The sequence below is a fragment of the Pollicipes pollicipes genome, unplaced genomic scaffold, assembly GCF_011947565.3.
Source record: "Pollicipes pollicipes isolate AB1234 unplaced genomic scaffold, Ppol_2.1 Scaffold_4002;HRSCAF=4701_pilon_pilon_pilon, whole genome shotgun sequence".
NCBI lineage: Eukaryota > Metazoa > Arthropoda > Thecostraca > Pollicipedomorpha > Pollicipedidae > Pollicipes > Pollicipes pollicipes.
In genome coordinates, this window is record NW_023596420.1 from 9,824,215 (window position 1) to 9,893,765 (window position 69,551).

Consider the following 69,551-nt stretch of genomic DNA (forward strand, 5'->3'; position numbering starts at 1 on the left):
TCGCCGGCGGCGGCCACAGTGGAGCGGGCGAGCCCCGACTCTCCTGACAGAGACGTGCGACCTTGCTCTCCCTTTGCGGCCCTGCGCCGGTCGGGTCGCGAACGTGTGGTACCTGCTCGTTATCAGTAATGTTTATATCGCATGTCGGATGGTCAGACGCGCTGTCAGTTGCGTGTTATTCTCGGACTTGTTAATCTTACGGAGGAGGAGTTGATATGTGAATGGGATGGGTAGCAGTGGCAACCAAGAGGTGTCGCCACTCACGCGGCGGAGTGCTTGATTGCAGCCGGGGTCGGGTACTCAGCACGGATCTGTGGGTTGTCCGGGAGTCTGGAATACAGAGCCGCATGCGGCTGGTGCGCCGAGCGAATTGTTTCATTGATCATTCACGGATAGATCACACGATGAAGTAAAACCCTAACAATAGAACGATTAGAATACACATCAATGCTGTGTGTATGGCAACTTGGCTGCGCATGTAACATATGGGCAGCCCATCTGGGCCCCAGATTAAGCCTAGATACCAGCCCACCGGGAGCCCAAGCTGGCAAGAGCCCAGCTTGCCCACATATGGCCCACGTGGGTCCCACCAATGCCAGCACTCCCTCCTGGTGAGTCATTTCTTCTTGACGTGATAAGTTCCGACGGAACCCGTGTCTTGACGTGATAAGTTCTGACGTAACAGTACAAGACACAAACAGCTCTGGTGCATGCAAAAATATGAAATGATGTGGCCGCCCCATATGGGACCCAGCTGGAGACCAGTTAAAAGCCCACCTGTAGCCCGTGCCCACATTAACCCAGTTGCCCCACATTTAACCCATGTGGGTCCCATTTGGGAATGCTGGCTGGGGCCTGCTTGGTTGTCTGACTCTGCCTGCCTGACTACCTGGCTCTGCCTGCCTGACTGCCTGCCCGACTCTGACTGCCAAATTCTGCCTGACTCTAAGTGACTGACTGCCTAGCTCTGGTTGTGTGACTGCCTGACTGCCTGCCTGACGCTCCCTGCCTGGCTGCCTGCCTGCTTGTGACTGCCGGTCCCTGCCTGTCGGGCTACTTGACTGCCTGGTCATGCCTGCCTTGAAGCCGCCTGCCTGCCTGATTATGCATGACTCACTGCTTGACTCCATCTGACTGACTGCATGATTATTCCTGCCTGCATGACTCTGCCACATCAGGACATAATCCTTATCATACTTCCTTAACAGAAAAGTTAGTATTGTTCATCCTGAGGTTTACCAAATTCCAGCCCGGAACCAGCGGATATATATTGTGACAACTGCCAAACTGTGGTCTATTCAGGACGTAGTACACCGTCGAAGTAGATACCATTCTACAACACATACAAAGGACTCATTAGCTGGCAACTAGCCACGCGCCACATGCAGCCCTGGGAGCTAGCATAAGGGCATACAGCATGCAGCAACGAGAGCGTCCACGACCACATGCACCAAGCAGCCACCATGCAAGTCACTACCGCATGCGACACCAACAGTACATGCACAATCACCAAGCCATGCACATGCAACACGTCACATTCCTTCCATCCCAAACTGCAGCACAATCTCTGTCAATTGCAAGAGCCGAGCATAGCGCTCGGCAGCTCACAGCATGATGCATATGGGCCCCTGCCACCGGAGAGTGCGACCAAAAACAGACTGACCGAGCCTGGCTGGACAGTGAAGCCAAGACTTCAAAACTCCTTCAGATTATCATAAATCAAGCCTAACTGGGGCCCGTCGACGCTGTTCGCTTCTTCTCCGATATGGGAACGCTTCTCCCCCAGTCGTCCCTTCCGTCCAGTTGGCGGGGGATTCCATCCGAGTTTCGCCTAACCCTGTACCAACATTTCTTCTACATCCTGAACCGATAATTCAAGCCTTTGCTGCTGCTTCTTGGTTCCCAGTCTCTGCTGCTGCTGCTTCCTCGTTTCCAGGCCCAGCATCCCTCACATCTTCGTCCGCGATTTTCATATCTGTGTCCTCGCCCTCATCCTCGTCCCTCAGGAATCCTGAACTTTCAGTCAATGAACCGCCATCCATCACTTCCTCATCTCCCTTCCTTGCGTCTTCTTCCTCTTCAACTGCTTCATCCATGTTGAACGCATCCCTACCGACATATTTCTTCGCTTCCTTTGGCCCTTCTTCTCCCCTCCGTTGATGACATGGCTTAAGTCGATCGTGGTGAACTACCATCCGATATTTCGGTACCTCTTTTAGCCTGACCCGGTACGTCACACCTTCTTGCAAGACCGTAACCACCTGGTATGGCCCATACCACGACACCTGCAACTTTGGCGAGCGGCCCACCCGTCTCGTCGGTTTGTACAGCCATACCATATCCCCGACTTGAAAGGCATACCGACGAGCGCCCTGCGCTTGCCTTTCTCGTCGTTTCCGGGCCTCACGTGCGATGTTGTTTTGCACTCGGCGCTGAGCTTGACGGAGGGATTCCACCATCTCTTGCACGTACTCCGTCTTGTCACGAGTCGATTGTCCATCACCATGCGCAATCTGAACGGGCAGTCTGGCTTGCCGTCCATAGACCAGGAAGAATGGCGACTCTCTTGCTGGTTTCGTTGACGCTTGTGCGATAAGCGAACATAATGAACGGTAGGTGCCTATCCCGGTCTCACTGATCTTCACGGACATACATCGACAGCATGGCGCACAGGGTGTGGTTGAATCTTTCCGTTTGTCCGATGCCTTGTGCATGGCACGGAGTTGTTCGAGTCTTCTTTATGTTCAGCTTCCTGCAAATCTCCTGGATTACCGTCGCTTCAAAATTTCTACTCTGATCCGAGTGGATCACCTCGGGACATCCGTGGTGACATACAAGCTCTTCCACAAAGATCTTGGCCACGGTGACAGCTGCCTGCTCAGGAAGTGCGAAAGCTTCTGTCCACTTCGAAAACCCGCACGTCACAACCAGCACGTAGCGGTTCCCTCCGTTTGTTCTGGGAAAAGGACCCGTTATATCCATTGCAACCCACTGCCACGGACGGTCCAGCACAGGTATCTCCCCAAAAGGGAAGGGAGACTCTTTTTCTTCGCGCAAAATTTGCATGTTTGGACCCATACCCTGACATCCTGAAACAATGAGCTCCAATAAAGTCTAGCTCTGATTTTTTCTAGCGTCTTCGTCGCCCCAAGATAACCTGCAGAAGAATCGTCGTGACACCTCGCGAGCACATCTTCCATATGTGCCTTCGGCACAACCACCTGCCGGTGCTCAGCGCCGTTCCGGACGAGTACACGGATCAGCAGTCCCTGGGCATCTATCCGCAATCTGTCTTGTTGAGACATGTAGTGCTTCACCACTGGTGATGCAGACGCAGGACATGGACGCCTCCTTCTAATCAGTTCAGTGACCTCTGCCAGGTCCTGGTCTTTTTGTTGAGCCAATCTTCAAGCCCCCTTCCAGCCCATGGATGTCACGTTAAATTCGAACAGTCCCCTGTGCGTTGCAAAAGCAGTCTTGTGTTTATCCTCCTCCTTGAGCTCCTGTTGCCAATACCCACTTATCAGATCAATGACATGGAACCACTCGGGCCCGGACAGGACGTCCAAACAGTCATCGATTCAGGGCAGTGGAAAAGCGTCACTCATGGTATCCGCGCTCAGTCTACGATAGTCGATGCAAAATAGAATCGTCCCATCTTTCTTCTGCACCGGAACTACTCTTGCTGCGTATGGTGACACACTTAGCCTGATGATGTCACGCTCAAGCATGTCGTCGACCATTTAGTCCATTTGCTTTCGCATGCGATGATCCACTCGCGCCGGCTGCATGGACCTCAGCGGCGCATCATCCGTCCGAACTTTATGCCGTACTACGCCTGACCTTCCAAGTGTTCCATCGGTGGGACAGCGATGCAGGTACGCAGTCAGCAGCTTCGCGGTCTTCTCTTTTTCCTCTTCCAATTCCAAAGCATACTTTTCAATCAGTTTCCTGACGATGCTGTCACTTGCCTTCCCTCGCTGTTGGATCGTTCGGGCTACGTTACGAACAACGTGGGGTGGCGAGGACTCATGCACCGCCGCCACCTGTTCAACATGTCCGACAGCTGCTCCTTTTTATGATTTGATGCTTCCCTCACCTGGATTCACAAACCTCAGGCTCACCTGACGATTGTCTCCAACGGTGTCCAGCACGTGAGCGCCTACAACCTGGTGCTCATCTTGAAACGTCCCATCAGGAGTGTACATTACGCATGTTCCAGCTGGCTGGTCCAGAGCCGCGTTCCCCTTCGTGGCGACCTCATGTCGACCTGGCACGACAATATCGCATGACAGTGTTACCATGCCACAACGAAGAGCTGTCACAGCTCCAGCCTGCATCTCATCACTAATGGGGGCAAGCCTTTCCGAACCTACAGACACCTTTCCAGAAATCCAGTCAATTGAAACGGTGGCCCCCAGCCTTCTCATGACATCAGTGCCCAGCGAACACTGCGTGGTCATTGCTGGCACAACAAACACAGGATGTTGTGAAAGAACAGAGGCGCCTACACGAATATCCGCCAACACCAACATCTGGAACAACAAGGGTTTAGCATCGATTGTAACAGGATGCTGGCGCACCGCGCAGGGTGCTAAATCGCAAACGCCCGGTACTGCCGAGCTTACTAATGTACACTCAGCTCCTGTATCCAACGACCATGTCACAGGCTACTCCTGCACTGTCCCTCCAACATACTCAGTCTTTAAATTGTTGTCGGAAACAGTGGTTGCACCCAAAACAGCTTTCCCGTCTCGCGCACCACTGCACAATCCCTGGACCACATCGTCACTGGGCCTCGCACCTGGAACCGCAGAGTGGCCCTCTTCTCCGGCTCTCACTGAAAGCCCATTTGAGCTCGGCAGTTACGCAAAATGGCCAGGCTGTCCACATCGGAAACACAGACCACCGCGCCCCCGCTGTAGGCCACCACAGTCTTTGGCCGAGTGAGCACGACTACCACAACGATAACAAGCACCACTAGGAACAGCTGTTCCTCCATGACCTCCATGTCCAGTGCGCCCGCCCGCGCGGTAAGCACCTATACCTCGCACTCCGCGATGAGCACCCCCAAAGGTCAATCTGCCAACGCTCGCCTGAAGTTCTGCCATGGAGGCTGCCACCGTCTTGACCTGGTCGCGGAGCTCCGCCACCTCCTCCGCTACGGCAGACTCCACCTCCAGCCTCCTCGCCGGCGAAGGAGTCGGAGCCGAAGGTGCACCACGAACCTGCTCAATCCTCCTTGTCCGCCGTTCCAAGTCGACCAGAGATTCGTCTTCTGGGGCTTGAAGCATCAGCTGCGTCCTGAGATCATAGTCCAGGCCATTGATGAATTAAGCCTTGAGTCCCTTCTCGAGGGTCAGATGCCCATTCTGGGCAAGCCCGTTCCGCCAGTTGCTGTAATTCATGCAGATATTCAGCTGTTGACTGTCCCAGCTGGCGTCGGTATGAGCTCAACTGCAGTGCATAGTCACTTAGCAAGCCAGGTGAGTCCAACTCGGACATCAGCGATTTTCGCAACTCTGTATATGTGCTTTTGCGGTCATCTGGCAAGTGCATGAAGAAATCATATGCCTTGTCAGACAGTGACACCGACAACTGAATCAGTTTGGTGATCTCATCAGTCCAGCCACTAACCAGTGCGCACTGCTCAAACTTGTGAAGAAAGCGCCTGATGTTGTCAATCCCATCAAAATATATTGGTCTAACCACTTTGCCACTAGATGCCATGCCAGGTGACTTTATCTCTTCCTGAATTGTTGGCTTAACGTCCTCTTCAGATGTCGTCTTCGGCATCAGGTCTGGCCACCGCTGCCACCATTGTGACAACTTCCGAGCTGTGGTTTATTCAGGAAGTAGTACACCGTCGATCTAGACACCCAGTCAGCAACACGTGCAAAGGACTCATTAGCTGGCAACCAGCCATACACCACATGCAGCCCTGGGAGCTAGCATAAGAGCATGCAGCATGCAGCAACGAGAGCGTCCACGACGACATGCACCAAGCAACTACCATGCAAGCCACTACCGCATGCGACACCAACAGTACATGCACAATCACCAAGGATATGGACGTGCAACAAGTCCCCATGTATAAAAATATGTATATATATATATATATATATATATATATATATATATATATATATATATATATATATATATATATATATATATATATGAGCCAGAGCTCAATCAGATACTTCATTTTGCAGCCTGCATGAGTCGTGAGTTAGGTAATTCAATGTAAGCATAGTCTGTACTGAGTCAAATGAAAATGGAACAGCTGAGTCACAAGGTGAATCAGATTCTACAATCTAATTACTCGGTTTACGTGGGCAGCCGAGGGTAACTCGGATCAAGATCGGAACGGATCATGCGACGTTAAACCTCTCGCCGAGGTGCGTTTACATGGGCGAAACCGGCTTTACGTCGGATTAACGGTCGATATACCCCGTTTACATGGGCAGCCGAGGGTAACTCGAATCAAGATCGGAACGGATCATGCCACGTTAAATCTCTCGCCGAGGTGCGTTTACACGGGCGAAATCGGCTGTACGCCGGATTAACGGTCGATAGTTCAATCCCGCTTAGTTCGAATCAACGAACGGATTATGGGGCGAAAACTGCGCTTTTGAGGCGAACTTAACAAAAATAAATAAATGCCAGTACTCTGCGTATGGATGGCGAATGTCGAAAGCCATGGTGGGCGCGAGACGGTTTTGAGGGCGAGGAAGATGGACTCCGTTGGAAAAACAATCTGTGCGGGACTCATAGGCTTTATAGCCACAGCACAAACCATAGCACTTAAAACACAAAAGTTGCGTAGTCAGCACTGCCAAGTCTGTGCCATAGGTAGTGTTACCTTGAAATTTTACTAATGGACCTGATACATGTGGACATTGTGCCTTGCAAGGAGCACGATCACAGAAATTTGCTCAAAACAGAAAAAAGCATTTACAGATATTCCAGCATATAATTCTGCTAGAAACAGTTCCTTTGATCACAGGTATTCAATCAGTCTGGTGAGTGAGTTGAGTGTGAGTCAGTCTGGAGCTGACTCAAGACATTTGAGTCAAACCAAAGTCCGATGCTAGCCACATCTCGGGACTAGTATCCCATTCTCCACCCTGCCATGCCGCCAATCTCTCTGAAGGCCCCATAGTCCAGAATATATGAATATCACATCCAGCCGTGATATTAATAAAAAACTTCTGTAAACAACGTACGAGTTTTTCCAATCACATTTCCGAACTGCTTCCCCCATGCTCCCCACTAACTAGGTGCCAACCAACAGACCTTGGGGCGTTCTAGGACAGCTCACATTCAAATGGGAATGGCATCCCAAATTGATGAAGGTTTTCTACTCCCATCAGCAAAAAGAAATGAACCTATGGCGATACACAGGGATGGCAAGGTGCTGATCCTGGGTGGGCACTGACATTACCCATGCATGCCAGTATATGAACTGATTTATGGTTTGAACAGAATGCTTTTCAGAAGCAGTTGTATTGAAATAGCAGGTCTTCCTGTTTTCAAGAAAATCGTATGATTGATACACATTTTATTGGTGCCTGTAAAGTGAATGTGTACATGGAGGGTACCCAAATGGGCTACAATGCTGACCATTTGTGCTTACATGGATGTGTCACTAATGCAAAATACTGGTAGGCTTAGAGGGTTCCCATTTGTTTTATTTGCATTTTGAGCATATCCAAGATGAATTGCAAATGTGCCTGATGTGTTAATTGCAGGTTTGAGTAGTGCCAGTGACCAGTTCATTCAAAGCCATTGAACTGGTGATCTTGCTTGTATTCAAGTGACCCATTATGGGCTTATCTGGTAAGACTGTCATATACCACATCTGCTTCATGCCTGCTGTAAGGAGATGGAACAGTTTATCTCCCTTGATTTACTTTGGTTAGGCATTTTATTTTGCAAGGTTTCATCAGATATCATAATGCCATCTTATACTGTGTAGAAACTATTATTTGCTGGCTACACACAGAGCCACTATCAGCCCTGACAGAGAGGTGACAGTGAAGTCAGGTCCTCATGAAGTGGATACTATAGACTGAGTGTACATCTATGGAAAACATATAGGTTGTGAATACAGTTCAACTGTGAGTGTTCTGTACGTTGTTGTTCACATTGGTCCTGATGCTGAATATTGAAATTGCCCACCAACTGACATGTAAGACATAAGATGCCATAAACAGTAAATTATGAAGGTCTTGTGGAAATCCCATCAGCATACCTTAAGAATACAATAATTACTATACAAACACCAGACATGGGCAAACTGGGGTCTATCAAACTGTTAACTGGTGCATGTCAGGGTCATCCAGGTGGATCAATGTGTCAAGGCCATCAGGGGGATGAAGGGGATTTGTTTTTTTATAAGGTGGAAATTTTCTGTGCTGTTTGTGGATTGCATAAGTTGCTTAGTGGATTAGTGAGGAACATGATTCACACAAGTGAGACAGAAGTATTAAGTTTATTCCTCAGAGAAAAACCAAGAAAATGGAAATAAAGATGGGTTGATATTTTGGCAACATGCCTTTATCAAAACAATAGCAGAAGTTCATTTCTGCCATTGTTTGGATGAAGGCGCTGAAATTTACTTCTGCAATTACTTAATAAATGCATATTGCTGAATTATCAACCCACCTGTGTCTCCATTCTCCTGGTTTTTGTTGGAGGAATGAGGCTATTACTTCTGTCTGACCTGTTTCTAGAATGGTCAAAATGGCAAACAAATATGGCATCTTAATATGGTGGTAGGAATATGATTTGGAAGTACAGTGAAGCAGCAATGGATGAGCCATGCCTCTTCACTGATTTTCCTCTCCTGGTCCGACTGAAGACTACTGTTGGGCTTGTGCTGAGAGGACACATTCAGGCTCAGGTAAGAAGGGCATCATCATGGCAATTGGTGGTATGTGAGGGATGACTCACCATCAAGCCTAGAGGTGCCCCATGCCTAACAATCATTTGTCTCTGTCACAGCTGGTAGTCTTCCATTTTTTATCCAATGACTGCTGTCTCTGTCAGGGCTAATGGTGGCTCTGTGCGTGGTCTGGTAACTACCTATATCCATCAGGGCCAGTGGTGGCTCCCTGTGTGATCTAATGGCCATCTGTCTCCATCAGGGCCAATAGGTGGCTCCTGTGTGATCTAATGGTCATCTGTCTCCATCAGGGCCAGCATTGGCCAGTGTCTGATGTGATGACCATCTGTCTCCACCAGCACCATTGGTGGCTCCTGTGTGATCTGATGACCATCTGTCTCCATCAGGGCCAATGGTGGCTCCTGTGTGATCTAATGGTCATCTGTCTCCATCAGGGCCAGCATTGGCCAGTGTCTGATGTGATGACCATCTGTCTCCACCAGCACCATTGGTGGCTCCTGTGTGATCTGATGACCATCTGTCTCCATCAGGACCAGTGGTGGCTCCTGTGTGATCTAATGGTCATCTGTCTCCAGCAGGGCCAGCAGTGGCCAGCGTCTGATGTGATGACCATCTGTCTCCATCAGGGCCACTGGTTTTCCATGTGTGATGTGATGATTGTTCAGGGCTGGTGGTGGTCTGTGTGTGATGTGATGATTGCTTGTCTCCATCAGGGCTGATGGTGTTGGTGTGTGATCTGTGATGTGATTACTGCCTGACCTTCATGTGATCCGTCAGGGTCGATGGTGGCCTGTGACCGTGCTGGCGCCGCATTATCCGGACCTGAAGCAGCTGCAGGTCTGTCTGGGAGAGGACCTCCAGGCTCACGCCCCACCGGTGGGTGCAGTTGGAGGCTGTCATCAGGGCATTTAAGAGGGGCTGAAAACTGGGGTAGCTTAGAGTTGAGGACATTGCCGAAATTCCTCTGGTATCACTACATCTGTTGAGATTTGTGCTTGTCACTGGCCCCTACTCCCTGTCAAATGCGTACTCACATGTGCTGAAGATGTAATATTTTTGTAATAACCTGGTACCAGCTGCACCAGCCTGATGCATGTTACCGACTTAGAGCCTCTAAGTCCATACAAAGAAGGGGTGTATCTAGCATGACTGTAGTTCTTCTGTCCACCCGGCGCAGACGCTTCGTTACTAGTACTGGTGAAATCATATCATTGCCAACCCACGTCCCACTCGAATAGCGTGGCAAGCGCCAGTTCTGCCGAAATACCGGCCGCACGGTCCCAGGGCATGAAAACGCTGCATCTGTTGTAGGTGCTTAAAACATTTTATTTCATGATGTTTCATGGGTTTTATCGGCATAATTATGGGCTGGATGATCGTATAGACAGCCAATGCTCTCACACTTCTCAAAAACAAGATATAATAATGTCATTGTTTCCTGACCACATAAAAGACCCAGCTGATGAGTAGAAGGCCTCAGCTTTAGTTCGACGCCTTGCTGCCCAATCAGTTGCACATTTGCATGACATTATTTCCAAACTACTAGACACATAGCTCACGTCACTCCTTCGCGATATGTACAAAAGCCTGTCAGATGATCTGTCCGTGCTGCCATCTGTCTACACATGTTTGTTGTATCTATGAATATTCAAAGGCTCCTGAACCAAATGTGAATGACATCTTCAACTTCATGCAAGCACTACTTACCTACCCACATTCACGCATGCAGACCTATGCTCACTTCTCCGGTTCCACTTCTCAGGATGTGGGCAGCTGCAGTACTCTACATGAAGCCATCGCGACATATCGGAGCAGCCTGGTATGTCGGCAGGTCGGCCCCGCTGCAGTGGTGGTGTCTCTTGTCTGATCCGACTGGAAATCTCCGTCTCCCGTCACACACAGAGGCCGTGTTGCTTGTCCACTTCAGGCTCTGAAACACATATCGGTCGCACATAGTTATTTGAGCTTTGTTGAAAATGCGGGAAATACTGATCCACCGCTTAGAAGTTGAACCCTCAGATTTATTATCTGTCCCAAAATCGGTTATTATCGGTTCGGGACGGTAGTATGCTGTCTTCTTTGAGCTCGGCTCGAACAAAGGATGGCCCGTCCTTGGACTCGGCTGCTGCACAGTCCCCGCCACTGTGCGGCAATGCTTGCCACTGCCGCCTGGCGGCGCCACTGTTTGTGGCGACTGCTGGGCGTAGAGTAATCGCCAGACTGAATATCGCTCTTCTCTTGAGTTATGTTCGTGAAGAACAATGTCCTTCCTCCTCCTCCTCCTCCCCCCCCCCTTCCTCCCCCGTTCCCGCTCCTGGCCTTAGCACTTTGCTGCACTTCTCCGTGCTGCCCCACAGGAGTGCTTGCCGCCGCCGCCCCCTGGCGGCGCCACCGCCGATGGCGACGACGCGGCCGTGATCGCTCTGAGAAGTCACGTGGCCGTGCTGCGTCAGCTGCGGCAGATCGGGCTGCATCACGTGACCTGGGCCAGCACTGACCTCAGCCAGGTGACGCTGTCCACTCTGGACCGGTGGGTACCCTCTGACAGCGCTTCGCTGGTGTGGTGGGTCATATCCCGTGAATAGCACAGCAGCCAAAACGCTGTCAAGCCCCAGTAATGGGTCAGTCGGCCACCCGGCGCCGTTCCTGCTTCGCAAAGGCAAATGCACGGGTGTCGCGTTTTCCCGGATGACGCCTGTGCCGTTTTGGCTTTGTTCGGCACGGCGCGTAGCGACCATCCTGGGCCGGTTAACACCCTCACAAGATCGGAGTTTGCTTTCTTTTTTCCGGACTTCGATACCGTGGTAAGTTTTTTTGACAAAAGCTTTGGACTGGGTGGCGTTTTTTTTCTCAAATCGATGGAAACCGTCTGTTTTCCTCGGACACAGCACACTTTCAATTTGCAGACCCCCATTGCCTTTTGATTGTTTTTATTTGAGTTCATCAGTGAGTGATCTGCAGTCTTGCTGTGAGGCTGTTTGTGAACATTTTACAATCTGTGTGGGGTCATCGCCAGTGAGAAACCCGCAGTTAAATTCAACCATTCGTGGTTCTCGAATATCGATAAGATAGAAGTAATAGCCTTATTCCTCGGAGAAAAAAACAGGAGAATGGAGATGTAGTTGGGTTATGAATGGTTGAGTTTGACTGCAGGCTTCTCACTGGTGATGACCCCACACAGATTGTAGATCGTTCACTGGTAACAACATCACAGCAAGATTGTAGATCACTCACTAGTGATGAACTCCAATGAAAACAATATCTCCATTCTCCTGTGTGTGTTTTCTTTTTTTGTCTGAGGAATCAGGCGATTACTACTGTGGTACTTACGCGAATAGTGCTCCTCGCTAATGCACTTAACAACGTACGTAGTTCTGGAATATCATTGCGATGGGTTTACGTCCGGAATTTGGCGAATAAAAATTCGAACAGCTGTGCATTTGCGGCATGGATGTGACTGAGTGCATTTTCTTTGAAAACAGTATGCACGCCTCCAAAACGCTTCAGTATGGATCGGTCCGCTGTCATTAGACACTGGTGTCTGGTGTTGTCTGTATTCGATCTGCATTAAGGGACACACTTTCATGTTCAGCTAATGGGCTCAACTCATATCGCAGCCAATGGTCTCATCTGCACACTTTGTCTCACCAATATAGCGTCACTAGATTAAAGTTATCATCTCAGCGCCTCTGACCTCTGTGGGCTGGAAGGTATCTTGCGCACCACCTCGGGCTGATGAGGCACCACTGGTAAATCCGAAGTTATGATCCAGTGGGCACCGGTAGGCCAGCTGACCATTTCGTTAGTGATTACATCCAATTGTACTGTATCTTTGAAACGTTTTCTTTTTATGATGAAACGTCAAGGTATGCAACGAGCCTTGCATTGGTGCTTAGCGGACCCGTGCAGTTAGCATTCCCGTGCAATGCGTAATGTGCTGCGTGATTGCAATCGCGGCGTACCGAAGTCACACTTTAGAGCAGCTTATCGTTATTTTAGCCAATCTTTGCCGTGTGACAAGCTCCTCGGCGTCGTCTGCCCCAAGATGGCACGAGATGTAAAAGCACGAGATTTTCACGCCCTGTCTGGTGAACTGGTCAGGTAAGGCGATTCCTACACACTGGCGGTAAGGCGCCTTTCTAAGAAAAGTAATGAATCGGTCCTCTAATCCGGATCGACCGCAGCCGGCGATGCGTCCTGTTCTGCCACCCGTCCGCGTGCTGAGAGAGCGGAGGAGGGGTGGGGGCGGCAGGAAGGGGGCGGATGAAGCCATGCAGATACCGACACGTGGCCTGCGCCCTTGCTTCCGGAGGACGGGCCCGGCGCCGGCCGGCCGGCACAGCTCTCCTGGCAACGCGGCGGGCCACCACAGCGCGCGACCGCGGCGCTCTTGGTGCCGTGGACCGCTGCAATGCTGGCCGTGGACCGTCGACGTGACGCGCTTCATCCCTTCGAAATACGCCCGCTTCTCGCCGCGCATCTCCGTAGGCAGTCCCTGGGGATGTGCCGGTGGCTGGGAGAGCCCACTATCCGCTGAAGTTCCCGCCCTGTCGAACCATCCATGCATTGTAGGCCTTTTCCTCTCGCTTGACCTATCGGCACACCCGGCAGTGTTTCGCCCACACCCGACACATCTCACAAAAGCGGCGAACTTGTGGCCATCTGGGCCGGCCAGCGAAGGCCAGGATGTGCTCCGTGGCGCCCACTGTCGATCAGAGGCCGCTGGAGGTGACCTTCGGCTGGCTCGCCACGCGCCTGTGTGGGGCATCACATCCGCTCCCATGCGCCGGACCGTGTCCGCCGTGCGTGTCTCGGTGGGGGGGGGGGGGGGGGCTGCTCCGCACTGTACCGGAGGCGGGACACCGTGCGACCCGTGACTGCAGGTGACGTGGCGCTGATAGCGGCGGCGTTGGCGTCAAAGGGACGGCGCCCTATCGCTAGTCGTGACGACGACTCGTTGACGCGCATCGCGGAGAGATTACGGTCTTAGTGTGCATATTTGTGTAACTTGTATTTGTATTTGCTTACTCGAAAACATCACGGAGATGGCTTCTCGGGTCGTCGGCTCGGTAGAACGATTGCTATGTTAGGTTGGTTACAACACTCACTCGTCACAACGCGTCACAAAAATACTATAAAAACGATATTAAGAAATATACCATAAAAACGACGTTACGAAACAGGCGTTAAAATATGATGTAAAGTACGATGCGACGGAATACGGTACGCTTAAATACAATGCAATAAAATATGATGCCCTAAAATACAGAGATTGAGCGATGAATTCCATAAGTGTTTTGACTGACAACAGAACGTGCCCAAGCAGCGTGCACACGAAGTTGAATGAGAATAAATTGTAAGTACATGTAAACTATTGGCATGCAGAGGTCACACACGTACATATGGCGTGCGGTCATGGAGGTGACCAGAATAGGCTTAAAACGAAGGCACATGACCAGACAATAGCCTTTTGAATGCGAGTTTTTAATGCCTCAGAGATGAAGACGTACTGGTGGTTGGAGGCACGCGGTTCCGAAGTGCCGCGGCATGATAAGGAAGGGCTCGCTAGTTGGCTTCCAGTGGGCACCTGGGCAGGTGGAGAGACGTTGAGTTGGAGGAGCTTGTCTCCCTTAGTGAAAGAGAGGAACGTGGATTGAAAGGAGATTATTGGACAGTCGTTGAGCGAGCGATTAGGGGCCATTGAAACTGTAGGGGCTTGCAAACTCTTTAGATCTCTTCGTCTCTATCTCTCCCTCTCTTCTCTCTCTCCTATTATATTATCGTACTGAAGCTCGCTCTACTCTAGTAATCGTCTCATCCTCAGAATCTCTCTCTCTCTATCTAAACTCCAGAGAGCAAATCTCTCTCCAGTTCAGCGTCTTTCTCCTCTCTCTCTCTCTCTCTCCTCGCTCTCTCTCTCCGCTCTCGCTCTCCTCCTCTTCTCTCTCTCTCTCTCTCTATCTCTCCTCTCTCTCCTCTCTCTCTCTCTTCTCTCTCTCTCTCTCTCTTCTCTCTCTTCTCTCTCTTCTCTCTCTCTCCTCTCTATCTCTCTCTCTCTCTCCTCTCTCTCTCTCTCTCTCTCTCTCTCTACTCTCTCTCTCTCTCTCCTTCTCTCTCTCTCTTCTCTCTCTTCTCCTCTTCTCTCTCTTCATCTCTCTCTCTCTCTCTCCTCTCCTCTCTCTCTTCTCTCTCTCTCTCTCTCTTCTCTCTCTCTCTCTCTCTCTCTCTCTTCTCTCTCTCTCTTCTACTCTCTCTCTCTCTCTCTCTCTCTCTCTCCTCTCTCTCTCTCTCTACTCTCTCTTCTCTTCTCTATCTCTCTCCTCTTCTCTCTCTCTCTCTCTCTCTCTCTCCCAAGTTTTGAATCCTTTGAACCTATCACTTGATCACACCGCTCCATTCGCATACACAGCAAGATGTGTGAAGAACAACGTAGGTTTTGGCGATGTATGTGACGAAGGTAGAACACCGGGCAGGGCTGGGTACTTGGCCTGCTTCCTACCGGAGCAGAGCCGGGAAGGTCACAGTTTGCATATCGGGCATATGAGACCCTTTACATGTTACCGGTTGATGTACATGAGAGCCGAGAGTCGCATGCCAATTGCCAAGATCGGCTTGAGTGGCAGTTGATCCCCTCACGTCATGGTAACCCAGGTGACCCAAGCGTGCCCGGCGCGTAAGTTTCTGCCGACCTGTGGTTGGTGTGCGCGTTGTCGTATGGATGAATGCTCATCGGTTATCTTCCACTCCATTTCTCCTTCGGTTTTACAGCTCTAGACGTGAGCGGACGATTAAAATATACAATACGTGGCTATCAAATATGTACCACACGTGGACGGGCTGTTAATCGACAATGTTGACGATGATCATGTCCAGCAGGCAGCAGATGTGTTGATGCGTGCGTGCCAAGCACGACGAATGTCTTCTGTGCCGCCACGTTGCAGGCTCGCGTGTCGCCAGTGAACCCTGAGCTGTGCATCAGTGTTGTCGGCCTGCTGGCGTGCGGTCACCGTTGTTTGTGTCGTGCGCCGCAGAGCGGCGCGACGTCACCAGCTGAGCCTCACCATAGGCGCCGACTACCCCGGTGTGTGTCCCCGGCTGGCGACCGACCTGCCCGCAGACCTCGCCGTCACCTGGCATCGGGTGGGTCACAGCCGAGATCGCGTATGGGTTAGAGGTCACGGATAGGTCAGAGGTCACGGACCAGTCAGAGGTCACGGACCAGTCAGAGGTCATGGACCGTTCAGAGGTCACGGACTGGTCAGAGGTCACTGACAGGTCAAAGGAACCGTAGTGTTGTGTTGGACGGAACGCTGTCATGCTTGGTATCACGCTTGTTAGGTACCAGCCGATCATCCCATGGCTCACAGGCCGATTGATCTTGATGATAAGCGACATTGGACCGGCGGGCTTTGGCATCGGGGATCAGGCCAGACATAACCGTCCATGACGATGGTCTGCCTGCATGACATTGTGCTGCAGCACGTTGGGACGCCATGCACTGACCAAACATTGAATCTGAGCATTGGTAAGGCGTATTTCCCTCCCACGTGATGGTCGGTCGTGTGAGCGTCGTCTCATGTCCAAGGAGACAGCTGGTCCCCTCCGCTCGGCCGGCCCCGCCGTAGAGGCACTACCTGAGGACGCCGTGTGCCCCACCCGCCAGGGCATGGGCCTGCTGGACCTGTTTCAGCGGTTTGAGGAAGCCGTCGAGCGGTATCAGGCCTTCTGGAACGCGCTGGACGCGGTGGACGCCGAGCTGTGGGTGGTGGATCCGGAGCGACCGGCGCGGAGGGACCAGCGGCGGCGCCTCGTCATCAGTACGTCAGCCTGGTGGCCACCATCGGCGCCGGCGGCGTGCCCGACAGGCCGGTCGGCGCTGCGAACGCGTCACTGCCATGTCGATGTGGGCGCTGGGTTATCAGAGACCGCTGTTTGTCCTGCCGTTGCACGAGGATTCTGTGTTTTTTGCTTGTTTTTGGAGGAAGTTTTTATTGTTTTGTTTGGCGGGAATCATTCTTAGCTCTCCGCGGAAATCTCGAGTTTAATATGGCAATGCGCGTCAAAATCTGTGGTGTCTAAATGAACTGTGTGAAACATTGTTGCTTTCGAACCATTGAGCTGAGATAGTTCCCGCCGCTGTACCTGGTGGTAGCGCGAGAGACTGTGCTTCGGGTGTCACACCTAGATGTCACCACCGTCGCAGGCGGCCAGCTGTCGCTGGAGGTGACCGTGGAGCCCCTGTACCCCACGGCTGTGCCGGGCTGCCGGTTTCTGGGCGCGGAGGCGGCCGCTGCCGAGCTGAGGGAGCGACTCGCCAGCAAGATAGACGTGAGTTCAGCCGCCATGCTTGCGCGGGCGACTCGTGCACTGATCTGTGGTGGCTTATGCAGGGCTCGTGCAGCTCTTCGTGCCTAGTCAGCTTGCAAACTTGTGCAGCCGAGTCACAGTTGTGCCCGGTCAGGTTACAGTAGCGCCTGTCCAAACTGCAGGTAATGCTGCAGCACCACGGAGGTGATGGAGTCCGATACGTCAACGGACTTCGTTTAGAATAGAATCCTTGCGGGAGCTGGCTTAAACGACGACATGTTTCTCTCTCGCAGCGTGCCGCAGTTTCGACGTGCCGTTGGTCTCCTGATGGTTTTGTATGCCGGTTTCGGACCCGGTCCTCGTCGGGGAGCCGCATACCCGGCCGTCAGGCTCTCGTGCGGACCTGCTCGCTCCGCCAGCCCGCGGGCTCGGTCCGCTGACCCAGTCCGCTGCCCCAGTCCGCTGGTCCGGCGCTCGAGGTCAGGCGGCCCGCTGGAGCCGGACTTCCGCCGGCCGGCGTGGCGCGCGCGCAGCTGGCGCCGACGCAGGATGTGACCGTCTGTCGACGGTGCGGCGGATGCGACGCGCGCCGGTCGGCCACGGCGCCGCCGCACCGCCACCAGCTGGCCACCAGGCGCCGGAGCTGTGGGCGCGGCGGTGTCTGCGGTTTGTGGGTTTTGTTTTGAGGCTTTCGACGAGTGCGCTGTCACGGCAGGCAGCACCGTCAGCATCAGCAGCAATATGAGCTGCAGCTGATGCGCCGTAAGCGCCGAACGGCAGCGACCCGGTCGTGTCCGTGGGTTGCGCTGTCTCGATTGCGGCTTAATGACAGGCGAATGCCCTACGGAGCGGTTTGGCCTCGGGCGGCCGGCCCCTCGGCCGATATGTCGGCCGAGAGAGGTCACAGACCAGGCGTAAGATGGAGAGTAGTCAGCCCCCCTCCCCCCCCCCCCCAACACACACTCCAAACTGGCCAAGCTGCAACGACGCTTGGTCCCGCTCTTCCTGACAGCGTTCTCGAGGAGGGTGTCGGCTCTGTTGCCTCAAATCGGTACCGAGTTGGCGTACATTGGTAACGGGATGAAAATGACGTACTTCACTCATTTAGCTATGCAACGTCTGAAGTCTGTCTGACATCCAGATGCACCGACAGCTATACGGAGCGCGAGAGATGCATAAGCTCCTCCATCTTGTATGAACTCAACATTGCACGGCCACACGACTCGGCAAGCTGCGAGCGTTTGAAAGGATGTTCGGCGATGAGGGCTCTTCGGACATAGGATACGAATGCAGCCTGCCGCCCGGCTCCAGGTACGCAGCATCTGGTAGTGGTCTCGAATACACCGTCTGGAACTGCATGAACTGTGAATCAAGACGGAGCTGTAAGCGGACAGATGGGTGTCGGGTAGTATGGCGGGTTTCGATAAGAGTCTTTAGTCCAGAGCCGAGGCTGTTGGGGACCATTTCGGTTACGGCTCTGAGTCGTGGCTCGGAACGTGTTCTTTGTCAAATAGTTTTGCATGCAGCCTGTTCAGCGATGTTCGCGGTTCCGGGAGGGTCTGGAAGAGCCACGCGCCAAGGGTAGGGCGGCTGTGTGAAGCCTCCAGCCGTCCCTCGCGTTTTATTTCACGGTTGACGCTGTTCTAGTGTTGGCCTTTATTGTAGCTATTATAGCATTCTGCGACCATATGAAAATCCTGATCGAAATTGATGCATTGTGTGATTTGGCCTGATGATCAATGCAAGATGAGCAGTTTGGGGTAAATAAATGTCCTAAGAATCGTGCTGCGTTAAAGTGATGTTAGATCACCGGAACTACTGCTTTCTTGGTATGCGGTTATTGACTTCATGATCATGAACATAGGTACTGAATTTTCGCGAGTGACAGCACGCATTCGAGCCAACTTTAAGTGTACGTAGGCACCGATTATTATCATGTATTTACGTCGATTCCGTCAAGCATAATCCCAACACTGCACCTGCGACAACCTCGAAACACGCTCAAAACACCAACGCGGTACGGGAAGCAGTTTGCACCTTCATCTTCTTGGCAGTGTGTTGCGTTGTGTAAGGCTGCGTATCATCAGCACCTGCATGGAGCACATCCCTCGCTCCCAGGCAGAAGAAGCATGTTTCGCCCTTGTCCGTGGGGCTGCTACAACAGAAGCCGAGCCGTCGCTCACGGCAGCAACGCCGGCGGGGCCGCCCCGGTGAGGGGGCCGGCTGCCGCGCGCTGCCCCTCCGGCCGCTAGTAGTACTCGGAGTCCGCGTAGGGGTAGTCGTCATAGTCGTACTGTGAATCGTCGTACGTGTAGTCGAGGACGGACGTGGCGTCGGTGGGCGCTTCAGTCAGCGGCGGCTCCGGCGCCGGTTCGGTGTCGGCCTCCGTCTCCGGCTCGGCGTATGCCTCGGTGATCGGCGCCGCGCCCGGCTGGCGGCCACCGTCGCCGCCGGCCGCCGCGGCCACGGCGTCCTCGGCTGCGAGCGTTGGCATGCAGCGCTGCCGGCACTCCTCGATCGTGTGGAACGCATTGGCGTTGCCGCCGCAGCCGCCGTAGCCGAACTGCTCGCATCGCTGGGTCTCGGTGTTGAAGAAGTAGTGCAGAAGGTAGGCCCTGCATTTACCTGCATCTGGCTGCAGCTGGCACGGGTCCACCCCGGGTGCTGCAGTCGGGTGCGGCCCTCGGCGTTTTTTCGGCGCCTGCGTGGGGCTGGGCGGGGCCTCGTCCGGCAGGCTGGGGGAAGCGCCCGCAGGCATGCAGCGCTGCTCGCACTCCTCACGCGAGTCGAAGTTGTTGGCGTTGCCGTCGCAGCCGCCGTAGATGAACAGCTCGCATTGCTGGGTCTCCGTGTTGAAGAAGTAGCTCCTGAGGTAGGCATGGCATTCACCTTTGTCTTTCGGCAGCTGGCACGGGTCCACCTCGGGTGCTGCTGTCGGCTGGTACAGCGGTCTGCGTTCGTCCGGCACCTGCGTGGAAATGGGCGGGGCCTCGTCCGGTAGGCTGGGGGAAGCGCCCGCAGGCATGCAGTGCTGCTCGCACTCCTTACGCGTGCGGAAGTTGTTGGTGTTGCCGTCGCAGCCGCCGTAGCCGAACAGCTCACATTGCTGGGTCTCCGTGTTGAAGAAGTAGCGCCTGAAGTAGGCTCGGCATTCACCTTCGTCTTTCGGCAGCTGGCAGTCCACCTCGGGTGCGGCAGTCGGCCCAAATCCTCGTCCGCGAACTTGAGGCGCCCGCGTCGTCGGGCGCAGGTGTGGCCGCACGTGCGTTTGGTCATGCACGTGCGGCGCCCGCGTCCGGCTGGCCCCGGCGCCCGCCGGCGACCTGTGGGGAGCGTCCGTGGTCGGGGCGTAGACTGGCGGCCGCGCCCCCTGCCGACTGCGCAGCACCTCCGTCCCATCGTAGGTGCGGTCTTGGCGACCGCCGTAGATGGGCGGCGGCTCCTGGCACGCGCTCTCGCACTCCGCCGCTGTGCCGAAACTGTTGGCGTTGCCGCCGCAGCCGCTGAAGTAGAAAGGAGCGCACTGGAGGCGTGCCGCCACGTACGAGTAGCGGATCACGTAGTTGTTGGGCCGGTCTGTACAGGCGCCTTCGACCCGGTCGGGCAGCCGGCAGACGGCCCGGCCGGTCGGAGGCGGATGCGTCTTGGGCGGCCGGCCGCCGGCGAGCACCGTGCCGCACCGCGCCTTGCACGCCGCCTCGCTCTCGAACCGGTTGTCGTTGCCCAGGCAGCCGCTGTATGTGAACTCGCGGCAGGCTCCGCCCTCGGGGTCGCTGTACCAGCGCGGCTTCGCGCGCTTGCAGGCGCCGCGCACCGCCGGCAGGTGGCAGAGCGCGTCGCCGCCGGGCGACACGCACTGCGCTGCGCACGCCGCCTCGCTCGCGAACCGATTGCCGTTGCCGCCGCAGCCGCCGTACCAGAAGCGCAGACAGCCGCCATATTCGATGTCGTAGTACCAGTGCACGGCGAAGCGGTCGCAGGCGCCGCGCTCGGGCGCGAGTGCGCAGCTGGTCTGGGGCACGGCCGCGCGGCCGCCCGCCGCCAGGGCGCACAGCAGCGCTGCCACGGCTAGAGCACGCGCCATGGCGGCCGACGGGTGACGACTGACGCCTCGGCGGCCGCGCCGCCGTTCGGCAGAGCGGCGCATGCAACGCCTATCGGCGCCGCCGCGAGCCGGGCCGGCAGCTGGGTCGGCGGTACGGGTCCGGCCCGCGCCGCTCGCCGCCGAGCCGGGCCGGCAGCTGGGTCGGCGGTGGTCCGGTCCGCCGCGGGATGCCGGCGCCGGCGCCAGCGGGCGCGCCCGAGGCCGAGGCTGCAGGTGGCGTCTGGCGGCGAGGGGCCGGAGATCTGTTGCTAACGGTGGCGACACGCTGCCGGAACCAGTGAGCCTGGGGAAACGCGACGCCGGGGAGGCCCGGCCAAAGATGGCAACGTGAGGCGTGCTTTGATGCTGTGGTTTTGTTGAGCGTGAAATATGCTATCTCGCCAGCAGTCGCGAGTCGTTTTTCGTGTTTTGTATCGAATGGTGTCTTCTTTCTCAAAACAAACAGTTTTTTCTGTTATCAACTGCTGGCCGCTGCGTGATGATATAGCAAACTTCACAGCAACACCTTGCGCCTTTGTAGATTTTAGAGCGCCAGCTGTGGCCCGGACTCTACCCTTGTGACTTGTCGCTTGTTCGCACTAGTGGGGAATGCGACGCTGTCGCATGGTGTAGCGCCTGTCGCTGGTCATTGTGTCGACCGCGCCATTGTGTGCGGTGCATGCCTAGTCGCATGCCGCCTGGCGTCTCAACGGCAGTGTCGCCCTGGGAACCTCCGCGATGGCGGCAACGGAGAAGTTCGGCATGCTTGCATGTCCACAAGGAATGTGTATATCGTTGGGGGGCCTGGCTGTAACAAGAGTCAATGCAGAAGACGCCATACGTTCGCCTCCGCCGGGGACGAGCCTGTGGCGTCGGCGTTTGCGGTGGCTCGTCCCAGCCGTGGACGAGCCTGTGGCGTCGGCGTCTGCGGTGGCTCGTCCCAGCTGTGGACGAGCCTGTGGCGTCGGCGTCTGCGGTGGTTCGTCCCAGCCGGGGACGAGCCTGTGGCGTCGGCGTCTGCGGTGGCTCGTCCCAGCCGTGGACGAGCCTGTGGCGTCGGCGTCTGCGGTGGCTCGTCCCAGCCGGGGACGAGCCTGTGGCGTCGGCGTCTGCGGTGGCTCGTCCCAGCCGTGGACGAGCCTGTGGCGTCGGCGTCTGCGGTGGCTCGTCCCAGCCGGGGACGAGCCTGTGGCGTCGGCGTCTGCGGTGGCTCGTCCCAGCCGGGGACGAGCCTGTGGCGTTGGCGTCTGCGTCTGCGGTGGTTCATCTCAGCCGTGGACGAACCTGCCTTGTCTTTGTCAGTCGGCGACGTCTTGGCTCCCGTGGCGGACGAGCCTGACGTCACCGTGGCGGCTCGTTCCAGTCGTGGGACGAGTACGAGGGCGTGGTGGACAACCTGGAGCGCCTGCTGGGCGTGGAGTTTGTGCGGCGCGGTGCGGCTGGTGCCGCCGGCGCCATCTCCGTAGAGTGTGGCATCTGCTACTGCTACCGAATGGCCGAGGAGACGCCGTCGCGCTGCTGTGATGACAGCCGCTGCGGTCAGCCCTTCCACAACTCCTGTTTGTACGAGGTGAGCGCCGGCGCCGTCCGGCGAGTTGCACTATGTGTCCTATTTGTAGCGACCGAGCTTTGAGACACGCCGCTATATGTGTCCTATTTGTAGCGACCGAGCTTTGAGACACGCCGCTATATGTGTCCTATTTGTAGCGACCGAGCTTTGAGACACCAAAGCGCGCCTCGGGCACGCAGTTTACTGCGTGCCCGAGGCGCGCTTTGTTGCTGCTCCGGGTTGTGCGAGCATGTGAAAGATGTAGTTCTCATGCAAGGCTCGCATGTTTGCAGCGGGAAAGATACCTGGCTTTCGCCAGGATTGTCTGTTGGCGAAAATTGGTGAAGGCCACGGCACCTTAAGGGTTGTGTTGGCAGAGGGGCAGTTGTCAAGTGTCTGGCGTAGTGTTCCTTCCACTCGTGCGGCGGCAAGCTCGGCGATCCACCGGCGTGAACAGACTGTCTGGACGTCACATGAGCTCACGCTGACCTCTCGGGCGGAGAGTACCAAGAGCAAGGCAGCGGGGCTCGCTCCAGGACGTGCTGCGGTCGTGGTCCATCTCTGGCAGGGTCGGGCTGGCTGCGGGCGCGCCGAACGAGCTTGGTCGCACCGTGCTTTACAGTGTCGCGCCTGGATACAGGGATTGCCGGGCTGACCGGCCCGTGGAGGACGAGGCTCGTGTGTACGGTGCTGATCCCCGGGACGTGCCACTCCTCCCTTGACCGACCCTCGCCCGCGTCGACAGTGGCTGCGGGCTCTTCCCAGCACGCGACAAACGCTGCGCACCGTGTTCGGCGACTGTCCCTACTGCTCCACGGTAGGTGGGGCGGCCATGCCGCGACAGGGTCGGTCTGCTGGTGGTGGGACGCAGCAAACGGCACGTGACGCAGTGGGTTTCACCTATGACGCGTTTTTGCAATGTGGACCAAACGCGTGAAATTCGATCGTAAATGCTGAAGAGAGCCGGTGGATGCTGGCGATTGCGGAGGGGGAGACGAAAAATGCGGACGCTGCGGAGTTTTGTTTTTGTTTTGTTTTGTGTTTTGTTGACCGTCGTGGACTGGCTTTAGGCAATCATGTCGATTGTTTATTTACCCGAAGTGTCTAGTTCATCACTGGCCGGCTGCACCTGCGGCGGGCGCTCTGCAATAGTCTGGTGGGTGATGCCCCTTCTATAAGAATGGATAGGGGGAGCTGCTGGCTCTCCGTTGTCCTCGCCGGTCGGTCGCACAGAGCCTCGCTTTGTTTGGCTTCGTTGGCGTCAACGGTGTGCGTGGGCTCGGAAACTAGGAGGCTTGGCTGGCCCGAGCGCCGGACATTTCAGACTCTGTGCAGTGTGGGGCGAACGAGCCAACAACATGCGGGGTGATGATGCGAATGGTGCGGGAAACCAAATGAACCGAAGTTCACAACCACGGTTGCTTCGATTTTTGTTGGCTGTTAGTCCAACCGAGCTAGGGAATTTCAGTTAAAGAAATCGACTAGTTTGTACTCGTGCTGTTGTGCGTTTATGATAAATATTTTGAAAGTTGCCAAAACTGGTGCATATTAGTCCCAAAACACTACTGTGCGGCCGTGCGGTTTCCGTAACCTAGCCTGCCATCCTGAGCTACGCCTCGTGTACCAGATCGCTGCCGGAAAAGGTGGCATTTGGCGTTTTCCGGTCGGTTGCTGGTGCGCCTATGGGTCCAACAGCTTTGGGTTAGCAGGCGCGCGTCCAGCAGCTTTGAGTCAGCAGGTATGGGGTCCAACAGCCTTGGGTCAGCAGATACGGGTCCAACAGCTTTGGGTCAGCGGGTATGGGTCCAATAGCTTTGGGTCAGCAGGTACGGGTCCAACAGCTTTGGGCCAGCAGGTATGGGTCCAACAGCTTTGGGTCAGCAGGTACGGGCCCAACAGCTCTGGGTTGGCGGGTCCAACAGCTTTGGGTGGAACAGCAACAGCTAGCTGCCAAGGACATCTACAACGTCGACTAGCCCCCTGCTCCAGCCCAGCTCCCTCACCCCGTAGCCCGAGGGTGAGGGAGCTGGGGCCGGTCCCGTTGGCATCCATTCACCATTCGTGCACCCTTCAGTTTGGTTATTTTGGTTATTTTGATCAGACCCCTTTAGACCAGTAATGGTCATTTCAGGGCCAAGGGATAAAGGAATGTGCATAACGGTGGGGCAGGACTATATGTGTACCTGGGGGGGGGGGGGGGGCGCCGAGCTTTAGCCCGCGAAGGGAGACCTCTGCGGGGCATGCGCCGAGCACCTGGTCGGCGTCCCCACCAGCGAGCTTCTCGGCCCACCTGTGGCTGGTGCATGCAGCCTGCCACGGAAAATGAGGCTTGGCGAGGATACACCACAAAGCAGGAAAGGGAATCAGAGGGTCGCATCGTGGGCACGAGTTTGGCTGCTCGGATTACGGCCGTTCCGACCAGATATGATCATTTTAGAGGTATGGGATGAAGAGAAATGGTTAACGGTGGGGCAGACTTAAGTGCGCTAGGGGCCAACCGCCGAGCTTTGCCCCGCGCATGTGCGCTGAGCACCCGGTGAGGGTCCCCTCCCCACGGGGCTCTCGGCCCACTCGTGGCTGACGCATGCAGCCGGGCCCGGACAAGCGGGGTGTCGCGAGGACACAGGATGAAGCGAGGTGTAGGAGGAACGGATGCTGATGGATGAGTTAAATGCACCGCAGTGTATGTGCTGCCGCCAGCCGGTCAGCACCACGGCTGGACTTGGCCGCTGACGTCACGGTCCAGTTGCGAGAGGGTCGCGACCCCGATGTCCGCTGCTGTGGTGACGCGCCCCGTCTGAACCCCCGATGTCCGCTGCTGTGGTGACACGCCCCGGCTGGGCCCTCCGATGTCGGCTGCTGTGGTGACGCGCCCCGGCTGAACCCCCGATGTCGGCTGCTGTGGTGACACCCCCCGGCTGAACCCCCGATGTCCGCGCCCGCAGGGGCACCGGCTTCGGTCGGTGTAAGGGACTAGCGCCCCCTCGGGTCCCAGCTCCGGTAACGGGTGGACAGCGCAAGCTGTTCCTCTCAGGGCGTAGCGACCCTGCCGGTACGTGAGCCCCTTCTCCTTGTCCCGCTCGCTCCCTTCCCATTACCCATTTTCCCGCATCCGGCCCACTCATCACTCCTGATCCTCGTTTTATCGGGGTCGCCGTGCCCTCTCGCCCTCGTCCCCGGGTTGATCGGATCCTGGTGGCTGAGGGGCGCGTCGTGCGGGTCAGTCACGGCGCGTCCCAACACTCCACTTCGGCCAGGATATCCGGGGGCGCGGGGGGCCCGTGGGGCCCCACACGGGTCTAGCGGCTTGTCGCTCGCGTCGCGGTTGGGTGCTCCTTGCGGGTTCCGCTTGGGGCGCCTGGCCGCGCGCAGCGGCTTAAGGGGTCAAGGGGCGGCGGCGCTGAACCACGGTCAGGACGGGGAGGGGTCTCCCCGGTTACACCTGGCCGTGTGGGAGGCGTCGTCCGCCCCGTATAGCACCGAGGTAGCCCTGGCGGCACCACCACCAACTGGTGAGTGGGCCGTCCCCCAGTTGGGCTCCGAGGTGGGTGGGGAGCCCCGGTGCCGAAATAAAGAACAACCTTGCATGGCATCTACAAACCCAAAAAAACTCCCACCCCCCGAGAGGGGGACGGACTGCGATGAATTTAGGGTGCAGCGAGGAGTCGGTTCCTCCTGCCCCACGCGTTCTTGTCTTTCGGAGTGATGTGAAGAACCTGGCATCGCTTTCACCGTTTCAGCGCCGAAACGGATGCGACAGGTTGGGAAAAGTCACCCGCTGTGACAAGCTGAGGGACGGCGCGATCGAAGTGGTGTTCGCAAACGGCACCGATGCGACTCGAGATTTGACTGTAACTGAATTTGTATATGCCGCGAGAACCGAGGGTGCAAAGCGGGACGTGAGCGTGCCAGTCACGGTCACACCGCACCACACCAAAAATTTATCAAAAGGTATCATAAACTGCTATGACCTTCGTGACGTCAGCTAGGAGGAAATCATCGAAGAGTTGGGAATTTTCGGGGTCACGGCAGCACGTAGGATCACGACCAGGAGGGGTGATGACCAAATCCCTACAAACAACATTATACTGACATTCAACCGGTCTGATTTACCGTCTGATATCCGCATTGGCTACGCAGTTGTCAAAGTCAGGGTCTTCGTTCCGAATCCGATGCGATGTTTTCAATGCCAGCGCTTTGGTCATACAAAACCACACTGCCGCAATCGAGCTGTCTTTGGGAAGTGTGCATCTTCCGAGCATTCGGGAGACCAGTGTACCTCTGTGCAGCCCTGGTGCGTGAACTGTGGCACGGGGCAGGTACCGCACACAACTTTCGATCGAAGTTGTCCAGCCTTCATGAAGGAAAAGGAAATTATATCACTCAAAACTTCAAAGAACATTTCTTTCCGCGAGGCGCGTGAACAGTATGAGGTTAATCACCCCCAAGGTATCTTATGCCGAAAAATCCAAAACCTCTGTACCACAGTCCACCAGCATCAGTCACATGTCAGCGGTCCAACTCATCACGCTCCTGCGATCCTTCGGTTTGTCTGTGGTGCCGGCGGGGCGGGCGACCCCCGCCCAGTCGGATCCTCCTGGTCCTTCAGTTGCGTCCTGCTCTACCAACGCTGTGCCGCCGGACCTTCATGTGTCGTCGGGGTCGCAGGCGGGAGAGGAGGAGGGATGGACGGTGGTCAAGCGCGGCCATGGTCCGCGGGCTCGGCCTTCCTCGCCGTCTGTCACTCCGCTGCCCTCGTCGCGTCCGGCGACGCTGGCGAGTGTGTGTGGACGAGCAGCGGAAACGATGGAACGGCATGAGGCGGACAGGCGCGCCCGCGACGCCAAGCGGGCCCGCCTAGAGGAGTTGGAGAGGGCTAAGACGGCCAATCGCTTGTCCGTTGCAAGCAAGGAGCCCACCCCTCGCAGTGGCACATCATCGCCGGGAAGGCCAGTGGAGGCCCCCGCTGACCCCCAGACGCCCGGTAGAGGCCCGCCGATGGGCCCTCCCCCGCCGCCACCCCGGACCGGGTACGCTGGCGTCAAGCGTGCCCCGGCCGGTCCCCCGTCTCCACCTGACGGCGGGAGCCCCAGAACTCGTCCCAGAGTGGGGCACCTCCCTGCAGATTCCAACCGTGGCTCTCAGTCAGAAAAGTCTGCTTCTGCGACTGGCGCAGCCCAGTTCTTTTAGGACGTGTCCGGTTTTAGTATGTGACCTCCAACCGGCTTTTTAACTCGCCCCCTTTACAGGCCTATTTACAGTGGAACTGTAGAGGAATAAGGGCGAATGCCCTCGACCTCCAGGCTGTCGTCAGCAAGCACTGTCCTGCAGCCGTAGCGCTGCAGGAGACCAAGCTTGCTTCTAGTCACCACTGCACGCTGAAGGGATACGCCCTGTTTCGCAATGATGTGTTAACCGACGGTATCGCACATGGCGGTGTCCTTCTTGCAGTCCACCACAGCGTGCCAGCCAGGAGGTTTAACCTGCGGTCTACGCTACAGGCTGTAGCCGCACGCCTACATTTCAATCACCGTCACATCACGGTGTGTTCTTTATATCTTCCACCTGGCGTCGGTTTTCCATTGGAAGACATGAGACGTTTAGTGCATGAGTTGCCTTCACCATGTCTTCTTTTAGGCGACTTCAACGCTCATCACACCGCGTGGGGCTGTGATAGCACGAACACCCGCGGAAGGATGTGCGAACATTTTATCCGTGACTCGTCACTGTGTATTTTAAACACAGGGACTCGTACTCATTTTACACTGCCGTCTGGTCAGACTTCCGCGCTTGACCTGAGTCTTTCTAGTCCCGAGCTGGTGGAGAGCCTCGAGTGGTCTGTGGCAGATGATCCAATGGGCAGCGATCACTTCCCAGTGTGGCTTCGATTCCAGATAAGAGGAACGTTGGGTGTAAGACCACGACGTTGGAATTTAAAAAAGGCTGACTGGAGTGAGTTTGAGGCTCGACTGGAGACATTATGTCGGACCGGAGGTGTGAGGGTGGCACCCTCTATTGAGGATTTTACTCACAGACTTCTAGATTGCGCTAGCAATTACATCCCGCGCACTTCTGGATTTCCTCGTCGCACTCCTGTGCCGTGGTGGACGGAGAAGTGTCGTGACGCAATTCGCGCACGCAAACGTGCTTTCCGAGCTTTTGACGCCAGAAGTAGCTTGGAGAATTAAGTAGCCTTTAAGAAAGCCAGAGCTTTCGCCCGCCGCACGATAAAAGAAGCGAAACGTGGATCCTGGCGTATGTACATAAGCACGCTCAACCGATTCACACCAACTACGCAGGTTTGGGCTCGGATCAAACGAATCTCCGGGCAGTTTTCATCCGTGCCACTTCCTGTGTTACATGTTAACGGCCAGGTGGTGACTCATCCGTTGGATGTGGCTGACGGGATCGCCCGAGCACTCTCCCACCGTAGCGAAGGTGCAAACATGAGCCCACAGTTTTTACGGCAAAGAGCACAATCCGAAAAAACCGTAGTGAACTTTTCTACAAGGCAACCACAGGCGTACAATGAGCCCTTCACTTTGGTGGAGTTGGAGTCGGCAATCGGAAAACTTCGTAGTGTATCGGAAGGTCCTGATGACATCCACAATGAGATGCTCCGACATCTGCCACCGTGTGCACGTCGTGTACTATTGGCGGCCTTCAATAGGGTGTGGTCAAGAGGTGAGTTCCCTCCGGCCTGGCGGGAAGCTGTTGTGGTGCCTATCCTAAAACAGGGAAAGAGTGGGCTGGACCCTCTTCATTACCGACCCATTTCACTGACGTCATCACTGTCCAAGCTCATGGAAAAGATGGTAAACGTGCGACTCACTTGGTTTTTAGAGAACAACGATATTTTTAGTAACTCGCAGTGCGGATTTAGGAAAAACCGTAGTACGGTGGACCATCTCTTAACACTGGACACCACGGTTCGCAAGTCTTTTCAAGAAAAAGCGCATATGGGGACAGTATTCTTCGACATTGAAGCCGCCTATGACACCACATGGCGCCATGGTATTGTTCAAAAGCTTTTTAAATATGGTATACGTGGCCATATGGATGCTTTTCTCCAAAGGTTTTTAGCCAAACGATACTTCCGTGTTCGGGTCGGCAACGTCGTCTCCGATAGGTACGAACAAATAAACGGCGTGCCCCAGGGCGGCGTGTTAAGTGTAGCACTGTTCGCAGTTATGATAAGTGATATTTGTTATGTGCTCCCACAGTCGGTCGGACGTGCCCTTTTTGTTGACAATTTTACTATTTGGACCAGTGCAGCGAGAGCACCAGCGATGGAGCGGCGTCTCCAGCTGGCTGTGGACCGCGTTGAAAGATGGAGTGGCATGAACGGGTTTCGTTTTTCAGGCGACAAGACCGTTGCGATGCATTTTTGTCGTCGCCAGCGATGTGATGATCTGAGCATTCGTCTATATGGTCGCTCTATTCCAAATAAGGCCGTGGCCAGGTATCTTGGGATACACTTTGACCGCCGCCTTACATATAACGCACATCTTAAAATGTTACGCGATCGATGCTTTAAATCTCTCAACATACTTAAGTGTGTGTCTCGCACATCTTATGGGGCAGACAGAAGCACGCTTATGCTTTTATATCGTTCCCTCGTCCGCTCCAAACTGGATTATGCATGCTTTGTTTATGATGGCGCGTCTGAATCCAGCAAGCGTGTTCTTGATACCGTCCACCATACTGCCATTCGCATTGCTACTGGGGCGTTTCGCACATCACCTTCCGTCAGCCTTTTAACGGAGGCACACGAACCACCACTTTCGAAGAGGAGGAAAATGCTTGGCATGCGTTATGCCTTGAAGCTGCGGCAGTTCCCACTTCACCCGACATATTCTGCAATATTTTCGCGGTTTGCGGTAAGTTCTCTTCGTCATGGGCCGCAGCAGCACGCTTTAACTTTTGGTTCCCGAATGAGAGCGTTATTGCTTGAGAGCGGAATTCCTGTTCGGGGCGTAAGGCAAGTAAGCCGCCTGGCTTCTCCTCCTTGGCAAATGACCACACCCTTCATTGACACCTCGCTTGCGGAAATTAGGAAAAAAGACGCCACACCACACCTATTGAGATCCAGGGCAGTTGAGCTTTTGGCGTGTTACGAAGGATATACCCTGACATACACAGACGGATCCAAAACCTCGGATGGCGTGGGTTGTGCTTTCGTTAGCGGGTCCGTCACTCGATCGTTCTCGTTACCGGCCCACTCGTCAGTTTTTACGGCGGAATTAGTTGCAATCACCAAGGCGATATGTTTCATAGAAGTGGGTGAAGAATCTTCACACGCCATTTTTACAGATTCACTGAGCAGTCTCTCTGCACTGAAGTCTTTTTATCCATCATGTCCCCTTTTACAGGACATTTTATCACGCCTGACACAATTGAATCGGGTTGGAAAGAGAGTTGCGCTGTGCTGGATCCCTAGTCACGTCGGTATCGTGGGCAACGAACTGGCTGATGCCGCTGCTAAGCGAGCAGCGGTAGCACCATATACCCGGCTTTTGCCTATCCCTGCCAGAGATTTTTACCCGGCAGTCAAGACCTTCCTGAGAAGCAGATTGCAGCGTTGTTGGGACCAGGTGGGGGGCAATAAGCTCAGGGCAATAAAGACGGAGTTGGGCTTGTGGTCGTCATGCTCTCGCAGTGTGCGGTGGGAAGAGGTGGTTTTATGCTGGCTGCGCATTGGGCATACTTATGCCACCCATGGTCATCTGTTGCATGGAGCCGACAGACCCCTATGCCAGCGGTGTGGTGCCGTCCTGACTGTCCATCATGTCATTATATCATGTCCATGCCTCTTCGAAGAACGACGACGTCACTTTGGTTCACAGGCTTCGACCCTGACGATTAACGATGTGCTTGGTGACAGTTCCTCCTTTCTTGATCCCAAACAGCTCTTTTCGTTTTTAAAAGATATTGATTTTCAAGTCATTTTCACCCCGTACTAATTAAGTAACAGCATAGTTATGGGCGCAAAATGACCACTGCAGTCGACGCGCCCGAAAACTCCAATGAACAACAACAACCCCCGATGTCCGCTGCTGTGGTGACACGCCCCGGCTGAACCCAGAGCCTGGTAACCGCTCACCGAGTCACGAGCCCTTCCTGTGCCGTTCCAGCCGATCTCATGCGAGATACCGTCCGGCTGAGGCCGCCGACAGCGCCATCCGACCGCTGGCGAGTACATTTCAGTTGTGACCGCCCGCCGCCAGATGGCCATTCGACATGGGGCCGCGCCCTGCACCACAGCGGAAGGCTCGCGCCATTTCACAGGCCTGATGAGAAATGTGCGGTGCGCGCACTATGTTACGCCGTCATCGTGCTCCTTGTGAATAAGAGAGGAAATCAGCCGGTTCTACACTGTCGACTTATCAAGTAGTACAGATACTGGGCCTCGTTCCAGTTTCCGTCAGAGGCGGCGGTATTTGGATCTCCAGCGGTGGCGTGCCTTGTGCCCTGTGATATGAGCAATACAGTGAAATACGACTAGTTGAGTTATGTTGGGACGCCAAGGCAATCGATGAGGCCAGCTGTTTTAATGGGAGCTGGGCTGATGAGAAGGAAGAAGTCGCTGCGCGGCACCACGACACAGACACGTGGTGAGCGCGCCGACACCGTCCCTCGGAGACGCCTGGCGCCTGTTGAAGCGAGGGAGCGGTCCGATGAACAGCGGACCATCCCATACCCCCTCTCCGGCGACGGGCGGAGCTCCGCGCTACCAGCCGGTGACCAATACGGAATCCCTCTCCTCCTGTCCCCCAGAGCAGGCGCCACCAGGAACTTGCGTCACGTCCCGCCCTGCGTCCTATGTTTCGTCACGAGAGGTACGGGAAGGTCATGTCAGCCTCCCGGCAATTTGCAGTGTTTAAGGTTCTATTTACGACGTAGCATAAAAGAAACGTAAGAACTCCACATTTTAATACACATCACAGCCGTAGGCCGCTTCGGCAGCATATATGCTATGAACAGGGGGAAGGGCCACTGGATGCGTCGTCAGACCTCCGACCGAAATGTACAGCTCCAGCCAGCGTCTCCGGTGCCGATGAACGCCGCAGGCGGCGATTATCGGTCCTCGGAGGTGGCATGCCTATTGCGCCTCGGCATCATCAACACAGCGAAGCTACGAAACGCCAAGTTTTATTAGGACACAAGCACAAACAATAAGACCAGCCAACCTGGCGGGCGGAAGATGAGACTTTGAGGACAATGGCATCCGTTGCGTAATACCGCGCTACACGTGCGTGGCACGACACGCCGTCGCCTCCACCTCCCCTCTTCGCGACACCTGGTGTCGCTTGGTCGGGACGCGGCGATAGACCGGTGGACCGCCTGCGTCCCTCTCCGATCACGAACGAAACTCTCGCGCCGCCGTTACAGCGAGAAGTCCATGAAGTCCTCGACGGGCTCGACCTTGCTAGTCGGCGAGACGGGCGCTGGCAGCTTGGCTGACAGATCGAACGTGTTCTCCTCGTCCTCGTAGCGCGGCGGCATCTGGTTGTGCACGGCCAGGTCGATGGTCGGCTTCTGCTTGACTACTTCGCCCCACTCAATCTTGAAGCGCGTGACGCGGGGGCTGGAAGCCAGGATGTTGCGCTGCATCTTGTCGAACTGTGGCTGCTCCGGTGGACTCTCCTGCCGACGCGGAGGGATGGCGTCAGACGCAGGGCGACGGCACGCCGGGCGTCAGACGCAGGGCGACGGCACGCCGGGTGTCGGACGCAGGGCGACAGCACGCCGGGTGTCGGATACAGAGCGACGGCACGCCGGGTGTCGGACGCAGGGCGACGGCACGCCAGGTGTCGGATACAGAGCGACGGCACGCCAGGTGTCGGACACAGCGACGGCGCGTCGGGTGTCGGACACAGGGCGACGGCATGCCAGGTGTCGGATACAGAGCGAGGGCACGCCGGGTTTCGGATACAGGGCGACGGCACGCCGGGTGTCGGACACAGGGCGACGGCACGCCGGGTGTCGGACACAGGGCGACGGCACGCCGGGTGTCGCACACGGAGCGACGACACACCGGGTGTTAAGACACGGAGCGACGACACACCGGGTGTTAAGACACAGCGACGACACACCGGGTGTCAGACACGGTGCGACGGCACACCGAATGTGAGACACGGTGCGACGGCACACCGGGTGCACGGGACACGGGTGACGCACGGCACAGCCAAGCAGACCAGGTTAGATACGCCATCATCACACGACAATGGCCGCAGCGATGATGATGATGATTTGGGCTTTGGGCGCACCGACTACGCTGGTCATGTGGCAATGGCCGCAGCCATTTGACCGCCCGCCGGCAGGCACGCCACTAACGCCTACAAGGGGTCCCGCCACGAGGGCACCCGACAACACGACAAACGCTGTGGGTCGGCTCCCGGGGCTGTCGGAACTCCCTACGAGTCCGTTATGGTCCTAAAGCACCAGCCAAGCCACTTTACTTCGCGGTCTACGCGAGTGGACGTGCAGGGAGTGTCCATTGGAAGCGGCCTCGCGTGAGTGGCCGTGCAGGGAGTGCCCATGGGAAGCGGCCTAGCGTGAGTGGGCGTGCAGGGAGTGTCCATGGGAAGCGGCCTAGCGTGAGTGGACGTGCAGGGAGTGTCCATGGGAAGCGGCCTAGCGTGAGTGGGCGTGCAGGGAGTGTCCATCGGAAGCGGCCTCGCGTGAGTGGACGTGCAGGGAGTGTCCATGGGAAGCGGCCTCGCGTGAGTGGACGTGCAGGGAGTGTCCATTGGAAGCGGCCTAACGTAAATGGACGTGCGAGGAGTGTCCATCGGGAGCGGCCTATAACGCCCAACACATTGACCTATTTTGAAGACATATACATGCGACACGACACAGTTATCGAACACCTGGCTGCATATAACAATGTCCCGGTGGAATGCGCGATCCGCAAACATGGCGAAGCAAATCGTTGAAAGCACCGAGTGCGTTAACTTTAAGAAATGTCGAAAGCTGCTGGAAGTTGCCACTAGCGATTCTGACAAAACTGTGCAAATAAGGTTCCCATGACGGAGGTGTAGTCTTGAATGTCATGGCATTGGACGTCTTCAGTCGGATACCATGCCTTTCTTTTGCTTTCAAGATCACCACAAGATTACTTCCGGCCTGACCCACGCCCCTGTCTGTTCAAATTTCAAATAAGACGGTATTTTTTTTAAAGTTGGAATCCAACTGGTATCTCCAGTAGCGAGAGTGTACACACTGGCTGAAAATTCGCGGGCCATGTTTATCGCCACATTGGCTGTAAGTCGCTCTCTTTTACCTCTGATTCGGGTCACAAAACTAACATAACACGGCATCAGGCTGTGTAAAGAAACAACTCCACAGGTGTACAGCATAACGGAACACTCGGAGGTTTTCGCGCAAAACATCTCATTAATGTCCGCCGCCCTGTTCCCCTCCCCCCTCCCCCTTTCGGTGACGTAACCCTGCTGGGTCCACTGCATCGGCCCCCCGGTCGCCCCACCCTAGCCAGCCGACCGTCGCGCGCACCTTCAGCTCAGGGTCCGCGTAGTCGTTGTTGACGTAGTAGCCGACGCGGACGAACTCCTGGCGCCGGTAGCTGCAGGTCAGCAGAACCACGGTCACGCCCAGCGCGTCCTGCAGCGGAATCTTGGAGGTGTCCGGGGCCGGCGCGTCGAACACGAACATGTGCCGCCCCTCCGGTACCGGGCCCACGAACACCGTGTCCAGCACCTGACGGAGGACAGGGTCTGTAGCATGTGCCACCCCTCCAGCACCGGGCCCACGAACACCGTGTCCAGCACCTGACGGAGGACAGGGCCTGCAACACGTGCCACCCCTCCAGCACCGGGCCCACGAACACCGTGTCCAGCACCTGACGGAGGACAGGGCCTGCAACACGTGCCACCCCTCCAGCACCGGGCCCACGAACACCGTGTCCAGCACCTGACGGAGGACAGGGCCTGTAACATGTGCCGCCCCTCCGGTACCGGGCCCACGAACACCGTGTCCAGCACCTGACGGAGGACAGGGTCTGTAGCATGTGCCACCCCTCCAGCACCGGGCCCACGAACACCGTGTCCAGCACCTGACGGAGGACAAGGTTTGTAACATGTGCCGCCCCTCCGGTACCGGGCCCACGAACACCGTGTCTCTAAAACTGAGTTTGTCCGGGCGGCTCCGTTGGTTGGAGCGCCTATATTCGGATTCAGCCACCTGTGGCTGGCCGGTTAACGTCGCTTAAAGCACTCGTTATCTGCTCCGGACTGCGGCGGCCTGCGGTCCGTGGCAGCGGCTGCCATTTCAGTCAGGTGGCATCAAAGGGCAGGATGGATCGTGCCGAGCATTGCGACACGTTAAACTTTTGCCACGGAATTCTGCCGGCTATCTGGAACTTAACGATCGAATTGCGGGATCAAGCCTAATGCAACAAGCGCTGCAATGTCAGGGCTCTGGTTCCAGAAATTCATCCATTCGGCAAGATTTGGACGAATTTCTAGTCAGAACCACTAAGCCTTTGAGGAACAAACAATATAGAAGACTATGGCGGTTCAGCATTCCCACCGGTTTTCGCCTCTTTTTACCAGTAAAATCCAGAAAGTGGCCAGAAACTGGTTTGCCGTCCGAAATAATAGCTCCCGTGACCACAATGACTTGGTAGCTGAAAATGGGATATTAATTATGTGCCAAGGAAAAGTGGCATATGGAAAAGAAAAATAGCATCTTATTCAACTAAAGCCTTTTACAAAGCATCTCATCACACGTATCAGCATGTCTTGCTGCCGTCCTACGATGCAGGTTCGCCCCAGTGTCGCCCCTTACGTCCGCTCACCTGGTCATGCTCCTCGCTCTCCGCCGAGCCCACATAAATGATCTTCCACTCGAGATCCTCGGGCAGCGCCTCGATCGCCTCGAAGGTGATCTCGAACTTGAACGGCGAGAAGAACTGCGCCGGGTTGTCCAGCAGGCTGACGTTCGTAATGTGCACCTTCGCCATAGCGGCCGACCCCCACCGAAAGACTACCACCAGAGTAGAGATCACCGTCCCCCAACACCGTTCCCTCTCTACCGTGGCCCGCGAGAGGCGCTGCTCTCCCTGAGCGCACCTCCGCGCCGCTGCGTCGCGCGCGCGCCGCCGCCGCGGGGGTTAGTGCGCGCTGTCGGTGCGGCTGGGTTAGTGGGCGGTGCCGCGCGGCGCTGCTCGCTTTCCGGCGGCTCGACGCAGCGACGGCCGACTACTGGGCGCTGTGCAGCGTCCAGATGATCGTCTGGGAGGCGCCCGTCACGGCCACCACCTTCCAGCCCTTGAGCTCGAGCTTGTCGAGCACCACCCGCGGACAGTCGGCGCACTGGTACACCTGACTGGCGGCACACAACGATCAGCGTCGATCAGCGACAGCGGGGCCGCATCCGAGCAGGGACTGGCTGACGGCTCTGAGCTGGCGGAAACAGATACCCTGAGGGGACGAATTTATCTAAAAAAAACTTTCAATACATTTCCAGGAGTAACTGACGACCATGAAGGGTGATGTTTGTGGCGATGTTCGTGCGACAAGGGAAACATTTCTGCCAAAACCACTGACAGCAGAAGGAGCTAAAGTGACGTAATCAAGGACACAACGATGCCAGTCTCACCCTTGGTCACTTATGACCACACGCATGATACTTACAAATCGTTGCCAACCTCGTTTTTCTTCTCGGCTCCGAGAAAAGCCATCAACTCCGGGTCCGCGTTTTCATCTCCGACAATGGTGGGACCAGACTCCTGAAAGCAGAGCAGCGCGCCCTGGTAACGCCTTTGGAGCAAATCACCTCAGTGGCATGCAATGATATGCAAGAATATGAGGTGGGGCAAACAATGGCTACAACCTCTGAAAAGCAGCCCATTCGGCAGACTATGGCTTGATCTTGTCAGATGCATATAGAGTGCTGTTAAAGTCACGGAAGAAGCTAGACCAATAAGGTACAGGAACCATAATGATAGAAGTCTGTCAAGTGACTGCAACCCTAAAACAGTTGCATGAAACTGGAATATACACTGTCTATTAGTGAATCATGTGTGCAAAATGTGTCACTGAAATAAACCACTCCAGTTTGCACGAACAGGTAATTGTGTTGCAGTTGTATCACCCACTTCATTCTACTGATGTTTCATTATCATGTGAGTGTGAAAGTGCTTGCACTGTTCAGCACTGGCCAATATTTAGTGCATTTTTCACCACCTGGTGAAGCATCCATGGTCTTTAAATGGGGACATGTATTGGTTAATCACGGACCATACCAAGATTACACCTAATAATGGGGTGCTCACCAGTCTGATCAGAGTAGAAATCATAAGATAAGGCATGGTTAATGTGCAGCACACAGTATCAGCCCCTGCAATGGGAAAGATGTCACACAGCGGGACATAGTGAGTAACCACAAACTGGCCAGTTATGGGAGTGAAGGCAGCGGCAGCAGCAGCTGAACTATGCTGTGTCCCGTCAGGCTTCATCTGCAGTCAAACCATGCAACTTCGGGCCCATACATCCAGTAATGATATACTCCCATATGTTTTGGTTGGCCCCAGTATGACAGTCACTCATTCCAATGCTTGCATAATCTGTCCACATAGCTCAGTTGGTGACCGTGACTGCCTTCTGATCTACCCATCTGTGCCAGGGTGGGTTTGAGTCACTTTAGGTATGAGCTATCTGTCCTTGACAGATGTGGCCTGCAGCTGGTGGTAGCAACCACTCTCAGGGTTAGGTGGCACCAGGGGGCAGGATGGACATGCCAAGCATTGTGGCAGGTTTTTGCCAACAACTTGTGTTGTTGACCTCAAATTGCATGGCTAAATGGCAGGAGTCAGAGCTCACACAACATTAACTGCTTAAAATGGATTCTGATACCAGAGATACATCCATTCAGAAGGTCTGCACCCAGCTTTTAAAAATATGTGTAATAATGTCACTGTGAGTGGAGAATACCAGTATCAAGTTCCCGGCACTTGTGATTGGTATCATCTACATTACTTGTTGGTTTTGGTGTTTCAAAACTTAGCCTAAATTTTCATAACATTGCACAGTACAGTGACCATAAGCAAGGCACCTATGCTTAAAACCACTGTTAGGTCATACAGTAAGCAACACCAGTAACACAAAAGGTTACAGACAGTGTCATGTTTAAGCTGGGTGTTTGGGAAACCAAAGGCATGGCATTTGATTCACTGAGGTGCCCACCCTTCCTGCCAAGGTGGGAGGCAGCTATAGCCATATAGCCCAAGCAACAGGTTGCATCAGAAAGCCCAATACAATGACACAGATAAGGCAGTTTGCACCAACAGACAATCACTAGCATTAGCAGACAAAGAACTTTTAATCTCTCATGTTCTCATACCCACATGGGACTACAAGCCTTAGCTTGTTCCAAGGGGCATGCCATATGCTGAGCTTGGCGTTCTGTGCTGATGCAGCGGTAGCAAAATGTGAATGTTTTGTGAACTGGAAAAAATATTATTCTTGTATTTGTTTGTACACCACCAACTTGTGGACAACTGCATCCAAAATTTGTTTGATTAAGGTGTGAACTATTATCTCACATGTTGTAAGACAGCACATGAGAAATTATTTGCATACAAAGTTTAAATAAAGGACATCAAGAGAATACCAATACCAGTAATGAGATACTAGGATGACCAGATCAATATCTTTGAAGCAATAAATATCAAATATGAGCATATGCCTGCCTTCCATCCCTCCTCTCTCCCCCTCCCCTTTCATGAGCACCCCATACATAACAAACCAGCTTCCAATAGTGTACCAGTTAATGCCTAACCGCAACTGTGGAATACCACACTGAAATTATAGGTAGCATAATCATCTACCCTTGCTTCCTCTTGGCTTTTAAAATAATGACCTGGTGATCCCTATCACATTTCCTACTTCAAAATTCACTATCATTCAATTTGTATTTGCATTTCATTCCACACTAACATCTCCAAGTATGCACTACCACTGCCACACATATTCCACATTTTGCCCAAAAGGGTGGAGGTGCATCTAACATGCACTGAACAGAATTGCCCATGCACAAACATTTTATACAATTGTTACATCTCCTTGACGACTGTGCCAGGAGCCAGCTTCCATGGCAAGAATGCCCAAATTTGTCTAAATCAGATTTAAGGACATCATATGTACTAAGTAAACTGAAGCACCGTAGGCCAGCGCTGAAAGGACCGCGACAACGCGGGGACCTAGTGCGCTGCGCAAGTAGATAAGAATGAAGGAAGAAGTCAAAAATATGTGCACATGTTAAGGACCAAGCACACCAGACATACACACGACAAACCGCTCCGAAATCACCAATGCAGCCAGGCCGGACGTTGAACCGCAAGCAACCCTCACACCCACACAGCAGTTTTGGCGCCTTTTGCGCACTGCGCCACAAGGAAGCACACGCACATACACGTACAAAGTGTTTTCGGCGCGAAATGCTAAGCTCAGCTAATCTGCTGCTAATATTTTGCAGCAAGCTGACACAATATGGCCTTTGATAGTGGCAATAGCCATGCCATTAGGATGCATAGACAGCTGTGAAATATGGTTTTGCATTACGCGAGGCACATTCATGAGTAAATTCCACGCTGATTCTGGGGGGAGCCATAAAAAGTTCCGGATCGCAGTGTCCAGTGTTCATATCGTCCAAGATCGCAGCATCCAGTGTTCATAACGTCCAGAAAATGTCCAATTCCGTGCCCATTCGGGTGTTCATAAGGTCCAGGGACGCAAAGTCCAGAGTCGCAAAGTTCAGAGTCATAAAGTCAAGTGTTCAAAACGTCCAGTATCCATGGCAACCAGGGCTAGATTGGATTCCAGCCGCTAGATAACACTACAGAAGCATCTTTGAGTCCTGCCGCTATTTCCCTATTTTGTCAACAGATTGCACAGCCAATCTAGCACTGTACTGATGATCGCATGATGCGTACAGTCAAGCATGGTTACCATAAATTACCTAGACGCCTGGCGGCCGTGTCCGGCCTGGGTATGGCCGCGCCCCGGGGCTCACCGGCAGACTGGGCGCAGATGCGCCGGGCGACGGCGCGGCCGGAGACATAGCCGGCGGCGCAGGCTCGGCAGGGACCGCTGTGCCCGAGGAGTAAGCGGGCTCTCCCGCCCCGCCGCTGCTGCCTGAGTCCCAAATGTCAGGGTACACTCGGTTACTCAGGGGCTCTTCATATTGGTATCGGGTTATTTCCACCTGCTTGGAGGACCCCGTGCTGTTGCTGGGGCCCCATATAAGGTAACGCTCCGAAGCACTCGATGCTCAGGGGCCCTCTTCATTGACCTATGGCTCTTTTCCTTTTTGAGCTTATTTGCTGAGGACCCTTCACTCGTCAGAGCTCTCTCTGTTAACCTGCCCGGGCACTCTTGATCACACAGGGGCATTAGTTCATGTACACTGATCTTCGGCTAATGCCCATTGTTCAGGAGATTATGTACTTCGGCCGGACCCTACATGTTAGCCTGCCAGGGTGCTCCCGATCGTTCAAATGTCTTACCATATTGGTGTTAGATTCTTCTCGCTTGTTATGAGGACCCTTGACTGTTCATTGGAGCTTTTTTGTTGGCCTGCCACGGCAGTTTCGATTGCTCAGGTGCCGTCTTTATTGGTCTCGGGTTTTCCATATTATAGGAGGGCCTACGGCATTGACGGGGACCTAAATCTTGATAATTGTTATTGGGGCTTTACCTCTTACCGACTGACGACTGAATTTGCGGCTATGTCGATCACGCCGATGAATTCGTTATTGTCATTGTCGAACATAATTTTACACGCCGCCGACGTTGTGCATCTTATTCCATTGTTTCTTGAATTTGTGACGATTATTATACCTGTACGTAACGTTTTGATATATGTTTTAAAGGATAGGATATTCTGTATTCTCTTGCAACAAACAAAGGCAAAAACTCTGTATTAGTCCTCAGCTATCAGCTGATCTCATCAACTACCCGGCTATCCGTGTATAAGCTGGGAGTCAGGGTCGTGCTTGATTTTGATGGCATTTAGCACCCAATTTAAGTGCATGCTGCCATGTTTTCTTCGAAATGCTTCGCCTTAAAATGACACAATCCGCCATGATCCGACGAAGATGAACAGCCTCCATGTATTTGCATACAAAGCACGCCTAGTTTTCTGGGACTGCGCGCAGTAAACTAGGTTCCCGTATACGAACTGGATATAGTAAGAATATTCAAACTTAATGGCCGGAATACGAATATTTTTAGTTGATGCGGCCCTGAAGTCTAAGGAGCTCACAAAGTAAGAGGACTTCTCCAGTTGTCTAGCATTTTCGAAGTGTACATGTGTGGAGTTAGTTACCGTGAAGTTTTTACTACTTCATTTACATACTTCTTCGTGAAGTTAGTTACCGTGAAGTTTTTACTAAGTTACCACTTAGTTACCGTGAAGTTTTCTGCTTCCGATCACTACGACATGGTGTCATGTTAGTTCTGGACGGTGCTTTTGACCTAATCGGACATAGCGTTTAATAATGGTGTATGCATATATATATATATATATATATATATATATATGTATATATATATATATATATATATATATATACATATAGATGCTTTTATGACGACAGACACACGAAGCTCGCAGAACTTGCACGGTATATGACTGGTGACTGACTCTTCTATATATCTGGCCCTTCATTTCATTTCGGCACCCTAAACACTTTAAATCAGAGCACAAAACACGAGCATGCAAACCTATAATAAATATTTCACTGGACAGCACTCACTGCCGTTTTGACTTGGCAACAACAAACAATTACTTAGCCCTGCAGAATAAATTATTAGCACCACAAACTGTGAATAACATAATAAACACAGCAAATCACAACACTGCATGCCAACCATCCCATACTCGCGCCATTCATCAGTGTCTTGTTCCTTGTCTAAGTGATTTACTTGTGATGCTGCTCCAAAGAGATAATTCAGTAGTTTGATTCATTTCTTTGTGTAGAAGTCGTTTGTCGTCATGAATGAGAAATGCACCTAGAATGTTGAGTTTCATTGTTTTGTGTGTGGATGATAAAATTGCATTTTTTATGTAAGCGCTCGGCGCGCGAGGAGAGTATTGTGGCCGGGCTGTACATGATTCCTTGGTGACCCCTCCGTGAGACGCTCTGTGAGACGTCGGAAAAATGTTGTAGTTACACCACTGCAAGCATACGGAACCTTGCAGCAACACCTGACAGCGGTCAACAGGCGGGTGGAAATGACCACGTACCGAAATCGGTACTTTCCAACGCTTTATGAAGTCAATGGGCATGCGTGTAATGGCAAGACACAAGGACGTAATCTCTCTTGCTCGTAATTCTGCAGCTGCTGAACCCGTTCAGAGAATCAACTGGTCAGCCAACTAAATTGCATTGATGAAACCTTCTGGTCAGCAGCTGAAGGCATTACGTTCCACCCTGGGATCCCCAGCGGCTTTCAGTCTAGTGATAGCCCACAGGACCGCGCAGACCCTTTGGAAGGATGCATCACAACCGGTCCCCTCCTCGATACGGCTGGCCCTCTAACTGAGACATCCCGCAACGGATCGGCGCAGGGGCCTTGGCTGATGCAAACAGACTCTTTACTGGCACAGGAAGTCCAATAATTGGCACCGAGACACTAATTCGCCTTATCGGTCCCTGGTTGAAATGGTGCAGAGGATCCCTCGTCCGGTTCTGGTGTCCCTGGCTGGCACAGACCTCTCCACTCTCTCATTGTACATGGGAATCCCCTTTTGTCATTTTTCATGAATTCTTTCGTTGTCAGGAGGGTCCAGACCAGCACAATAGGCTCTTTGACATGAGCCCATCATCGTCCCTTTGCAGCAAATGTGCTCCTGGTTGGGGCTCATTGTCGACACATGGTCTCTTGCTTGGGACTGTGGTCACTGACCAGCAATGAGGGTCCTTCATTGTTTCAGGTGTCCCGACAAATGTAGGACGCCTTCTAATTGGCATTTAGAGATCTTGGCCTTGTCTCTGCTCGGGGAATAACCGCTACGCTCCAGAATAGCACTGAACTGACCGTTCGATATGGATGTTCTCAGTCAGTTGCTTCAAAAAGAAACACAGTCGCACGGGTCTCCGATCAGTACTGGAGCTACTCTTACATTTGAGCGTCCGGTCTTTAGGCTGTGATTCCTCCATACAACCTCTGGCCTGCCCTTCGGACCCTTTAATGGGGCTCTTGATCTTCGGCCCCAAGGGACCAAAAAGCACCTTCGGAACCCATGGGACACTTGGAGCCTAAGGAGGAGGTTGAGGGAGGCGTGCTTAATTCGGTTCCCCGCGAAATTGAAGCTTTAGGGGCCATTTTAAGTGCCCCTGGAATCTTCCACCGCCTTAAAATGGATGTTTGGGCCGATTATGGTGTTCCAATTTAAATTGGGGGCTCATGAAATAAATGTTATGATGCGCCGCAATCAAAGTTCTTGCTGCCCTTTCACCAAAGGAGCCGAACCGGGATTTTAACAGTGTAGGGCAGGGCATTTGTGGTGCCCCTGTATTTCGGTGCCCCTTGAAAAGGAAGTTTTGGGCCGCCTTCAATCGCTCTTTCAATCACCCACTTGCATTTGGTGTCTCAAAGAAGTAAATGCAATGGTGGTCCGAAAGAAGGGTGTCGCTTCGCCGAATGGGCCGATGCAGGATTTCGGTAATGGAGAAGTACGGGCACTGTGATGACGCGTCGTAAGGCCCCAATGACAACGGAGGCTGTTGGTGCCTGTTTCCTTGAACAGGGTGCCCATTCCCTGAACGGTCCGATTCAGAATGTTTCCAAAGTGAAGGGCACATCGATTGTAATGCTGCTGAATTTTGGCGCCCTTTTAATTACGGTTTGGGGATTTGTAAATGGCCCGCTTTGATTTAGCACCATTGGCAATCAAGATGATATCGCCCCGTAAGGATGATTTTTGCGCCTCCTTGCCCATAGGTCCGATCCAGGACTTAATCAGTACGGAAAGCTCAACATAGTTGTGCCCCTGGAGTTAATGACTCTTTCAGAATACAGGGTTAGGGCACTTTCTGGTACTCTCTGGAATTGGGTGCTTCTTGAAAACAAAGGTTATGTTGTTTTATGTCAAATTATGTCAAATCCCCGAAATGAAGGATTTGGTGCTACCTCATTACATGGGCCGACGAAGGGTTTCGTCGAGACCACGGCACGAACGTCGTGGTGCCCCTGCAACTTGGTGTCTCATAAAAATGTCGGTTATGTGGTTCCGAAATGAAGGTATTGTTGCCCTTTTGCGATGAAATTTGGTGCCTCTTCAGGGCATCCAAAACCCCTTGGGCCCAAGAGGGAGAAGACTCGACTCGACGCGAAGAATCGTCCTTGATTTGTGGTGCCTGAGGAAGTGTGTGCCTCTGGAAAATTAAAGATAATATATCCTGTAATGAAGTTTTTTTGGTGCTCTCTCGTGGAACAGGCAGATCTAGAATTTTGCAAGCGTGAAAGGCATAGATATTGTGATGTCCATGGATTTTCAATGCTGTTTAAAGCCAAAGCTTTGGGAAATTTGAGTTGCCCATTTAGATAGAGGGGCTCTTTAAAATAAAGATTATGGTGTCGCGAAACGAAAGTTATGGTGCTACAAACTGACCATTTCGGTGCCCCCTAGCCCAAGGGGCCAGTCCATGATTTCGTCTGGGTAGGAGGCACAACACTGCTGCATCCCTAAAATTTGGTGCCCTCAGAAAATGAAGGGTTTAGGCCGGTTATGGTGTACCCGGATTTCAGTGCTTATCGAAAATAGATATTTTTGGTCATTTATGATGCCTGTGAAATTTTGGGGTCTTTTGAAAATAAAAGCTATGTGGGTACGAAACGAAGATTTTGCTGCCCATTCCCCATGACGTTTTGTTGCCCCCTCACCCCAAGAGGCACGGGGCATAGCCCAATCCAATCCCCACCCCCTACCGCTCTGGATCCACCATTGGTCAAGGTCGGTTCACATGACGCACCTCATTGCCTCATCGCCTCAAAGCGTAGCCCGTTATTTCTTCCTAACTTGTCATTCGGCTCCTCGCGTAAGCCCCATTTATGTCACATTGGTATGGATCTGAATATATACTGTGTTGTATTTCTGACTGCAGAACCCAATTCTATGTTCCGAAAAGTGTTGTTTATACATATCATGTAGCTGGTGCCTCCTTCGCACGAGACATGTGTACTGGGCCATGCTGCCTCTAAACTCTCCCCACGCAGGCTCTAAGCGCACGTCTCCTTCAAGTCAACAGATACCCACCAGTGGTTCAGGTACGCGCGCGAACAAGTACGCACGCTGTGTTGCTACATACTGTGTTGCTGCTGGACGCATATTACATACTGCATCGCTCATATATATATATATATATATATATATATATATATATATATATAAAGCTATATCTGTATCGTGGTTGTGCTTTCCTTGACCTTATGCGAAGTCTGGTTCACCGACATCTGACTTGCGCGGTTGCGGCCATCGTTGGCCTTGGCCGATCAGCTGATCGCTCGCGCCATTTCATTCGCGCCAGATGCCTGTTGTCAAGCGCGTGAAGTTCGGCGCGTGTATGAAAATGTTCTAATGGCATTCATAATTGGTCGGACGGGGACGTTTCCCGCTTTGAGTTTCTCAAGTGCCGTAGTCGTCGAGTACCAGGACCCAGGACAGATCACGACTTGTCGCGTGGGAGTTGGTTTGCGGAGGCGGGCTCAGTGTGAGATGAAACGAGGAGCAAGTAAGTACGAAGTAAGCAAACATTCTTGCTTCACATGGTTGCAATTGTCGACAAAATAAGGATCATCTTTTCACAAAACATCATTGCCGATATCCAATGCAGCAATAAGACAATGTGTACGACAGCGAGAATAGGTACTTACACATGCGTACGACATAACACACGCAAAAGGAATATCGCCGTCAACCACATATTTCTAAGCACCACATGATATGAATTCACACATTCGTACTCTATTTCTGGTCACACATATCTCCCGATATATACTTCCGTTCACAACTAGGCATGATATTACGGGGACCAGAAAAAATGTGAGAAGAAGCGCAAATGCACGGTATGCTGTCATCTTAACCGAGGCATACATCAGAGAAAACCTGCCTCCGCCTGAAATGGCGGAAAAATCAAATTAAATGGCCAAACCTGCCGCCACCTTTCTGCCTACCGGCCACTTTTGCATCTCCCGTTTCAAGAGCATTTGTAGCATGCCCCACACACTGGGCTTGCCGTAAACGCACTGTATGCCCCTACATTCATTATTAAAGACTTAGCAAAGCGATGAAAGGAGCTGAACATATTGAAAGCTATTATGATCATATTCAAATTACACACCCGTATCTTTGCTATATTTACTTCGGTCTTCTGTCTTCACTGCAGTTCGTCTTACGCGATAACAGCGACCGGTTGCCTTGGTCTATCATCTTATCGTTCGCGCCATTTTCATTCGCGCCAACTTGCCTGTCGCCAAGCGCGTGCGAACAGTCTGGCGCGTCAATCAAGATGTTCTCGTTGTTCGGACGGGGAAAGTTTCGCGAGCATCGGAACCTTTCGGAGCCAGCCCATGGGCAGAGCACAGCTTGTTGCGAGAGACTTGGTCTTTTGGGACGGGGTCAGCGTGAGGTCAAGCTAGGAGCAAGCAATTATGGAAGGAAGCAAGCATTATTTTTGTCCTGTTTTTCCCGCTATGGCTTCAGTTATTAGCAGCAAAACATTTTGCAAAACATTATTAGCAAAATGTTTAACCCTGCTCATGATAGGCGGTGATTATGGCACGTGTTTTGATGCCAAAACAGGTTCCTAGATTTTCCGGTTTCGGAGCAGCGGCAGTTTGTGATGAGCACTCGACGGCGATCTATGGCTGGTTCAGGCAGCGGGCGGCAAGATAATTGCGCTGCAGAATGTACTCAGAATTGAACAAGACACACGCCAATTCAAGGTTCGTGACATTGCAAGGCTTGTTCTCTTAAACATAACATAAAGCTGCAAAGTATGGTTTTCTGTAAAATTTGACCTTTGACCCGCCAACAACACAAAAACTAGTACCAATCGTGAAATCGTGTTCAGAACAATATACTGCTGTTCTCGGCAAGCTCTATCTTCATCAGCTTGGAAACGCCGGGGGAGGGTCACATCAACACATCACATCAACTCCCCCTAGCAGTCCGAGTTACGCAAAACGGCGAATCAGGGCTGTGGTTAAGACATACAGCGGGCATAGGCACTTAAGCATACGTACAACGCACATGCAGAAGAGTATTACTGTCAGTCACATATTTCCTGAGCGTAACATCACATGAATCCACACATTTGCACTCCGATCTGTGGGTACCAAAGCTGTCCCGTTGTGTCACTCCGGCCATAATTCGGCCAGATTTTCCGGAGGCTAGACAATCTTTGCAAGAAACAGAAAATTGAACGATATGCTGTTATTTTCACCGAAAGAGTCATCTTAATAACTTGTCACCGTCAATCATGAAAACATATATGATGCATGTAAGCATCTGGCGTGGCAGTGTTTTTCAGACATAAGTATTTTTGAGGGTGTATTCGCATTGAGACGCATCATCGCATCGCATTCGCATCGCACATTCGCCATGAGACTATCGTTAGTGAACGGGGACACGCACTTAAGCTAATTTTCGATAACAAATCCGATCAACTTACCCACAATGGCCCTTTGTCTTGGCCAATTCTGAACCACTACCTGGCGCGAAATCTGATGCATGACTTAACCGCACGTCCCGACTGAGCGGCCAGAGGGGGGTCCACGAGTTTACCAGAGAGGGCTTCTTGGACTGCTAGACGCTGCTACGGTATCGCCAGAATTTGTATTTGACAATATTTTTGCTCTTCTCATTCAGTACGGTCATTTTCTTGGACTTCACGGTTCCAAAAAGAGCTCCTCCCAAGGAGTTCTTGGACCCCTCGCCCTTCTCCCCCCCCCCCTCGCCCTTCAACAGTCAGACCCCAATAGAGTTTTCAGCCAAGACTTGAGACCCCATACATTTCTCGATTGGGGCTGAAGGACCTTTCCGTCCCCTTTCAGATTGACAATCGGTAACTATTACTACACATAACACATTGGTCCCCTCTCTGACGCCGCAGGCCCTCTGACCGGGATGGTTGACCCTGGATCAACTCGGTGTCACTCACCGATTCAGAAAGGTCCCAAGAGTAGCGGGTTTAATAAATAGTACAGGGATCCCAGATCGACGCATTTGGGCCCTAGAGAAAGCGGGCAGAGGGGCCCTGTCCGCTGCTGGTTCTTGACTAACATGAGGCTCTTCCATTAATCCGCCCGTGAAGGAGGAGGGGGGGGGGGGAGGGGGGGCGGCTCCGGTCCAGCACGAGCGAGATTCCGAGATGTCCGACACGTCCGGATGTCCGGTCTGCCGGGACATGTACCACGTCGAACCGAGTGAAACCGAGTCAGGGGCCTCTGGTTCTGACGCGAAGATGGCGGCGTGACCGACTGAGCTGGCAGTGTTTCGACCGCGGACGGGCTGCCCCAGGCACAGGCCTGGCGCGCGTGTGGCGTGGTTCGATTCTTGGGCGAGGGACGGCGTGCGCGTGAATGCGTTCTTTTTTTGGCAGTCGGACTGCCTCGTCCGCCGCGGGCGTGGCTGCTGGCCGGGCTGTCGAGCTGGGCAGCCTCTGGGCTGGGCTGTGTGTTCCAGCTCCGCGTCCAACCGATTGCACATTGTTATTCCCACATATCCTAGTGATTGAGCCAAGGCATTGTCTGTAAATTTGGCTTGCGGCGGTTTGTTTGTCGGGACGAGCTGTAATACCGATTGGGGCTTTACGTCTCACCGGCTGCTATGGCTATTTCGAAGCGGAACGCCTCTATTACGCATTTATCAGACATTAGGTACGTGGGATGCCGTAGCGGTGTGGCCAGGACTCCATCCCAGGATAAAAAAGTCCAGAGATGAACACCCTAACCACTAACCACCATGCCACCATTGCCTCTCTCCGGTGCGAACTGCACCCGTCTCGATAAACTCCAGACTGGTGTTGCTGGACCCCAAGTTCTATACTTAGGAGGTTCTGAAGCGTAGAAGGAAGAAAGCATGTCAAGATTGATGAAGTGGATGGCAAATACAAGCTCACGATTCTCCCAATTCATTCAGCTTATCCATCGCAAACCAGCTCAGTCACATACATTTTGTTCCGCTGTTTAGATGGTGAATCAACATCGCCTTTAAGCGCTGCAGGTGCGTAGTGTTTTGCGTGATGTTTGGCGAGCAGTTGAATACATTAACAGTCGAAATTTCCTTTTTTATTTCCTATTTACTTGCAACCAGGAGTGCGGTTCCCTATTCAGCTGCAGGGCTTTCACCCCTCGCCGTAACTTGGGTCACAGCCGGCAAATTTGTGAGAAAGTGAGTCAAATTCGGAGAGAAACCAGTTTGTTGGCATATTATCAATGTACTCTTCGTTGTATTTTCATCGCTCAGGCAACCAACTTATTTTGGTAAACCACGCCCGTTTAAAACGTACTTAATCGAAGAAACGAGTAGGTTGAGGCATTGAACGTGTCTTACCAGGGAGTAGTATCCGGATTCCGCTGATGAGACAGTCCGCACCCGCTCTCTTTGAGAGTAAAGGCATGTATAATTCAGATCAAGCCCCGTTTGTAGGAGCGTGTGAAAGAATTTACAATTAGAGGAAGGAGGGGAATCAGTCAAATAAAATCACTAACGATATAGGTTAGCGTGCCAGAGGCTGGAGATCTATATGCGCGCCTACCTGGAACAGACACCGAATCAGCGAGCCTTACACATCAGTCAAGTCCTTCAAAAAAAAGAGAAACACCACCAACACAAACAGTAAATAATGGAACCAAATACCGCGGAGAATCTTATCGATATCCCACAATACCAAACAGCAGGCAACTCGACAAGTGCTTTCTACAATTACCGTGCAGCTACTGCCGAATGGCTAGCTATTTCCGCTGCCACCAGGCAGGGATCAAAGTTTTGAATTCTTTAATGCGCCTGCTGCCAAGGTCATGCTGACGCGGCAAAGTTTGTGCGCTCAAACAAAACGTTGTCCATATCCGTGCGCAGTGGTTTAACTGAGCAGCACTGTACCGCGTGACGTCACTCGTCGGCTGAGGCTGGCGAAATCGGCTCCGGTGGCCCTCTATCAGGCAATATCCGAATCATTATGTTAAGTGTTGTGAGGAAGTGGGACAGTCCCCCAAACCGTGGATCTCACGCACGTTGGGTTTTATGAACACTGGATTCTATGAACACCGGGCTTTATGATTCTCCTCTGTTTAGGGGTTTTGGACGTTTTCTGGGTGTTGTGAACGCTGGATGCTGCAATTCTGGACATTTTTACCACTGGGCTTTGTGAACTCTGGACGTTTCAATACACACCCCATTCCGGTCAACTTTACTTCAATGTCACTGCTTTGCCTCTTGGCAAAGAAGGGACAAATGCAGAATTCCGTATTGGGGTGTATAACAACAAAATCACACAAAAAGGCGCTAAGTCTGCTGAGGGAGCACAACCTTCTGCGGTGCATGAATATATATATATATATATATATATATATATATATATATATATATATATAGTATCAGATGTTCCGGGTCCTATAGCTGGGTAGTGGCATACGCGATAGAAAACCTCACTCCATTCCGGCGCGAGCTTAATGTAAGCCGTGGAGCTCGGCTATTCGGGGCACTCCGCACGCTGCAGGGATGACAATTTTTGCAAATGATTGGGAAATCCAAGCTGAGCGCCCGATGATCTACCCACACCTTTTTTTGGCCGACAAAGCTCAATTTTTGATGAAAGGAGACTCATGTTGTGAATTTGATCATCTACAATAGTTTTTAATTTAAGCAGCATAAGGCATGCAGGGGTGGATTCAGAGGGCCCTCTGGTTCAAATCTCCAAGGATTTTTGTCTCCATGGCCTTCTAAAAGTCAACGAAGGTTACACTTAAATAAACACCAGTAACGGCTTGCTTACATCAGGAATCTAGGTTCAAGGCGGCTGCATGAAGAGGTTTGGGGGCACTTGGGACACCAATCAGGAGTTTGACCATGTTTTACCTTAGTTTGTCCGAAGGTCATTACCTGGGCACCTCAACTTTGGATACGTGAATTTAAATACAGGCTTACCCAAGGGTGAAACTTTGTATCACTTTGGCGGCTACGCCCCTCCCTCCAACATTGAGCTGCCTCCCGTCCCCCCAATTCTGGGCTGCTTCCCAACATTTGGCTGTGCCCCCCTTTATTTGGCTGGGTCTTCACATTGTGGAACCTGGCTCCCGACAACCTACCAAATTTTTGCAGTGAAGATAAGTTGTGATTTTGTAGTGACTCATGATTTGGTAATGAAGAAAAACCCATATAACACAACACACAATAACTTACGTTAAACAAAACCAGCAAAAATATGTACATTTTAAGAAGTTAGCCTCAGAGTGACTGTTTCTGTGTCATTTGGGCTTTACGACGGTTCTGAGACTATGTGGCAACACCTGCCTCGCATTCTGGCAGAAAGGGAGGGGTGGGGGGTGGGGGGGGGGGGGGGGGCAGGCAACGCGAGGAATCCAACTCCACAGTGAATGGTTAAGCGCAAAAGAGATAACTTGTTCACGTTGTGTGACTGGAAATGCCACGCGAGTGACAAGTCATGAAGCGAGTGTTGAAATACTGGTGGCGTGAGCAGAAAGCGGTTGAATTATAAAACTTTGCTGAGTATTGACGCGACATTCTTGCAATGAAACGCGCGGCCAGCTCAGTGGAATACGTGCAAAGTTTTGTGTTGTTGGTATGGAAGTATTCAAATTTTGTGCCGCCTGTTGAGTATCTTGAGGGAGTGCGGAAATTTCCTTCATTGTAATTGAGGAATATGACGCGAACGAGGTACAAACGGGCTGTGAGTGAAAAACAAGGATATTGGGTTAACTGCGTCCCTAGCACGTAAAATTGTCCCGCATTAAAACTGTAAGATAGTTGTAGTACATGGCCTGACATGGTGGTAGCGTGCAAGAAAAGGACATTTTGTGATACGTGTTATGCATAATAGGCGATATGTAATGCGTACATATTTCATGTATTATTGCCTACGTATTTTCATATTGTTTTGGCATGAACAGCACCACAGTCTCATGACGCGATGGTGTAATCTTGACCGCTTCTGATGCTGTGACTGCCAGCTCCGTGCAGGAAATCTTTCTTGAACTCGTACAGGCGTATTTTCCTGGTCAGGAGCTGAAAGGCCCTTCCATTCCAGTCCGGGGTACCTAGCAACTGCTATTCTGGCGATACGAGGAACAGGGTGTCCTGGTCGATCTGGAAGCCCTCAAAGGGATGCATCGTGCATCGGTCCCACTGTCTGATGCGGCAGGCATCAGACATGGGACCGATGACAGACTCTGACTGACAGACATGGGACTGACAGACAGACTCTGACCTGGGCATCTGCCACAAAATGATGCAGGTCCACGTCACTGACGCAAAATGATCGCGTACCGGTACAAGGAGACCAACGCCTTAATGGCGCCGAGACACCAACCCGGCTTAACGGACTCTCGTCTCCTGGTTGAAACGGCGCGGAGGGCCCTTTGTTTGGTAACGCGACTGGCTGGCAGAGTTCACTGTCTCATTGTGAGTGCAAACCATTGCATCATCATTTCTCATGTCTTTTGCCATTGTCAAGAGAGTCCGGACTAACTCCTGACCAACGTAATAAGCATTTTGACATTCGAGGTTCCGGTCCTGTCCCTGTTCGGTAGTTGTGCCCATGGCCGAGTTGGGGCTTATTGCCGACACGGGGCCCCTCGTTTGTCACTGTGAGCCCCTGATTAGCACGCGGGCCCGACCAATGCACAATCTTTCGGATTAACATTTGCAGGCCCAGCCCAGCCCTGCCTTGGGAAAGAGGTCCCAGGGCTGAGACCGGCGCGGGACCGAGTGTTCAGTATTACCTTCTAACAGAGGTCCCTTCATCCTCGGCCTGCCCTTCGGACCCTCCGATCGGACCTTTGATCGCTGTTCCCTCGTGGTTCAAAGAGCTCCTCGGGACCATCAAAGGCTCCTCGTTCCCCCCGCCGGCCGCTAAAAGGATGCAAAGTTCCATCCCTGGGCCAACCCACCCTATTAATTCGATCTCTCTAGCTTTTTCAGTTTTTAAGGTCTGGGGGGGTCAAGTTGGTCTCCACCCGCGCGAAGAATATCCAACAGGTGCATTGACACCCGCGCGTGTAACGGTCGACATTTATTCACGTGCGTATCAATTCCCCTCTAAAATATGTTAGTTGGGTGAGACAGACAGCCGCTGCACTCTCTCTCAATGCAGCACTGAAGTAATCAAACCTTTTTTGAAAGTGATAAGAATTGGAAAATGGTGCGACCAGCTGATCAATATAGTGAAGGTACAGCAAGCTGCTCTCAACAGTCCGCATGGTTTCCTCTTGGGTCACGGCTTGACCTCCTACACCTCAGGGGAGTTTATCCGCGGCGCAAAAAAAAACATGGCAAGTGCAAGGTTGCAAATTGTGGAGTCTTGCAAGCTGCAACTAGTTAACTGTTTAAAACTCACAATGCTTAATTATACGTGACTCGGCTACTTTTGTGTCACACTCACGGTTTGACCTCAGGATCGGCCCAGACTACACGTCAATATGAAACAAACGAAAATGATCGGTACAAAAAGGCACCGAGAATAAAAACTGTAGATCGTTGTAAACAACCCAACACATAAAGCCTAAAACGAGCATAATGTATGCTAGATCCATATACGGTTTGACCTCCATGTGAGATCGAGTTCTTTGCTACTCTAAACCGATTAAAGATACAAATTATGAATGTCTGCAGCTTTAGGCCGTGCAGATACTAAAACGACCTTCACTCTATACAATCGGGATAAGTTTATCTTAAGATCTCGATCTGATTTTCACGCCTGATCTAATTTTTCCTCGCTGGTATCTCAAAACGCATCGAATTTAAACGGTGAAATTTCACTAAAAGCTTTTCGTGTACGAGGCCACGCAGAATATATATTCTGCGACTGACTATTGGTTACGGATGTCACAGTTTAGTTTCTAAGTGTTAGATCAAGTTCTCCAATAGACCAAACAGCATTTGAAATATACACCAAACAACAGCATGGAATGCGGCCGCCTCGTAGAGCATGCATCGAACTACGTCCTAAAATTTGAGCCGCTTTTACGAAGATCATGGCGCCTTAACAACCATCATAGCAGACTTTGTATTCCCCAGGGAGGGGAGTTTTCGATGATTAAGTTTGATTCCGGCAGCCAGAGCAATTAAAGATGGAAATATAGACAAGCGGACAATTTGGCAGAAAATAGACAGGCAGATTGATCGACTGATAGACCGATAGATGCACACATACACACATATACACACACACACACACACACACACACACACACACACACACACACACACACACACACACACACACACACACACACACACACACACACACACACACACACACCACACACAACACACACACACACACACACACACACACACCACACACACACACACAGAGAGAGAGAGAGAGATAGAGAGAGAGATAGGAGAGATATATAAGATATAGAGATGATATAGAGACTAGAGATATAGAGATAGAGATGATATAGAGAGGAGAAGATATGAGAGGAGATAGATAGAGAGAGAGAATAGATAATATATATGATAGCTAGATATATAGATAATAGATAGATAGACTATATATATGATAGAAATAGACTATCTATATATATATCTTATATATATGATATATATATATTCTATAGTTATATAAATAGTACTATAGCTAGATAATCATAGATATAGATATAGATATAGATAGTAGATGATAGATAGATAGATAGATAGATAGATAGATAGATAGATAGATAGATAGATAGATAGATAGATAGATAGATAGATAGATAGATAGATAGATAGATAGATAGATAGATAGAGATAACGTGAAACAAATGCCACGGCGTAGTCGAACTGAGCCTGCCGTCTACAGATTACTCCGCCACCTTAAGGCTGTCCCACCCACAGATGCGCTAACCTTCGACTGAGAAAACCATGTTACCGTTTCCGTTACCATGAACTGAGAGATATCAAGCCATGACTACTACTCAGGCAAATAGCCCCTTTTCATCATCACCAACACCCCCAGAGAACAATGGCGGTTCCCGAGCGCTTTGGGCATAGTATATGGGTTAAGAACACGGACGACTTGGGTTTATGTTCGAATGGTTCACAAACTGAATATTCTGTTCAGTACACGGAAATGTTATTTCAGTGTGTGATATAGCTGACCCTCCAATGTGGAGGATTGTAAGTGCATATGTCTGCTTCTCAACTCGGTGTCAAGAATTTAAAGTTTTAAAAGGGCAGGCACACCTTGCAGACACAGGTTCGTATAATTGGGGATGGGATCCGATGGGAGGGCAAAGGTACCTAGTTTGGAAAGGCTGAAACTTACCATTCCTTATCGTTTGTGCGCATAGTATCATTCAAAGTGTTCCGAAACGAAACGAACGTCATAGAATACCCGGAGCTGAGCAAACCCACCGCACCCAAATGGCCGTACTAAGCCACAGCTTGTTCTGGTGGAGTTACGTGAAAGCTCTCGTGCGGTCTTTTGTACGCGAAGGACTGTGGTTTTTTATCGGAATTGCTGCCAAACTTTTCAGGTGAGTAGCATGGTCCAAATCATGCGGTTGCCCTCAAAGTGTGTGCGAGTGAGCGTTTACAAGCGCATAAATCACAGGGCAGAAGGCGCTAGCTACAAGACTACTGGGAGTGCGGTGTGAACACGAAAGCGAACGGTGCAAGTTACATTTCACGTGTTTTTTCCGAGTAATTTAGTCCCATTCAACACTTATTTTCTGTTGTGTCCTCCATGCGCAATTTCTCTCCATGTTTACCTGAGCCTTAGAAATGGTGAATTGATACCAAGTTAAAGCATAATAAGGCGGAGGGCGTGTCATTACCATGTGCATTTCCATGACCAGCAGTGGTGTGCATGCGCGAAGCAGAAGCATTTATTCACGGATGAGGCCTTCCCCCAAATACGCAGCATTTCCACTCCGTCGGCATAAGCGCGGCGAACACAAACCACTTGTTATGGTTATTAATCAGCCTCATGTTTGCCATATTCGTTATGCACATTCGTCATGCACGCGTGCGCTGAATTTTTGCCATCAATATATGTCATCGCGCTCCCCGGAGGCATTGTTTGCATCCCACTGATGCCACCAGGTGTGGTGGAGAGCTTTCACCACTCCAGGACTCCAGGAGTGGTGGATAGCTTTCAGAGCATGTCGACAGCCAGAGTTTCGTGGATAAAACCATGCTAACCGATTGAAAGGGGACGCCGATGCTCCTGAACCGAGACAGCAGGTGTCAGATGGGGTCACTGGCGGGGCGTCGTGGGTGACCATGACACAGTGTATTTAGCGATATGATAGTGCGCACTGCGCATCGTAGCAGCTCAAGAAGTGCACCACAGTGGTCCTTTAAATGAATCGTGTGGCGACGAGGCTTTGTGGAGCGACGCTGTGCCTTCCATAACCAGCGCCCTCGTCTTGCCAGGGGTGACTTTAGGGACGACATCCGGGGGAGGCTGAAAGGGGCCGCACGACAAATGGCGGAAAAAGGGGAGGCACAGAGCGACACCGTCGCCGCCCTGCACGAAGAACTCACGCTGCGAAGGTCTCAACTGAACGGTCTCAATACACAGCTGCTGCATGCCAAGCACGCCATCGCAGAGCAAGAGGTATTTGCTGGGATCCCTCGTGACTGCAGGCGGATGGTTGTGAGCATGGTCGCTCGTGACCGGCTGCTTCGGCTGGTGACGTGTGACAGCCGCGCCTCCGACGCCCGCAGGTAGAGCGGGACCGCCTGCGGCTGCGGCTGGACGAGGGCGCCGCGCCGTCGCCACCGTCGCTCGACGCGTCGGAGCCGACGCCGCACCGCTCTGCTGGCGACTGGCGGCGGGCTGCAGCCCGCTCGGCGCGCGTCGGCAAGAGCGACGGTCGGTGGCCGGCTCCTCCCCACATCACCGCTCCTCGGCCGTTTGGCGGGGTCGATGTCGTTTTCTTTGGGCTGCTGCAGAACATTGTTCTCATTCTGACGCGTGGCGTGGTCGTTTCATGATCATCGGTGGGGTATCAGAGACCGATGCCAAGCATTCGCGAACTCCGGATGTCCCTGGGCGTCATTCCCGTCAAGGGTCATATGATTTCACCCAACGGAAACCTTCATCCGCTAAGCATCACCATGATTGCCAACATGCTGATGTGCAATAGTCTCCGAGGGTCGTGTTTTTACGTATACAGCAGCGGTCATTTTAAGAGTACCACTGTCCCATGTATCGTAGAGTAGCTGAACGAGCCCACCTGACACCTCCCTCCCTCCCAGAGGACGAGCAGGACGAGCCAGTCCACCTGACACCAGCCCTCCCTCTCAGGGGAGGAGCCCGACGAGTCTACCCGGCTGCGCCGCCTCGTGCAGGACGGCTCGGAGGAGGTGGGCCGGTTGACGCAGCAGCTGGACGAGACGTCGCGCACGGTGCACGTGCTGCGCGCCGAGCTGCGCGTGGCGCTGGAGGCGATGCAGGACCAGCGGCGCGAGGCCGACCTCCGGCTGATCTCTTCCTCGGACAGCAGGCTGCACGTGGGGTCATGTCATTCTGTGGCACTCAGGCTCGGCCTGCCACATGCACAGGCCAGACAGGCCGCTTGGCGCTCACCTCCCGACCCTTACCAGCTAGCAGACCAGTATTGGCGACTTGTACAATCAGCTGTATTGTGCTCAGTTATCGGCCCTTCAGTGTATCAGGAGGTGCTGGCTGAACGACTGCTACTGGCATGGGTTTAAATGTTACTGGCCACTTCTTTGCTTATTTCAAGCACTAATCACAAGATCTTACAACGGTTTTTTTGTTAAAAATCTGTGAAAGACGCTACTGGAAATCTCCAAACTGTTTTTTAAAAAACGCCACTTCACGTCTGTGCGTTTTGCGATGCAGTGTCCTCATTCCTGACTGACTGAGTGGCTACCTTGCGTCATCGGGTCGGATACGTACCGGCCGTGAAGGCGGCAGTCGCTGCCGTCCTCAGCGCCGCTGACAGCGACAGCCGGCTCACGAGCTGCTGAGACAGTGCAGACCTAGCGTACCTGGTGGTGCAGACCAGACGTGACCAGACCCGACCTGACCTGACCGGAGCTGACCGGAGCTGACCGGACCAGACGTGACTTGACCCAACCTGACCTAACCGGAGCTGACCGGAGCTGACCGGACCAGACGTGACATGACCTGACCTGACCTGATCTGATCTGACCTGACCTGGGGTCACTCACGGAGTGTCTGGAATGGTGACGCCGTCTCTCATTCGCACCTGCTCTTGCTCTGGCCGTTCATCCCACGCACCAACTCAACAGGAGCTGGGAAGCATCGAGCGGTGCAAAAAGGAGCTTCAGGCGCTGGCCGCCAGATGGCAGACGCGAGCCGAGGCCAGCGAACGTGGCCGCCGCCAGAGGGAGGTCGAGCTGCAGCAGGAGCGGACGCGGCGCGTCGAGGTCAGAGGTCGCTGAAGAGCACCTGACACGCTCTCGAGATCGGACGTGTCGCTCCCGATAGCCGGATCACGCGGTCAGACTGCTCAGCGTCATCATATATTTTGCCTGAGAAGTGTATGATGCCACAGGTCAAGGGATTTAGGTCGGGGGTGGGGGCAGGCGGTGCCCTGTCTGACCATTGGCCCTATCGCCTGCCGCAGCTGGAGGACTCCCTGCTAGAGGCGTCAGCGTGCATGCGGGAGATCCAGCAGCGGCTGGAGCGGCACGACCAATACTCTACCTGGGCCAAGTTGAACCAGAGCCTGCAGGTGGGGTGTCGACCCGGCATCGTTCTCGGAGCGACCGGACTGGCCCGTAGGCAGGCTCAGCTGGTGGCGGCTGGCGGCTCTTTAACCTATGTCTCAACAGGGGACTGGAACCATTCACTTACTGGTATTCTGAAATGTCTGAGGTATGGGTAAAACTATCCTCCCGTTCAGAGGAGGGAAACCTCGCAATACCCTCCCCCTCCCCATTCAGCTGGTGGTGGATTATGCAAAGGGAGAAGTTGGTGAAATATGTACACATATCCTCCATAATACAACCATATCAAGTGTTGTTATCATCAAAATCTACGAATCATTCGATACCTTAGTTTCGTAGAAATGATCTCTTGGCATAGCATAACGGCTTTATGACATACCCTTTAAAAACTGTGTTTATTGAGCCGAACTTATCCGTTGCAGCTCAAGCAGGTGGAATCGGTCATGCTGGCGCTCCTAAAGGTGACGTCACAGTCGGCCCGCGAGGTGGCACCACCGACGGGCGCCGTCTGGTCCGGCTCGTGCGGTGGTTCGCTGGACTCGTGCTCGTCAGCGGAGCTGGGATCGGAAGCGTCCCTGGCCACCACCGAGCCGGAGCGACGCCGGCAGGACTCGCCGGACGCTGAGTGCAGCGACACGAGCACCGGCATCAGCGCTGACGAGGGCCAGCATCAGCGCTGATGACGAACGACATCAGTGCTGACCGCCCCTGGCGGGCCGTGACAGGAGAGGCCGGGCGGCCGCCACCCAGCCGCGCCTGGCCTTCCAGCCGGCGCCACCGGCCGTGAAGGCTGTTCAGGGCCGGGCGGCGCAGACGGCAAGCCGGGCTCGGCTGAGGGCCGGCGGCGCCTTTCCCGGAGGCCCGGGTGTGGCGGCGAGCCCCGGCCTGGCCCGGCCGTACTGACCGAGGGGGGGGGGGGGAGGCAACTGAACCGACCGCAGCTCAAACAGAGAAGGTCACCTGTGAAGACCGCGAACTAACTCGCTTGGTAGCTACAGCTTTAACGACGACTGAGGTGCTCTGGAGCACATTCAAGTGTTCTGTCTTGTCTTGACATGAGGTCACGGCCTAGACGGCCGCAACATAGTGAAGGCAGCCTGACCGGAGAGGTGGGCCTGGCAGCTGAGGCGGCGCGTCTCGCGACGTGAGGACGTCCGGCCGCGGCATCCAGGTCCTCTGCTCGAGCTCTGACTCGGTAGAAAGCGAGGAGCACTCGGAAGACGACAGTGGACTGCAGACAGAGAGGCGTGCCAGACGACAATGATGACTTGAACTGAGGTCATGACCCAGCAAAAATGTTGTCCTGACCTGAGGTCACGGTCTAGACAGCCGCAGCATGGAGGACAGCCGCGCTTTGGCTAGTGACGGCTTGCGAGGGCCTGACGGAAAAATCAATGTGTTTTGAAATTTATATTGTTTTTTAGACTACTCAGTGTTTTGAGTGGCTGGGACCCTACGGCGCCATACTGCTCATAGACCTGGAAGTAATACGGATATGGACAGGAATATAAGCAGAAAGCCAGGATATAGCTCTTACACCCGAGATCAGATCACAGGATGTTGTCGAGTCTTTGACGATCTCTTCAATGATCGCATTTGGGATCTCTCTCTCTCTCTCTCTCTCTCTCTCTCTCTCTCTCTCTCTCTCTCTCTCTCTCTCTCTCTCTCTCTCTCTCTCTCTCTCTCTCTCTCTCTCTCTCTCTCTCTCTCTCTCTCTCTCTCTCTCTCTCGCCCACGTGCTCCGCGTTAGAGAGCGGACAGCTGACTGCAGTGCAGCCGATGACGCAACCCTAGGAAGTGCGCAGTTCGCCCAGTTGTTCGGTTGGAAATCCCGTAGTAAGGCAGCCAAAAAGGTTGTGCTATCACATGGGTGTTCTTGATGCATAATGAGCAAGAGATTGCAACCATCTGTTTCGAATGTTCTACACTAGCTGCCCCACCACACCGTCCGATATCGCTCAAAATTAACAATCTCAATTACAATAGTTGTGATGAAAATAAACCAGCCTTCCGTGAATTCAAAAAGCGAACCTGATTAACTTGCAGAGTATTGAAAATCCTTACAGCTAAAACATTCGAAACTGCTGCCGGAAGTTATCAGTAGTATTCATATCAGCAGTATTTTCTTTTTCTGATGGGCCTTCACTGAAAACATTTGTTTTGCAGTACGCTGTTGGCCAATGGGCGTCATCAGGAATCAAAGCTCGCAAGACAGGTGTTTACGTTGGTCGCCGATGGAAACATCAAATATTTTCGGTGCGAAGGTTCGTGATACGTTATTCGCTGATCAGCTCAGCGCGGTGGATCAAAGTGCGCTCATCATTATTATTTTTGTGGTATAATTACATTGCTGCATTATTGTGTTGTCAATGTAAAAATGGCGCAACACGATGGCAGACTGTTGGCACGCAAATGAAGGGACTGTTTCATCTTCGGACGAGGTTTTGAACTGAAATAGTCATCTTGAAGATGATTCGGCGCAGTTCACAGCCATACCTTCGTAAGATCTAAGCCCCTCTAGTTTCTGAGCTACACGCCCGAGAAGACGTAGACTATTTTGCGCAGACTGTTTCAAGGCAACGCAGGTATCCATGACGCTATAATAGTGTCATTTGAGTCCTGCCATTTCATTTGCCATGCGGCGATCGAGACCAACAAAGCATTATTGACGGGTCGTTCATACCTGGCGTTCGTGAACACGATTTTCACATGTAACTGAAGCCATTCAGCTGCCAGTCTATGTTGTGCAATGTACAATGGCAAACAATGACTTATTGGGGAGCATATTTACTAAAAAGAGAAATCTTTCCGTTTAGAACAATCTTTTCACAATAACTATACCGACAGTTACAAGTGAGCTTATTTCATCATATCTGACGCTTGCTTGAACAGGATCTTCAAATGTGGGACGTTCGTTTTAAATCATTTGACCCACAAGGCCTAACACAGCTCAAAGGGAACACCAAGAAGCAGGACGCAACCGGGTCCTTTTCTCCTGCGGGCACTTGCGGCCATAACCACGTAAACTGCTTTTTGTCAACTTGCGCCGGAAGTGATACACCAAACGTCCCCTTAATGTCTCAGCAATTTTACCTGAAGAATCTTTTAAGCCTTGCCCACCTATTTGACATTTTCGGGACCACAATATACCCAGAAATATGTACCCATGAAAACTCACAGAATTAAGCAGAAGAGAAATAATCGCCGACAATGGCTTTAGACCAAGACTTTTTCCTGTTTCCTTCAGCGGACAACCAAAACATATTTCCAGCTTCCTTTTCGTGGCGGAGCCATTAAATATTAAAAGTTCGGTTATGAAATGAACAGACATCAATTTTTTTAAACAGCAATCTTAATTTAATCAGCTGCAAGCCGGAAAGGCTTGATAAGGCTCCAAGCCGAACAAATCATCATTTGAGATGCCTCAGGGTGATTTATTTCGGGCTGCGCCCGCCCCACAACATTCTTCAATGTGTTACCTGGCGGGGGACTTATATATGATATATATATATATATATATATATATATATACATGTATATATATATATATATATATATATATATATATATATATATGCAACGATGCTACTCATATTTAAGGGTGTCTTGATCCATAGTATTAGGGAAGAGGTCAAAACGCAAAGATGGATGGACCGAATACGAGTGACACGCTAATGCTACGCCACTCCAGATTATAAGATTCATTATGTCAATCGAGCTAATACTTCACTTCAGTATTCAGAGCTAATACTTCAGTTCAGCTGAAGTTTAGTTTAAAAAGGGCCAGTGCATGGGGGCGCTAGTGGCCCTGGTGCTAAACCGACTGACTTCTGCGCACCCACCCAATCGTGCCAGAGATCGTTGGGAATTCATCCCAAGCGTCTGGCCATGGGCGCAACGGATTACACAACAGGCGTCTTAAACTTTAAAAGAAGGTTTCGTGGGTAGCCCCAATGAATACAGAGGGTGCGGCGTCGGCTGATCACGCCAGGTAACGTGTGATCTATTGATGCCCTTCATCTGATCTAGAGCGCCTAGTCTCGCTCTAGATTTTTGTGCGGGAAAAGTCTCCAACGCTGGAGAAATTTCGTCATAACAACACGAGCCAGCCAGCCATCTGCATTTCCGTTCGGTGCAGTCGCTTCGCACAAATTGAAGTTTAGGCGGAAAAACGCATCTGAGTGACTGTGAAAAGACACAATATGTATTTTCCCTCTAGTAGAGCGTTTATCAAATTCGCACCTAATTCGACGCTGACGCATTCCACAGGCAAAACATTTGAAATGCACATGAAATGGGACGAACAGGGGCGACACCCGTCGCTTATCGTTAGGCTCATGAAATTAGTCGATAAGCGTTACTCCGGAGGTGTTTTTGCTTCGTTATCGTGTACCAAATCATCATTTCACGCTTCTGTATTTGGCCCCATGGAACAAAACCATTAAGTACTGTAAATTAAAGATGACCAATAGGTGCATGATCATGGAACAGAAACGCTTCCGGGACCAAAAAGCTCCGGCTGTTTTGATAGCCCTGACTTCGAACCGCGGTCCTGCTGCTGCTTATCCACTTTTTACGGACAATTTGGATTTGGTACCAATTAGGTCACTAAAAACATTGGTGGCGTGTAAAGCCCTAACGGTCTGCATTAGTTCTCAAAATTATCTCCGTTGCTGTTATCAGCACTATCACCACCACCATCGTCACCATTATCATGCATATTCGTCGTCATAGCCGCCATCACAGCACCACCGCTTATGCCCAGAGCTTTCAACTTTTCTCTCCACGGTGTCCTTCCGAACGGTCGACCACGCCTCACGCGCCGCGCCGCGCTCCCCTTTCGGCACGGCTGCACCCCGTTCGGCTCCGACGAGTCCGCTCCGGTTCGGTTTCGCACGGCTCGTGTGGCGGCGGCGGGCGCGGCGGGTCCCTGGCGCGACGCGTCCCTGGCGGCCCGGCGGATATCCGGGTGGTCGAGGCTGACCCGGGCGGCTGGCGGCAGCTCGGTCGAGATGGCGGTGGCCGAGTGGGGCCGAGCTCTGTCGGCCGGCGAGGCGCCCGCGCTCTCCAGAGGCTGTTCGCGCACTTAACCCGCTATCCCGCCGCGGGATGCGCTTCTGTACAAAAGGCGGGCTGCAGCCTCCGAAGCACAAAGGCTTTAGTGGTAGTATCGGCTTCAGATGCCAGGCATTAACATAGTGGTGTCATTTTGTATGTTTTTGAGGGTCCTGAGCTCACCGGTGGTTTTGGGTTTTGATATTACTCGTGTGGTGATGCATGTAAAGCACGACCTAAAAGAGTTCGAAATTACTGTTGGATTCCGCGAATAATTTTTGTTGATTGCCGCCACTGCTGATCAGTTTAAAGAGGCGGGCAGAACGACAGACTTCAAGACTTACATGTGGAACATTTCCAGACCCACACGACGCTCCCATTTCCGGTCGTTAGTCGCCATGGTTTTGACCACAGAAGTTTAACAAAACTGTATCTGGTCTGGCTTTTGACTACATACGTCTCCTGTTTGCGCGCGTCATGTTCGGAGAAGACGGCGTCCCAGTGGACACGCCGCATAGCCCGAGGAGCGCGCGGGCGCCGGTGGCGCGCACCCGGACATCGCCGCCCCCGTCGCCGCGCGCACAAAGCGCCTCTGCCACGGCCACCGGGAAGAGGCGAGCCGGGAAGCGGTCCCACGGGCCGCCAGGGTCGTGACACTGCCGCCCCCTGTGAAGGTCAGGGGCCACCGGCGCCGCTGTGGTGCGGACCACGTGGAGGTGAGCTCGGAACGGCCCAGTGCCTGGCCCGCCCCACCGATCGGAACTCCGGCACTCCTGCTGGCACTCCGATCATTGAGAAACTTGATTAGCTGCATCCGATCAAGTTGTTGCGCCAGCCGGTTGGCTCAAAGCGAACCGGTGACGGCACGAAATGGCCCCAGCCGCCGCAGTGCTGCGATCGGTATAACACCAGCCACGCAACGCCAAACGCTCGTCTACGCGGGGTTCCTAAGCGTTGTTTGTCGAAGCTCCGTTTGCTCAAGCCGTTGTGTTGAGTTATGCCGAGGCCGGTCCACATGCACAGGGGGCGGCCGGCCACAGCTGGAGCACGGCCCCCACCGCCGGTCTGTCGGCGGGTCTGTCCTGCCCGCCGGACAGTCCACTCGCACCCAAGGCCGCCGCGTTACGTAAACCGTGACCCAAAACAACCGCGCATTAAGAGGCAATGCGAGCTTTTCCGGAACGGTGGCGCTATGACACAACAGCCGGAGTTCGTCCTGTCGTGAGTGATCGGCTCATTTGCCGAACCTCGCGTTTTGGATGGTCTCGACCCGGTCCAGCGGCGGCTGGCGGCGTCCACGCTGCCAGCGGTGCACCGGATTCATCCCTGAACGCGCACTGCTCACACCGTCCCGGACCGGCGGGGCGCAGCGTGTCGAGAAAGTTCGGGAAGTGATGGGAGTCGCTCTGCTGACCTGAAATTCCCAGCCAGCGCGTGGCTGACCGGGTCGGGGCGTGATGGGCGAAACCCGCCCCCCAGACCGTGCCTAGGTCACTTGTTTCTCGTCACGCAGCTGGGAGACGTCCTCAGATCGGGCACGCAGCGCTAGCGGATGACTGAATCAGCGCGCCAAGGATTCAGCGGCGCTGAAATCATGCAGCGACTTTCTTGCATGCAGGATTTTGTCGGTCTTGGTCACAGCTTGCCCTGTGTCTGTGTGACCATCCGATCATGGCCCCCACCGTTTGTCTGACCACTCAGTCATGATCCCGTCTGACTGTTTGACTGCTCTGTCATGACCTGCTTCCTTTGTCTGACCACTCGGTCATCACCCACCCTGTCTGCCTGACCACTCGGTCATCACCGGCTCTGTCTGTCTGGCCACTCGGTCACCACCGGCTCTGTCTATCTAACCACTCGGTCATCACCTACCCTGTCTGCCTGACCACTCGGTCATCACCGGTCATCCGCCGTCGTTATGAAGTCCTGAAAATGATGCGACGGCGGCCGGCTTCCAGTCGTGTTCACGTCACAGCCTGGATTTTATCGGTGAAATTTCTAGGATCCAAGCCGGGGTCTTCTGATTAAGAGTTTGGTGTTCTACCTGGCGTTCCTGTTAAGACGTTGCTTGATGTTAGCCGATGTTCGCTACGGCGTTATCAGAGACACTTTCGTATGCGTTTCCCTTCTCACAATTCTTTCTTTCTTTTCTTCCGACCGTTCGTTGTCTGCCCGGACGTCTGGAAATTGCCACCCACGATCTGGGAGACAGTGCCAGAACTGCTGGGAGACGGTGCCGGCGACTGCTGGGAGACAGTGCCGGCAACTGCTGGGAGACAGAACCGGCGACTGCTGGGAGACAGTGCCGACGACTGCTGGGAGACAGTGCCGGCGACTGCTGGGAGCCAGTACCGGCAACTGCTGTGAGACCGTACTGGCGATTGCTGGTAGCCAATGCCGGCGACTGCTGAGAGCCAGTGCCGGCACTGCTGGGAGCCAGTGCCGGCGACTGCTGGGAGCCAGTGCTGGCGACTGCTGGAACCAGTGCCGGCGACTACTGGGAGCCAGTGCCGGCAACTGCTGTGAGGCAGTGCCGGCATTGCTGTGAGACAGTGCCGGCGACTGCTGGGAGCCAGTGCCGGCGACTGCTGGGAGACAGTGCCGGCACTGCTGTGAGACAGTGCCGGCATTGCTGTCAGACAGTGCCGGCGACTGCTGGGAACCAGTGCCGGCACTGCTGTGAGACAGTGCCGGCGACTGCTGGGAGACAGTGTCGGCACTGCTGTGAGACAGTGCCGGCATTGCTGTGAGACAGTGCCGGCGACTGCTGGGAGCCAGTGCCGGCGACTGCTGGGAGCCAGTGCCGGCGAATGCTGGGAGACAGTGCCGGTGACTGCTGGGAGCCAGTGCCAGCAACTGCTGGGAGACAGTGCCGGCGACTGCTGGGAGCCAGTGCCGGCACTGCTGGGAGACAGTGCCGGCACTGCTGTGAGACAGTGCCGGCGACTGCTGGGAGCCAGTGCCGGCACTGCTGTGAGACAGTACCGGCGACTGCTGGGAGACAGTGCCGGCACTGCTGGGAGACAGTGCCGGCACTGCTGTGAGACAGTGCCGGTGACTGCTGGGAGCCAGTGCCGGCACTGCTGTGAGATGGTACCGGCAACCGCGGCACGGCGTGCGTGACTTCAATAGTTCCATATCAAAACTCTGCATAGATTCTGACCGGCTTATGAAATTGCTCCTCACGTCCCGTAAGAGTCCACAAGTGGTGCTGGCGAGAGGTGGGCTGGCTGCGTTCGTCAGACACCTCTGGCCGCCGTAGTCTTGTGTTCCAGCTGCCCCACGGAGGTTTTCTAAGGAGGGGACCCTGCTTAACGAGATCTGCTCATGCACTTATCCCGTTCTGCGCAGAGTAAAGCAGTTCTTGAGATGACTTAGTGGAACAAACTATCGATCTGACGAGTGACGGTTGCCTGGACGCGGCGAACCGATGTGATGGCATTGCACACACATTAGCATTCAGTGTCCTACATCGCAAGCCGCACCGTGCTTGACAACGACAGTTTGAGGTCAGAGTGCTGACGAGTCTTGCCTCGGTGCCAAAGTTGTGCCTTAGCTCTCGGTGCGTCATAATATGCATATATATCTATATATATATATATATATATATATATATATATATATATATATATATATATATATATGTATATATATATATATGCATATAGATATGCATGTATACATACATAAATATATCGTGAAACTTCTTTGTAAGATACTGTTGGCATGATGTTTAGCTTTCTGTTGGGAGTATTGACTCTCCCTGTTGCGAGCGGTAACTCTCCGTGTACCATTGGTTTTCTCCTCTCCACTTTCTCTGTCATGCTTTTCATATTCTTTCCCTCTTCTTTCTCTCGATCCTCCCTCCCCTTTTTTCTCTCTCCCTCTTTCCTATCCTTTCCATTTTTCTCCCCTATTGCCTTATTTTTTCTTGTTTTTTTCTCCTTTTCGACCCACTTCACCTCCCCCTCCCTAATCCCCTTTCCCTTTCCGTCCCCTATGTCTCCCTCCCCTATCTCCTTCCTCTCTCCCTCTTTTATCTCTCCATTTCTCCTGCCCTCTCTCTCCCTCTCCCCGAGCGCGGAGCCGCTCAGCCCGTCTGGGGCCTCATATAAACAGGGCGTTCGCCAGCCCTCAATCTGCTGCCATGTTTATTTGTCCGTTTCGTACTGGCCTCTCCGTTAATAAACACGCGACAAATGGCCGGCCGGCTGCGCCGCCGCCTGCGGCCACTGCCCCCGGGCCAGGCGACGCTGCAGCACCTAAAACGGGAAACACTGCACCACTGCAAATGCCATTACTTCGGCTTAGGGTGGAGGGCGCACGTTTGGCAGCGGATGGTGCACACAATGCTCGCCACCCTCCGGGGTGCACCATATATGTCAGAGTGCTTAAATGTACGGTTAGTTCACTACTGGAACTAACGGGACCTAACCAAGTTAAAACTGGCGGTCCCTTTTCTGCCTTGAAGTGCGCCATGAAATCGACGGATTGTGAGTTTCGGCTGGATGAAGGTTAAAACACCCCAGGTAGCGTCTGAATGTCTCACTCCTCGTAACGAGCGTACTGAGGTCTGCTTTCTTCAGCGAACTTCGCAACCCTTACATCAGCCATTTATTTTTTAGCACGAGGAGGGGAGCAGGGACAGCCTGCATGAAATCAGTGCCACGTCATTTGGATGCATGGTGCGAAGTTTAATCTCATATAGGCTCGAAGAG

At 53.0% G+C, this 69,551-nt stretch overlaps 5 protein-coding genes across 12 annotated transcripts; 2 read left to right on the forward strand and 3 right to left on the reverse strand.

Moving 5' to 3' along the window:
• Positions 1 to 6,687: 6,687 nt before the first annotated feature.
• Positions 6,688 to 32,347, forward strand: LOC119093115 (E3 ubiquitin-protein ligase FANCL). Of its 6 annotated transcripts, none has more exons than XM_037216017.1 (11): positions 6,688 to 6,705; positions 8,739 to 8,908; positions 9,689 to 9,787; positions 10,674 to 10,730; positions 11,269 to 11,441; positions 15,943 to 16,051; positions 16,575 to 16,728; positions 17,115 to 17,239; positions 22,666 to 22,872; positions 23,597 to 23,668; positions 31,986 to 32,347. In XM_037216017.1, the coding sequence occupies exons 2-11, from the start codon at positions 8,789 to 8,791 to the stop codon at positions 32,013 to 32,015; spliced, it is 1,146 nt and encodes a 381-aa protein (XP_037071912.1). In that variant the 5' UTR covers positions 6,688 to 6,705; positions 8,739 to 8,788; the 3' UTR covers positions 32,016 to 32,347. The 6 variants fall into 6 exon arrangements, with proteins under 6 accessions (XP_037071912.1, XP_037071909.1, XP_037071910.1 ...); XM_037216014.1 differs by lacking the exon at positions 6,688 to 6,705 and adding an exon at positions 6,723 to 6,855; XM_037216015.1 differs by lacking the exon at positions 6,688 to 6,705 and adding an exon at positions 6,730 to 6,762.
• On the reverse strand, positions 19,141 to 21,309 carry LOC119093114 (papilin). Its single transcript, XM_037216011.1, has one exon. The coding sequence runs from the start codon at positions 21,300 to 21,302 to the stop codon at positions 19,467 to 19,469; it is 1,836 nt and encodes a 611-aa protein (XP_037071906.1). The 5' UTR covers positions 21,303 to 21,309; the 3' UTR covers positions 19,141 to 19,466.
• A 638-nt stretch (positions 32,348 to 32,985) lies between the features above and the next one.
• asf1 (histone chaperone asf1) lies at positions 32,986 to 36,872 on the reverse strand. Its single transcript, XM_037216528.1, has 3 exons — positions 36,671 to 36,872; positions 35,368 to 35,571; positions 32,986 to 33,498 (listed from the first exon to the last, which is right to left on the reverse strand). Exons 1-3 carry the CDS (start codon positions 36,833 to 36,835, stop codon positions 33,238 to 33,240), a joined length of 630 nt encoding a protein of 209 aa, XP_037072423.1. The 5' UTR covers positions 36,836 to 36,872; the 3' UTR covers positions 32,986 to 33,237.
• Positions 36,873 to 37,053: 181 nt separating this feature from the next.
• On the reverse strand, positions 37,054 to 40,250 carry LOC119093563 (GTP cyclohydrolase 1 feedback regulatory protein). Of its 3 annotated transcripts, none has more exons than XM_037216531.1 (4): positions 40,233 to 40,250; positions 38,150 to 38,214; positions 37,509 to 37,603; positions 37,054 to 37,200 (listed from the first exon to the last, which is right to left on the reverse strand). In XM_037216531.1, the coding sequence occupies exons 2-4, from the start codon at positions 38,183 to 38,185 to the stop codon at positions 37,074 to 37,076; spliced, it is 258 nt and encodes an 85-aa protein (XP_037072426.1). In that variant the 5' UTR covers positions 38,186 to 38,214; positions 40,233 to 40,250; the 3' UTR covers positions 37,054 to 37,073. The 3 variants fall into 3 exon arrangements, with proteins under 3 accessions (XP_037072426.1, XP_037072425.1, XP_037072424.1); XM_037216530.1 differs by having other exon boundaries at positions 40,185 to 40,246; XM_037216529.1 differs by having other exon boundaries at positions 40,160 to 40,241.
• Positions 40,251 to 58,046: 17,796 nt separating this feature from the next.
• On the forward strand, positions 58,047 to 60,500 carry LOC119093530 (uncharacterized). Its single transcript, XM_037216489.1, has 5 exons — positions 58,047 to 58,056; positions 58,364 to 58,569; positions 59,338 to 59,475; positions 59,676 to 59,783; positions 60,201 to 60,500. The coding sequence occupies exons 1-5, from the start codon at positions 58,047 to 58,049 to the stop codon at positions 60,456 to 60,458; spliced, it is 720 nt and encodes a 239-aa protein (XP_037072384.1). The 3' UTR covers positions 60,459 to 60,500.
• The last annotated feature ends 9,051 nt before the right edge of the window (positions 60,501 to 69,551 follow it).

Bases quoted from the DNA above. Each gene is read 5' to 3' on its own strand.
- LOC119093115 (XM_037216017.1), top strand. From the start codon at position 8,789: ATGATTTGGAAGTACAGTGAAGCAGCAATGGATGAGCCATGCCTCTTC. The intron at 11,442-15,942 runs GTGGGTACCCTC...CGTGCGCCGCAG, and splicing joins ACGCTGTCCACTCTGGACCG to AGCGGCGCGACGTCACCAGC. The intron at 23,669-31,985 runs GTAGGTGGGGCG...GTGCCGTTCCAG, and splicing joins ACTGTCCCTACTGCTCCACG to CCGATCTCATGCGAGATACC.
- LOC119093114 (XM_037216011.1), bottom strand. From the start codon at position 21,302: ATGGCGCGTGCTCTAGCCGTGGCAGCGCTGCTGTGCGCCCTGGCGGCG.
- asf1 (XM_037216528.1), bottom strand. From the start codon at position 36,835: ATGGCGAAGGTGCACATTACGAACGTCAGCCTGCTGGACAACCCGGCG. The intron at 35,572-36,670 runs GTGAGCGGACGT...GTCCTCCGTCAG, and splicing joins AGAGCGAGGAGCATGACCAG to GTGCTGGACACGGTGTTCGT. The intron at 33,499-35,367 runs GTGCGCGCGACG...CCGCGTCGGCAG, and splicing joins ACGCGGACCCTGAGCTGAAG to GAGAGTCCACCGGAGCAGCC.
- LOC119093563 (XM_037216531.1), bottom strand. From the start codon at position 38,185: ATGCCTTATCTTATGATTTCTACTCTGATCAGACTG. The intron at 37,604-38,149 runs GTGAGCACCCCA...CTCTGCTTTCAG, and splicing joins TTTCTACTCTGATCAGACTG to GAGTCTGGTCCCACCATTGT. The intron at 37,201-37,508 runs GTAAGTATCATG...GTGTGCCGCCAG, and splicing joins AACGAGGTTGGCAACGATTT to TCAGGTGTACCAGTGCGCCG.
- LOC119093530 (XM_037216489.1), top strand. The intron at 58,570-59,337 runs GTGGGGTCATGT...CCAACTCAACAG, and splicing joins CCTCGGACAGCAGGCTGCAC to GAGCTGGGAAGCATCGAGCG. The intron at 59,476-59,675 runs GTCAGAGGTCGC...CGCCTGCCGCAG, and splicing joins AGCGGACGCGGCGCGTCGAG to CTGGAGGACTCCCTGCTAGA.